Source organism: Pecten maximus, chromosome 9, assembly GCF_902652985.1.
Source record: "Pecten maximus chromosome 9, xPecMax1.1, whole genome shotgun sequence".
NCBI lineage: Eukaryota > Metazoa > Mollusca > Bivalvia > Pectinida > Pectinidae > Pecten > Pecten maximus.
Window position 1 is genome coordinate 23,270,282 of NC_047023.1, and position 72,089 is coordinate 23,342,370.

The 72,089-nt window shown below is 35.3% G+C and overlaps 3 protein-coding genes across 10 annotated transcripts in view; 2 read left to right on the plus strand and 1 right to left on the minus strand.

Annotated features, from left to right (window-relative positions):
* The window catches only part of LOC117334354 (WD repeat-containing protein 93-like), a 38,915-nt gene extending 14,956 nt beyond the window's left edge, over positions 1–23,959 (plus strand). The window contains exons 7-21 of one of the 8 annotated variants that reach the window (XR_004534133.1): positions 1,932–2,046; positions 2,998–3,012; positions 9,837–10,020; positions 10,403–10,473; positions 10,591–10,671; positions 10,837–10,968; positions 12,421–12,634; positions 13,102–13,162; positions 13,323–13,479; positions 14,360–14,582; positions 14,785–14,911; positions 15,366–15,395; positions 17,037–17,045; positions 23,417–23,826; positions 23,869–23,959. Coding sequence is in view for 7 of the 8 variants with exons in the window: in XM_033893920.1 (XP_033749811.1) it covers positions 1,932–2,046; positions 2,998–3,012; positions 9,837–10,020; positions 10,403–10,473; positions 10,591–10,671; positions 10,837–10,968; positions 12,421–12,634; positions 13,102–13,162; positions 13,323–13,479; positions 14,360–14,582; positions 14,785–14,911; positions 15,366–15,395; positions 17,037–17,045; positions 23,417–23,458 (1,461 nt within the window). In the remaining variant the exon portion in view is untranslated. Of the gene's footprint in view, positions 1–1,931; positions 2,047–2,997; positions 3,013–9,836; positions 10,021–10,402; positions 10,474–10,590; positions 10,672–10,836; positions 10,969–12,420; positions 12,635–13,101; positions 13,163–13,322; positions 13,480–14,359; positions 14,583–14,784; positions 14,912–15,365; positions 15,396–17,036; positions 17,068–18,301; positions 18,348–23,416 lie in introns of all 8 variants that reach the window. The other 7 variants (XM_033893920.1, XM_033893923.1, XM_033893926.1 and 4 more) reach the window with 7 other exon arrangements.
* A 7,708-nt stretch (positions 23,960–31,667) lies between these two features.
* LOC117333836 (kelch-like protein 26) lies at positions 31,668–54,829 on the plus strand. The gene is made up of 6 exons (XM_033893252.1): positions 31,668–32,401; positions 33,537–33,791; positions 37,701–37,872; positions 49,310–49,492; positions 51,591–51,746; positions 54,112–54,829. Exons 1-6 carry the CDS (start codon positions 31,754–31,756, stop codon positions 54,609–54,611), a joined length of 1,914 nt encoding a protein of 637 aa, XP_033749143.1. The 5' UTR covers positions 31,668–31,753; the 3' UTR covers positions 54,612–54,829.
* Positions 54,830–64,879: 10,050 nt separating this feature from the next.
* Positions 64,880–72,089, minus strand: part of LOC117334757 — a 20,942-nt gene continuing 13,732 nt past the window's right edge. Inside the window, exons 3-4 of the mRNA XM_033894553.1 lie at positions 69,566–69,675; positions 64,880–66,213 (exon numbers count right to left, since the gene is read on the minus strand). Coding sequence (XP_033750444.1) covers positions 65,835–66,213; positions 69,566–69,675 — 489 coding nt within the window. The 3' untranslated portion in view covers positions 64,880–65,834. The remainder of the gene's footprint in view (positions 66,214–69,565; positions 69,676–72,089) is intronic.

Genomic DNA, 72,089 nt, shown 5'->3' on the forward strand with positions numbered 1-72,089 from the left:
TCGTCATGCTTCAAAATACCATGCCACACCGGTATCTATCCTCTTTTATATACTGTTTGTATCCTTTATCTTACCTACAATATATTAAAGCAGATAGATAGAATCATTTCGAACTAGCTTGTTAAAAACTATTCACGCAATACTGTTTAATATGTGGATCAATAGCTGTTTTGATTTATTTGCTTCTATCTTTATTTTTACTTTGATATTGATCTGACCTGTTTAACTGTATTCTTTTTTCTACAATTAACATTCTGCCCTTGTCTACACAGTTATCTCGCTTTCCTATCAAAGGGAAAGGTCGTAGCCACGTAACCTGGAAAGTAAGATCTAATGCTTTGCTTTTCATTTAGCTTATTATACACCAATATACACTCTGGCTATAGTGTGAGTCACTTTATGATGCCACTACAATATTGTACAATTACAGCCTTCTGGTGAGGTTAATATAGGGTTTTATTAACAGGAAAATGATATAATAACCAGGGAATAAAAGGAAGGTCAGTATTTATTTCATGTCAATAAAGCCATGTACATGTATCAACCAAAAGCAAAAAGCTGTATCATTTACTGTAGTAAAAGAATCTAATGATGAAATGTGTCTTTAATGATGTCTTAAAGTATCACAAATTAAAGATATAACTGTCACAGAACTTGTTTTGTATGGCTGGTTAATATGACTTGTTATTCAGCATTACATGACACTTTTCCAGTAAACCTAGAAGGATGCATATGGAGAAGATCATTTTGTTGTAATAAACACACTTGTTGTTGGCTGGATAAGTGATATGTTTGGTAGTGGATGCACCAACTACTGAGACAAACACTCGGGCTGCATGGCTAGTGCGAATCACCTCATTTTTTACCAGTTTGATATTTGAATTTAGAGGTGCCAGATCACTTTTTTTGAAACCTATTTTGAAGTCATGTTCATCTGTTCTTTATTTTGCAAAACTGAATTGTTGTTTTAAAAATAATTCAACATTCGATAGTAGTATAGGGAATTTAAAAAAAAAAAAATCTGGGGTAAACATTTTTTTGAAGAGAAGTGATATCATCCTCTTTTCTAAATGTGAGTGGTGTAAACAAGAAACCCTCCATATTTAAAATCAAGTATAGTACAAATTACTGCAATAAGATAAAAAATAATTTCTATCCATTGGAAATGTAGTGAAATGAATTCGTGTATGTTTAAACATTTATTGCCAAGTATAGAGACTGTATATGTTTCTCTGTGATGTGGACTTTCAAATAGTTTGAGATGCTGAAATAACATCATTACAGAATGTATATATTGGTACTGATATATAACTGGTGGTCCTTGAAAGCTTATACATAGTATGTTTTAATGGGTTTCGAATATACTATGTCTTAAAAACATTTTTTTGCTTTTTGAATAAGTTTTTTTTTCTGTAGGGATAAAAAAAAAATTCTGAATTAATAAATTAAATTGTTGAATATATAAGGCCCTTTAAAATGGTGGCTAAAAAGACTGAATCCCATGGACCAAATTTTTAATACTGCATGGATTCACCTATGGATATGACATAAACTCAAAACTTACTGAGGTATATGTACCTCTGCCTTGGAGCATGATTCTGTGTGTGTTGGAAAGGAAAAGCTTCCTTCCTGTTGCTTTTTGAATTACCACCCTTCACTTTTTTTAAATGTCCGTGCAATTCATTAAAATTATGTTGTCATTGAGTGATGAGAATATTTAATAATCTCCATGTGTAATCTAGTCTAATATATATTCTAATATAACATTTTTGTAACATTTCATCCTCTTCATTCAAAGTCAGATTAAAACTGCTGGGTTGTTTTAAAGGGTTTACATAATGTTGCAGAGTTACACACTTCAGAATCCTGTGTCAGCCTGAGTTTTTGTTTTCAGACTGAATTCCCATTGATTTTGTCACTGTTAATTGTAGGCACCAGAAAATCAGCCGGAAACAACACCACATCCACCTTCACATCCCGATAAGGCTGCCAAATTCAGTCAGATTTCCCTTGTTATGAAACTAAAGCCCCCACCTACACCTACAGGTAAATATTTTCAAGTATTTTTTTTAACATTGATTTGCAAATTACAATTGTAGTTCTAATTCTTAAAAAAACCTACCAGATATGAAGAACCAATAATACAGCTTTAAAATACACAATCACTTATAATCCTGTCAAGATGCAGCATGGTGCTACCCAGCAATTGAATTAGCCCACTGCCATTTGAGTCAATTTCACAGATAAGAATTGTTCCTTTGTACTTTAATATACAATTGTAGTGCTTTATTTAGATTATATGTATCTACATCATATTTACTTTATAGATTTCTGTTTACAGTATAACATAAGCCGTCTGGGAAGCGGAAGGGGGGGGGGGGGGGGGGACTATAGATTTGCATTGTGTCCGTCTGTCCATCCTTCCGCCCATTATTTTGCCTGTGCTCTATCTCCTACAGTACTGTACATTGCTTGACGCTGAAACTTCATACTTAGGTATGGGTTCACCTGCATAAGGCAGTGTGTCATATATCAAATGTAGGTCAATGTAACCTACATTTTGACCTTTGACCTACACAATAAAAAAGTTTATATGGGCTCTATCTCCTACATTACTTTTCACTGGAACTTCGTATTTGGGGTATGGGTTCAACTGCATGAGGCGGTGTGACATGTATCAGATGTAGGTCAATGTGACCTACATTTTTACCTTTGACCTACACAATGAAAAGGTTTGTATGGACTTTATCTCCTACATTACTTGTTGCTGGAACTTCATATTTTGGGTGTGGGTTCACCTTATTTATTACAAAGTTATCATCTATATATTCTTGGCATATAATTTGACATCCAGTTTGGGACTGTAATTTACCAAATTGTTTTGTTTCTCTGCTCTTGTTATATTGTGGTGTATTTTAGATGTTACAGTAGATAAATATATCAGACATATTACAGTATACTGTGTTTTATCATCTTGTCACATGATTTGACTTCCAGCTGTTGAAAAGAGAGGTAACTTTTTATTTACTGGTTTGCTAGACAGAAACAAATTTATTATAGCACCTCGACTCTTCCCTTCACCTGCATGTTTACCTTAATCTTTCTTAATAAGTTATTGTAAATATTTTGTAAAGGATAAGTTTCAGGTTATATTATAGAAGTGAACAATCTATTAGCTATACTCATTGTCATGTACATGTAACATAATAAAACTAGCACTTTAAGCATGTTGCATTCTGGATAAATTACAGGTAATATTCTATATAATGTAATAAAAATGTTCTCTTTTCACCATTGAGTTTGTCCTGAAATGACCATATCTATTGATATAATACAAAACTGAATCCTGTAATACAAGATAATAATTAAATGTATGACTTATTGCAAAAAAGATTCTACTATAAAATACTACATACAGTATTAACACTCAATTTACATTATCATGTATGTGATTCTCTTATAGTAATTGAAATAACTGGGAAATTAAGCTTGCTTTTTCTAATTTTACTGGTCTCAAAACAAAGACATAATTACTTTTAATTACTAATAGCTATCATGGTTTACAAAAATGATATCATTATTACTTTTAATTATTAAAAGTAATAATGATATCATTTGTGTAAACCATGATAGCTCTTAACATCAGACAGGTATTCTGTGTTAACTTTCAATATATTCTTGCATGGTAATGCATTAAACAAATGTTTAAATTAAAGCTAAACATAAAAAATATCATGTTTTATAAAGTATGTTAGTCATTGAGGAACAATTTGATGGATGCTTACCAAAAAGTGTTATTATTATTGATAGATATTATATACAAGAGCTTTTAGCAGTTGAAATAGTTTCTGTGTTACATTTTGCCATGAGAAAAAGCTAGTGTATTAGGGTGCCTGATAAGATATGTGTGTAACAGAGCGCATGATTAATTAAATTTAAATCACTGCCTCCGCTAGGGATCGAACCCGGGACCTCTGGCTTACTAGTCTTACGCTCAACCGATCGAGCTAAAGAGAAGATCTCCCTAGCCGAGCGGTATATTGCGGCTAGTATTTACCAGGGTTACATGTGTATAATATTTATTTGGTTTCGGGTATCTGTGTATACTATATGTATATAAACATGTATTCTGTAGATATATCAATGTTTACCTTTGCATGTACTTACCTTGTTTTTAGATGTCCACACATACCTTTCTGTTTACTTCATTCACTTTATCATGCATTTTTAGTGTGTTGTCAGGTTTATTGAATTTGCTAAATTCCAAAGAAATGAAATCTTTGACACTCATCATAAGTATCATTGACATGGCCTAAGTTATAGTAAACTTGTGTTTCCATCACCTTTTCATGTTGAAAACTTATTCAGTATAATCCCAACTGCTAGGAATATAAGGTATATCACTCCACTATAAGTATGTAGAAGAACTCCTCTGTTTTGAGATTTTTCATGCTTGTCAGACCTAGTTGTGTGAATGATTTTTGGTCTATGTTGTCACTCTCATCCCCATTGCTTCTTTCTTTGAAGTCGAAACGTATTTCTGCTTTACTGTCAAAATATGTTCAATTCCACTAGACATACTGTCAAAATGTATCACCACACAATAGTCATACTTTCAAAATGTATCACCACACACTGGTCATACTGTCAAAATGTATCACCACACACCGGCCATACTTTCAAAATGTATCACCACACACTGGCCATACTGTCAAATATATCACCACACACCGGTCATACTGTCAAAATGTATCACCACACACCGGTCATACTGTCAAAATGTATCACCACACACTGGTCGTACTGTCAAAATGTATCCACACACTGGTCGTACTGTCAAAATGTATCACCACACACATTACTCATACTGTCAAAATGTATCACCACACACTGGTCATACTGTCAAAATGTATAACCACACACTGGCCATACTATCAAAATGTATCCACACACACTCGCCATACTGTCAAAATGTATCACCACACACCGGTCATACTGTCAAAATGTATCACCACACACTGGCCATACTGTCAAAATGTATCACCACACACTGGTCATACTGTCAAAATGTATCACCACACACTGGTCATACTGTCAAAATGTATCACCACACACCGGTCATACTTTCAAAATATATCACCACACACCGGTCATACTGTCAAAATGTATCACCACACACTGGTCATATTGTCAAAATGTATCACCACACACCGGCAATACTGTCAAAATGTATCACCACACACCGGCAATACTGTCAAAATGTACCACCACACACATTAGTCATACTGTCAAAATGTATAACCACACACTGGTCATACTGTCAAAATGTATCACCACACACTAGTCATACTGTCAAAATGTATCACCATACACTGGCCATACTGTCAAAATGTATCACCACACATTAGCCATACTGTCAAAATGTATCACCACACACATTACTCATACTGTCAAAATGTATCACCACACACTGGCCATACTGTCAAAATGTATAACCACACACTGGCCATACTGTCAAAATGTATCACCACACACTGGTCATACTGTCAAAATGTATCAACACACACATTAGTCATACTATCAAAAAGTATCATCAACACACACATTAGTCATACTGTCAAAATGTATCACCACATACTGGTCATACTGTCAAAATGTATCACCACACACTGGTCATACTGTCAAAATGTATCACCACACACTGGCCATACTATCAAAATGTATCCACACACACTCGCCATACTGTCAAAATGTATCACCACACACCGGCCATACTGTCAAAATATCACCACACACCGGTCATACTGTCAAAATGTATCACCACACACTGGCCATACTGTCAAAATGTATCACCACACTGGTCATACTGTCAAAATGTATCACCACACACTGGCCATACTGTCAAAATGTATCACCACACACCGGCCATCCTGTCAAAATGTATCACCTCACACTGGCCATACTGTCAAATATATCACCACACACTGGTCATACTGTCAAAATGTATCACCACACACTGGCCATACTGTCAAATATATCACCACACACTGGCCATACTGTCAAAATGTATCACCACACACTGGTCATATTGTCGAAATGTATCACCACACACTGGCCATCCTGTCAAAATGTATAACCACACACTGGCCATACTATCAAAATGTATCCACACACACTCGCCATACTGTCAAAATGTATCACCACACACCGGCCATACTGTCAAAATGTATCACCACACACCGGTCATACTGTCAAATATATCACCACACACTGGCCATACTGTCAAAATGTATCACCACACACTGGTCATATTGTCGAAATGTATCACCATACACTGGCCATCCTGTCAAAATGTATAACCACACACTGGCCATACTATCAAAATGTATCCACACACACTCGCCATACTGTCAAAATGTATCACCACACACCGGCCATACTGTCAAAATGTATCACCACACACCGGTCATACTGTCAAAATGTATCACCACACACTGGCCATACTGTCAAAATGTATCACAACACACTGGCCATACTGTCAAAATGTATCACAACACACTGGTCATACTGTCAAAATGTATCACCACACACTGGTCATACTGTCAAAATGTATCACCACACACTGGCCATACTGTCAAAATGTATCACCACACACTGGTCATACTGTCAAAATGTATCACCACACATTAGTCATACTGTCAAAATGTATCACTACACACTGGCCATACTGTCAAAATGTATCACCACACACTAGTCATACTGTCAAAATGTATCACCACACACTGGCCATACTGTCAAAATGTATCCACACACTGGTCATACTGTCAAAATGTATCACCACACACCGGCCACACTGTCAAAATGTATCCACACACTGGTCATACTGTCAAAATGTATCACCAAACACCAGTCACACTGTCAAAATGTATAACCACACACCGGCCATACTGTCAAAATGTATCACCACACACTGGTCATACTGTCAAAATGTATCACCACACATTAGTCATACTGTCAAAATGTATCGCCACACACTGGTAATACTGTCAAAATGTATCACCACACACTGGTCGTACTGTCAAAATGTATCACCACACACTGGTCATACTGTCAAAATGTATCACAACACACCGACAATACTGTCAAAATGTATCACCACACACTGGCCATACTGTCAAAATGTATCACCACACACCGGTCATACTGTCACAATGTATCACCACACACATTAGTCATACTGTCAAAATGTAACACAACACACTGGTCATACTGTCAAAATGTATCACCACACACTGGCCATACTGTCAAAATGTATCACAACACACTGGTCATACTGTCAAAATGTATCACCACACACTGGTCATACTGTCAAAATGTATCACCACACACTGGCCATACTGTCAAAATGTATCACCACACACCGGCCATACTGTCAAAATGTATCACAACACACCGACAATACTGTCAAAATGTAACACAACACACTGGTCATACTGTCAAAATGTATCACCACACACTGGCCATACTGTCAAAATGTATCACAACACACTGGTCATACTGTCAAAATGTATCACCACACACTGGTCATACTGTCAAAATGTATCACCACACACTGGCCATACTGTCAAAATGTATCACCACACACTGGCCATACTGTCAAAATGTATCACCACACACTGGTCATACTGTCAAAATGTATCACCACACACTGGTCATACTGTCAAAATGTATCACCACACACTGGCCATACTGTCAAAATGTATCACCACACATTAGTCACACTGTCAAAATGTATCCACACACACTGGCCATACTGTCAAAATGTATCACCACACACCAGTCACACTGTCAAAATGTATAACCACACACTGGCCATACTGTCAAAATGTATCACCACACACTGGTCATACTGTCAAAATGTATCACCACACATTAGTCATACTGTCAAAATGTATCCCAACACACTGGTAATTCTGTCAAAATGTATCACAACACACTGGCCATACTGTCAAAATGTATCACAACACACTGGTCATACTGTCAAAATGTATCACCACACACTGGTCATACTGTCAAAATGTATCACCACACACTGGCCATACTGTCAAAATGTATCACCACACACCTGGCCATACTGTCAAAATGTATCACCACACACTGGTCATACTGTCAAAATGTATCACCACACACTGGTCATACTGTCAAAATGTATCACCACACACTGGCCATACTGTCAAAATGTATCACCACACACTGGTCATACTGTCAAAATGTATCACCACACACTGGTCATACTGTCAAAATGTATCACCACACACTGGTCACACTGTCAAAATGTATCACCACACACCTGGCCATACTGTCAAAATGTATCACCACACACTAGTCATACTGTCAAAATGTATCACCACACACCGGCCATACTGTCAAAATGTATCACCACACACTGGTCATACTGTCAAAATGTATCACCACACACCAGTCACACTGTCAAAATGTATCACCACACACTGGTCATACTGTCAAAATGTATCACCACACACTGGTCACACTGTCAAAATGTATAACCACACCTTGGTCATACTGTCAAAATGTATCACAACACACCGACAATACTGTCAAAATGTATCACCACACACTGGCCATACTGTCAAAATGTATCACCACACACCGGTCATACTGTCAAAATGTATCACCACACACTGGTCATACTGTCAAAATGTATCACCACACACTGGTCATATTGTCGAAATGTATCACCACACACTGGCCATACTGTCAAAATGTATCACCACACACTGGTCATACTGTCAAAATGTATCCACACACTGGTCATACTGTCAAAATGTATCACCACACACTGGTCATGCTGTCAAAATGTATCACCACACACTGGCCATACTGTCAAAATGTATCACCACACATTAGTCATACTGTCAAAATGTATCACCACACACCGACAATACTGTCAAAATGTATCCACACACTGGTCATACTGTCAAAATGTATCACCACACACTGGTCATACTGTCAAAATGTATCACCACACACTGGCCATACTGTCAAAATGTATCACCACACACTGGTCATACTGTCAAAATGTATCACCACACACTGGCCATACTGTCAAAATGTATCACCACACACCGGTCATACTGTCAAAATGTATCTCCACACACCGACAATACTGTCAAAATGTATCACCACACATTAGCCATACTGTCAAAATGTATCACCACACACTGGCCATACTGTCAAAATGTATCACCACACACCGGCCATCCTGTCAAAATGTATCACCACACACCAGTCACACTGTCAAAATGTATAACCACACACTGGCCATACTGTCAAAATGTATCACCACACACCGGCCATCCTGTCAAAATGTATCGCCACACACTAGTCAGAATTTCAAGGTATGTCTGCTGCCATGTTGTATCCTAGTCACGACAGGCTAACTTATTGTGGGGCTTATTATTGTTAAAGATATGAAAGGAATTTTATAGATTACTAAAATGGAAACGTTCCTTGTACTCTTATCTTTAAAGTTTGGATAGTTTAAAATCAAAGATTGAAATGGAACATAATAAATACAAAATATAAGGGAATATGGAGGATGACGATGTGTAAAATGGAACATAACGAATACGAAATGTAAGGGAATATGGAGGATGACGATGTGTAGAATGGAACATAATAGATACAACATGTAAGGGAATATGGAAGATGACGATGTGTAGAATGGAACATAATAAATACAAACGCGAGGGAATTTGTACGATGGCAGTGTGTAGAAAGGAACAGAATAAAAATATATATAATGCTTGGTCCAGGTAACCTGGCCCCATCCATCCACGGAGCATGTCAAAAAGTGGACAGTGGGGAGGTAATAGGGACTGGTCAAAACCACATATTGACCACCAGCCATCTGGATCTGAGAACCGAAATATTTGAGAATAACTACAAGCACATGTTAGACTACCTGCCAAAGGAAGAAAAGATGATAGATCTTATCAGGTAATATAACACGAAACAACAACTTAAAATTGACACAAGGAGTGAAATATGTATGCACATGTATATATAGACCCTATGAAAGGTACAACGAGAACAAAAGCAGGTTTTTCTTAACGACAGCTGAAATGTAGATCTAGGTCAAATCTGGTTTAAGTCGCATCCTCAACATGAAAATCGGAATGGTAACAACGGAAACGTAATTTTGAAGTTTCAAAAGGAGAACCTGTTCTACAAATTGGGATGCTATAGTGTCTTATTAAAAAGGATGCGAAATTAAAAGAAACTGTTTTCCAGCAATTAGATTTATGACAACCAATAGTCTGACAATTGGAATTTAGCTCTCGTTATCAATACTCACATGCATTTAATATTCTGTTTTCAGAGATGTCAACTTTCATTTTATGACATCTGGCAGATTGATGCACAACCCACAAGAATCTCCAAACAACCCAGGTACTGTATGAATAATTGAACTATACTGGCGGAATGTAAAAGGTATCTTCAGAAAGAAATCATTTCAGTTTTTTAACGAAAGAACAATTCTTCAATTTTCTTTTTCTATTTGTATAGGGAGCCCGACCAATGTTGCTGTGTGGTGGCAGAATAGCACTCATCTGTATCATTACTCTTTATTCAAACAAGCAGCAAAAGGTAAGACATTCCCACTTTACTACATAACCCCTATGTCTTCGGAATCTGAAGAATCTATCATTCAAAACTCTTTAGAAATCTGATCGACCCAACCATACTTCACTATTCTCCTAAAAGTCGTCATGTTTGACCAAGTTGTATATACCTTACTCTACACCATTACAGATGGAGAAATGAAGCCAGATCTGGTGTGGCCGTTTACGAGCAAGATTACTGCCACAACAATGTCTACAGACTCCAACCTGCTGGTCATAGGGTTAGCTTCAGGGAATATCGTTGTATGGGACAGGTACCTCGGTACGTAATTATTGGGCGTCATAATGTAATAGTAAAGGTAAAACTGCTGTAAATACCAGTATGCTAAATTATTCAATCTAAACCTACATAAGTACAAGTAGACTATGGTGTCTGCTTAAACATGTGCCAAACAGAACTTCTATTTTCTGACATTGTAAAACTCATTTTTATTGTGTCAACAACTGTTTTGATTTTTCAAAAATGTCAAATTCACTGGACTTTATGACCGACAATGTTTAAGCAAGCTACAAACATGAGCTTCAAATTCTCCAGATCAAAAACTGTCAATACAGAAACCACACAATGATCCAGATCTAACATTGAATGGTACATGTAGCACAGTTCCAGTTGTCGATCAGACTAAATTCCTCGGACTAATATTCGACTCGAAACTCTGCTTTGTTCGACATATAAAGTATCTAAAGGATAAATGCTCAAACGCATTGAACATTTTACGCCTATTATTCCTTATTGACGGGGGCTCAGACCGGGAAATGTTTTTGCGTCTTTATAGGGCACTTATTCGATCAAAGCTCGGCTATTGCTCCATCGTTTATGGATCGACACGCAATTCTTACTTGCAGGCTTTTCGAACTAACCAGTGAAAAGCCTTTACGTAGAGGCAAATGAGCCACCTTTAAATGACCGAAGGAAAAAGTTGGGCCTACAGTATGCTGCTCAATTGAAGTCAAACTCGAAAAATCCGGCTTTCAATCTTTTTAATCTGCAATACCAAAACATATTCACTCAAAACCAAAAAACTCTGACCAAAATTTGGCTTGAGAATCTCTAACTTTCTACGGGAACTTAACATAAGTTTAGACAACAAAGCCGAGTACACCGTATCTGATGTACCACCGTGGCTTGTCGAAACACCTGGTATTAACCTTACTCTACATGAGAGGGCAAAGTCGAGTGCATTGCCCCAAGAACACAAATCCTGCTTTCGGGAGTGCATTTCTCCGATCATGTTCAGATCTACACTGATGGCTTCAAAGATGGTGAAATGGTCGCAGCAGCATGCTACACCAAGGACCATCAACCCGTTTACCAGACGGTGCCTCTATTTTCTCTGCGGAATCATTTTCACCTCGACCATATCGATTAACACCGCATTAAAAAGGCAATATTTTGTTCCGACTCTCTGTCTGTCCTTCGGAGTTTACAATTACGAGATCCTAAAAACACTCATACAAAACCTTGTCTCGTACTGCAAATGTGGAAATATACGCGAGGGCGAAATTTACGCTCATCACGCCGAGTCCATTTGATCGCGAATATTTCCCATAATATAAATGAACATTTTTATCTATTTTAAACTCCAATAAAATAAAATAAAATAATAGTACCTTGTTTGGCCCTAAATGACCCCTAGCTGTCAATTGGCCTTAAACGCAAATCATGACTGACAAGGCAAGTTGTTAATGAAAGTATCACATTGCTTAATCAAAGGTATGCAAAGAGGGGTTGTGAACGTGACCACGAAGGCGGCTATACAACAGATGTGGTTTTTAGACCCCAGCCTTTGTCCCCAGGATGTCAGTAACTATCCACCGTACGCGACCAAGACAACTGCCTATCTGCTGGTGCAGAGTAGCGATGGCGCAATGTTTTATCTCATGTGTGGGGCAGGTCTTCCCCTAGAGCCATATTATGTTTCACCACCGTGAGTATATTTTATGCTTTCTTAAACAAAAATAGTTTTGGAAAGGGAGTAGATAACACAAGTGTGAGAGGTAGAACTTTACATCGTTATTTTATATTCTTCGTCATTCACACGTATGTTTTAGACAAGGTTTATTAACTGTATTGTATTATTTTAACATTTAATATTGATTTAGCCATGGTCTAGTAATCTAGGGAAACCTCACAATGCTGACCATATGTTTTCAAAATAACAATGTCATCTACATTACATGTATTCTTATCAGTTAGCTAGCTATACATTTAGTTGTATATCCCATAAATTTATTTGTAATGCTAAGACGTCTTTAACTTTTTCAGGATACTAAAAGTTGACAACATTGTCCATTGCTTGTTGAACCACCCAAAGCCAACTTTGAAAGATTTACATCAAAATTGATTGATTTAATGCCAGAGATATTGACATGTTTAATGTTGTATTTATTGTAGAGTGGAAAAAGAAGAAAATATGTTTACAAGGGTGGATCCTATTCCAGGCAAGCCAGAATTGGTATGTTTGATGTTTATATATCTTACCAAGGGATTCATTGGAATGCGATATACTTTTCCTAATATAAAAAAAAACATTTCCCTGAAAACTCACCAATGTTGACGTCATACTGTTAGTCTTAGGTGGTAGATATTGAATCAACAATACGGTACCGTTTCAGACGATGGTTGTTCTTAAAAAAGGCACGATTCAAATCAGACACACCTTACATGGAAATGTCTTGTGCGAGACCAAACTGCCGCCCACTCACCAGGTGGTTACCCCATGGGACCCCATTATCACTACGGCATGCAGGGGAGAGCGTTTGTTTGTCAGAGGTAAGTGATGGAATTCATATGATGTCCTTTACAAGACTTTCAGTAAGCCTCGATGCGTTTGGCTTACTAAAATCATATTTGACTCTTTTGTGTCAAACGGCATGTTTATTTGGATTTTGAGACAAATGTCATGGAAAATGTTTCTGAATCCTAAAAATACTAGTTGTCAATTATCATCCTAAAGTGCCGACTATTTGATAATCACAATAAACATGTACCTCTTTGAGTCGATCATGCCTTACAAATTATTCAGCTCAAAAGCGCGTTTTAAACGCAATCAAAGAGAATATTGAGTGTTTGCCAAGTAACATTCCCCATACCAATGTAAAGTGGTGTCGAAGGGAAAGGGCTGGTTCTTCCGGAGGCCAGGAGTGGGTCAAAATTTAATAAAGTATATGGATTTGCAGCTTACATATTACCCATGCCGTTGGGAGGGGGACATATAGTGTTCTCAATGTCCATCCTTTTCCGTCTCGATGTAATGAAACCAGCTTAATTCAGGAACTGCTGATGCGATCCTCACCAAACTTTGTTTCGGGATGACAAGTGGCAGCAGGGGCTTTTATGTCTTACAGGCATTTTCTAGTTGGTAATACATGTTGACCATTAATTCAAATGGTAAGATTGATTCATTGTTTCAAGAGACACGTGCGGGTAGTTGTTGGTATCGGAAAAAAGAATCAAAATGGATTCCACCTGTGGTATAAGATTCTTATCATTTAAAACTTCATACTGTTGCACCTAAGTTACCTTTTAGCATTTTACAGGGAGGGTCTTACAGAACATGCATGAATTTAGTGCTAAAATTCTGTAAAACATTATTGTCTATATACTGCCTGAATTGCCAATAAAAAAAATGGCGATTTCATTGTGTATCTAGGAGAAGCCAAAGAGGAGAAACCAGCTGAACAGGAGGACGAGAAGCAGGAGCCTGAGAAGCAGGAGCCTCAACCAGAAGTCGAGCCTGTTGCGAGCATGATGTTTGTTTTTGGCCTCAAGCAGTTTGCTCCTCTTGAGGAATTTATGGTTTCGGAGAGAACATCAGTACCATTCACCGTCCATACAACCATCGACAAGCGGGTGGATGCTCTCATGACTGAGAGGTAAGTACTACTTTACCCCTTTCCTAGATTTACTTCTGTTTTCTGATTTTGATTGCCTTAACTACTGCCTTAAACGCAAGATGATGATCTCTATTCTAACATTTTATCAAATTTACCATTCACAATATATTTGGTTAACGGTATCGAAAGTTTCAGTTGATATCACACCTCTAGTTTGATAACAAATGATGTCCATCCACAGAATTGCCCAGCAGGCTTTACGCAAAACGCGTATGCAGGACAGATGGGGCTTAATGAAGGAGGAAATCTGGGCTATACTCCAGTACAAGGAACAGGCTGAGCGAAAGGCAGACCAGAGACCAGTCTACGTGAGTTACTGCGTTACTGCCTTAATGATATGATGTTTGTTTTAATTTCATCCTCTTATCAACAGAAGGGAGTTTTTTTTAATTCTGTTAATTGCCAATTTGAAAGTTGCTAGTCTCAATTGTTTACAGCTAGATGTTTTCTTTTTTATCTATTTCTGTTACGCCTTACTGTTATTTTAGTTGTTTTGCTTGTGTTCAGACGTTTTAGCTTTTTGATGCTGAAATTTTCGTTAGCATACACTAATATGTGTCCAAATATCCTACTCAAATGTAAGTCACACGTATATTATATTATCGCCACTTCTTTTCAGAAGATATTACAAGATATAGCTTTATGTTTGCGTACAATTTTTGTTGATTAATCTGTATCTATAGTACAGTTCTTTGTTATCATTTCTATATTTCTATTGCATATTTTAAAGTAATTAGTATGTGAATGGTTTTCTTCTGACAGAACTATCAAACTGTTTACCATTACGAACAGGTATGTAAACCCTCTCTGTAAAGGTGTATAACTCCCTACTCACCAGTCATGTGTGTATGTACACTGAGTTGTCTTTCTTTGCATGCTTTCCCGTGCGGACTTGATAGAATAGTAGTATTACATGCTTTCTGATGGTGTGGAAGTAACTGACATGACGCCTACGTAACATAATGATGGCTTATTTTAGAAGTAATGGTCTTAGTGCGTTCAAAGCATTAAACTTGTCAAAATGTTTCAATTACAAAACAAAAGCTACCTTTGGGGAAGTTTCACGATAAGTAAACCAAAATATTAAATGTCTGACTATCAGTTGATGTAGATATACATTTCAAACTTTGTATTAAAGCCATGTTCGAAAGTAAGTTTTTCTAGCAGGATTGCATTACCCACTAGTAGTATTTGTTGAAGCATCATCGATGTCGTAACATATTCTCGACCTTTGCAAACCTTATGATGTTTGATCCGGGTATGGGCGGTTTGTCGTGGATATGTTCAAGTATACTATATCAAAACCTCTGGCTTGCTCAAGCAACGCCTGGTTTTATGAAGCTTAACTCATAATTATCATATGTAATGGAAACGAAATTGAGATACTCTATTTCGAAATTATTTTATAACCAAAAAAAGGCGTGGTAGATGGAAAGATAACTTAAATGATTAGTCGATCTTGGAATTTATAATTTCCTTCGATCTTGGTATATTTTTAAAATGTGAACAATGGTTAAGCTTCAAAGTTTTAGTCGCACATTGTCTGCTAATTGCAGATGAACAAGTATTGAGTATATCAATTTAAATTCGGCGTTATTGTAGGACGTACAAATCAGTAATAAATTGAGAGGGTGTAAATCAAATCTACAATACATAGAGACTTCTAAATCCGTGCATATCTGCCTTTTATGACAAAGTAAGCATTGATTGTAGAGCACATCTTTATGTAAAACCATCATCAAGCTATGGTTTGAACTGTAACTGCACTGCTTCCACTGTCAAATTATAATATCACAATGCACATGTAACATTATGAGGTCATCCGGTACTTCGATTCCATTTTTACATTGAGTGCCTCTTTGTCTCTGTATTTACATATTGCATAATAAATCATTTCCACAATGCTATAGTGAATGGAATTCCTGTCCGATAACACGCATTAAGATGGTATCTATTCAATTTTAACTTGTCAAAAAATCAATAACCACCCACTCATTTACTGTCATTTCGATCAGATATAAAACGTTTTAATTTGGAAATGAATTGTAAAGATGGACGACATCCCAATTTTGTCTAAACTATTTCCATTCTGTGTGAGAATGCTTTTGTGATATACGTTCCTTTCTGCTTTTCATTTATTACCTAATTTGTCAGAGTCTCTTACAACTGACTGTGACATTATGGTAAAAGTGATGTGTGATGTTTTGCGTATTCACTTTGGTTTCAGGTATTCTTCTTATAATTCTATTAGTGTACAATATGAAATAAAAAATATATATATATTACTGATTGTAATTGGGGTTTTTATACTTACTTGCTATAATCGAGAAGTAAAAACATGAAACGTAATCTTCTATTATATTTTCTTGATCTTAATACAAACCCAAAAGCATTGTACTATATTGTAAATGGATGTATTTGGTTTATAAACAGGATTTGAAGGTAAAGTTCAGTGATATGTAAGGTGTGTATGTTACATTTTGGATCTGAGACTCTCTTAACACAGTGTGCACAAGGATAAAACTCTTCAGAACTGATCACAAACTGTTAGCACTATCAATCACGCATCAGTTGATTTTTTTTTTCAAAACATGACATTTGGATTTTGGAACAAATAATGTACACATCTAAATTATCTTAATTATAAAATGCCTTTCTTTTTAACAAAGTTATGTTTTCTGTTTAGAGGAAAACAATTAACTCTCTGTATTTCGTTGACTTTCTACAGCACACGTAAGAAGCATTTCAGGGTGTATGCTCGTGTCATTATTCATTACATTACAGCTTCGTATCCTACAAGCATTCATTACTTCAGGTGTTACAGGGCTTTGCCTGAAGTATAAAGTGTAAAATCTGTCCGGAATGTAGTCTGATAATCCAGACAATAAATTCCTGCAAAGGTTGCTTCATACAACATTATTATTATGTAAGCCTTAACCTGCCACCACTAAAAATAAGATAGTGTCACCCATACTGAAGATAAGAAAGCGTCCACCCCCAATAAAGATAAAAATGGGGGGGGGGGGGGGCACCTCCCTAAAGATAAGAAAGGGTCCACCTCCACTGAAGATAAGAAAGGGTCCACCTCCACTGAAAATAAGAAAGGTTCAACCTCCATTAAGATAAGAAAGTGTCCACCCCCAAAACAGATAAGAAAAGGTCCACTCAATAGGTATAAGACAAATTTCAATGTACGGGATATTCTTGGTAGCTTACCGTCATATCAGAGCAGCACCCAAAAAGTGTATTAACATTATGGAACGTACCTTTGATTTTTTTTTTTTTTTTTTTGCAAGATGCTTTGTTGTTAACTGCTTAGACATTTGACATCGTGGTGGGTTTCTCGTCTTGCTTTGCTTGAGGAGTCATTACAGCGCCATCCTGAGAATCCTGTTGATTATATGAATATGTTTTGCATACATACATAATGGTTGATTTGTAAATTGCTGTTTTAAATCGAACGACGAGTTATGTAGTTCAATGACCGGTTTACTTTTAATTAATGTATGTTTTTTATCTTTCAGCTACGTTCTATCGCATATCTGATCTGTATAGTAATGATTTTTTATATTTTGTACCAGTCTGTATAAGTGTTGTGATATCAGAAACGAACTGGTAATATTCCCTTATATGTTCGTGCTCATTCGTTCCTTTGGTTCACTAACGTTTTATTGTTCTACTTGATTTCATCTTTACAGTAGTCCTTTGTAAGCCGACAGTGTATGGTGAGGCCCCGATCATTTAGTATGAACCATTATTGTAGATATTGTCAATTGCTTATATATATATATATATTTATACTGTATCAGTCTATCACTCTGCCCGATCTCTATTGTAATAAACACTTTCCTGCATCATGCCACTTTAATTTACACCTCAGCTTCCAGCAGTTAAATGATGAAGCAGTAGATTCGTTTTTATTGTATATTATTATAGTTCTCTAATAATATCTTATTAACTTATACAGATGTGTATCCAGCAAACTCCAGCACATAACTCGTCATTGAGTTACTTAGTTTTATAGGACAGACATAAGTAAAGAAACAGTCAAATTAACAAAACCGTCATTCTAAATGATAAATGATATAACGTGACAAAATATTGATGAACTATTGAAGAAATATTTAGACGGGGATCCTTAAAAAAATAAAGGGAAAATAGGACCATGTGTCCCGGAAGGTTAAGTACTGTATGCTTAATCGACAGCATACTACCATGGTCTGTAACTGAGAATCGAGATGGTGACAGTTGAACTATTGGACATATCAACGAACGTCGAGTAGTGATTCCTAAGGTAGTCATCAATCTGCATTTCTCAAAATCTGCTAAATTTTCTTATCCCGTATCGACATTCTAAAATTAAAGAGCACGAAGGCGTTCTTGATTTAGAATGGGGTATGGCATTTTCCAGAATCGAAAAATAGAAAATATTTCTGAGGAAGGACATTCAGTAATAATATCACCAGTACGGATTACTTGATTGATGGAAAGGAGTAAATCAACAGTGAGCTGCAGATTCAGCAATGTTATTGAATGTTTGTTTTCACGAGTGACACATCTTTGAAATCGTTCATGCAGATACGAAATTATTGTGTGGTGATACATATATATATGTAACATCAGGAGTCATGATGGTCATTGTTATATCAATTCTGAACTCTGTTGTAACTCTTATAATCCGATCTTAGTTATCAACCTACATTACATTTTCTATTAGGGATTCTCGCGTTGTAAGCGCGACACAACAATACCATTGTTTATAAAAGTTTATATCCTGCACCACTGCTTTATAATAGCTGCATGTATTCACCCATGCTTTGGGAGCAATGTATTCACCAAAGCTTTGGGAGCATCACGTGTCGCTTTTTAACATTTTAAAATCTATATCTTACTTTTTACATATCTAATTATCAAATCATACTAACAGTATAACAATAATTGGTATATGATTAAGTAGTGGAATATTTTAATGATGGTCGAGTATTGGCAATACAACCTTAATTTCATGGCAACATTATGTTAAAAACATATTGTTTAACACATCATTTATAATGTAAGCACTAATTTCTAGTATTCAGGTATAAAATAGTGTTGTTATTCACACCAGCTATAGAATATTAGTTAGTATCTTAATTATGTCCCAAAGTTCGAGGGGCCGCGGTGGCCGAGTGGTTAAGGTGTCCCGACACTTTAATACTAGCCCTCCACCTCTGGGTTGCGAGTTCGAAACCTACGTGGGGCAGTTGCCAGGTACTGACCGTAGGCCGGTGGTTTTTCTCCGGGTACTCCGGCTTTCCTCCACCTCCAAAACCTGGCACGTCCTTAAATGACCCTGGCTGTTAATAGGACGTTAAACAAAAAACAAACCAAACAAACCAAATCCCAAAGTTTGGAGACATACTGCGGCTTTTATTATTAGCGTTATTATGAAGGGCTAATTGTGAATTATGAGGTAAAACCTTTCTGGCTATCCCCAGGTATTAGAAAAGACTAGATTGAGTAGAATATGAAACTTGATTCATTTCTAAACACTCAGAAATATTCCAGTGTATAGACTTATTTTTATAGAAATTACGTTCTAGAAGGTATGGCTTCTCGAAACCCACTGATATGTTTAAAACTTTCACTAAGAACAATGATAAAAGTCTAAGCCCAAGTGTTCCGCTTTGTTCGGTATGGCGACCATCTTTTTCACACTCACTTTAATCTTGTTTTGCTTTTCATATTTCGAAGCCATTTTTAAACGTTATATCATAATTCGTTAATATGCATTCCTTTTCTCTTCTGAAATTAAACCACATGAACTTACCGGTACAATCTACCATCTGGCGCTAACCAAATATTGTTTTTAATACAGCATCATTAGACATGTTGATCTGCCAGTAGTCTACAAGTATGTTGTGATTTCAAACTTTTAAAACGACTAGGAGGTAAAGAGAAAGGCATGCACTGATTGTTGACACAATTTCACTAGCTTTATTCTATGTTAACACAAAACAATGCCCATTAACTGAACAGAAACACGCATCGAAGTTGTGCACTAAACTATTTTCTTTGTTTTACTAGCTAACGAGAATACATTTCTGTAAGGTGAACATAAAACTGCTCTTTCTTGTTGTTTTAGCTAAAGACAAATGCATGAATTTTCACACAGAACACACTGCTTCTGTATATCATCTGTGCCTACTGCATGCCGCAATGTCTCCTTGTTAGCATGCATACATTTTAACTCAGCATCCATTTTGGAACGATGTTTGTATTTCTATGATAAAACCAAACTGTTATGTAAAGTAGGAGATACACCTATATACATGTACATGTAAGTGTATATTATGAGAGAACCACCTATATACATGTACATGTATGTAAGTGTATATTATGAAACACATATATATATGTACTTGTACATTATAAGAAATACGCCTACATACATGTGTTTATTATAGGAGATACACCTATATATACCCCTGTATACCTGGAAGTGTATATTATAGGATATACACCATTATCACAAAACTGAGCCTTTCTGCCATGTCATATGGCCATGCCATAGATATCGTAAGACACATGTGTAAAAACACTATTGTGACGTCATAATGAATAAATATGTGACGTTGCATGATTGTCTGGGTAAACGGAATCGTCGATCCGAGCCGGATTTCGCCTGTCTTATATATATAGAAACGAAAATTGAAAGTTTTTTGCTTATATTCTCATATATAGCAGTTATGTGATAAATAGAATCTTACACTCGTGGCTTTGCCATGTGAAATTTATTAAACTGATTCAATATTTGATATGCCACTCGCCTAAAGGCTAGTGACATATCAAACAATTCACCCCGTTTAATAGATTACATATGGCGTAGCCACTCATGTAAGATTCGCTATATATACATGTGATTTTATATTTTAGGAAATACACCTATAAACATATAAGTGTACATCATTGGAGATGACCTATATAGGTTTATATGATAGACATTACATTTGTATGACAGGCGATATGCCTAAATATAATAGTTATGTATTGTATATCATGCACATACATAGTGATATATCATAGGGGATACATCTATATGGTATATGTTGTACGAAATACATCTAAATTATTATATTGTATATACATCTAGATTGCATACACAATGTAGTTATACACTGTATAAAATACATCTACCCAGGTATATAATCATGTTATCGATACACCAAATTATTCATATATTGGTATACATGTACCTGATACACATTGTTACTTATATATTGGTATACATGTAACTGATACACATGTAACTGATACACATAGTTACATGTACTTATATATTGGTATACATGTAACTGATACACATAGTTATTCATATATTGGTATACATGTACCTGATACACATTGTTACTTATATCTTGATATACATGTAACTGATACACATGTAACTGATACACATAGTTATTTATATATTGGTATACATGTACCTGGTACAAATTGTTACTTATATATTGGTATACATGTAACTGATACACATAGTTACTTATACATTTTTGTATATTGGTATACATGTAACTGATACACATTGTTACTTATATATTGGTATACATGTAACTGATACACATTGTTACTTATATATTGGTATACATGTAACTGATACACATAGTTACTTATATATTGGTATACATGTAACTGATACACATAGTTACTTATATATTGGTATAAATGTAACTGATACACATAGTAATTCATATATTGGTATACATGTACCTGATACACATTGTTACTTATATCTTGATATACATGTAACTGATACACATGTACCTGATACACATAGTTATTTATATATTGGTATACATGTAACTGATACACATTGTTACTTATATATTGGTATACATATACCTGATACACATTGTTACTTATATATTGGTATACATGTAACTGATACACATGTAACTGATACACATAGTTACTTATATATTGGTATACATGTAACTGATACACATGTAACTGATACACATAGTTACTTATATATTGGTATACATGTAACTGATACACATAGTTATTTATATATTGGTATACATGTAACTGATACACATTGTTACTTATATATTGGTATACATGTAACTGATACACATTGTTACTTATATATTGGTATACATGTAACAGATACACATTGTTACTTATATATTGGTATACAGTGTACATGTAACTGATACACATTGTTACTTATATCTTGGTATACATGTAACTGATACACATTGTTACTTATATCTTGGTATACATGTAACTGATACACATAGTTATTCATATATTGGTATACATGTAACTGATACACATAGTTATTTATATATTGGTATACATGTACCTGATATATTGGTATACATGTACCTATATAGTTATATATTTTAGGAGATACACCTTTATAAGAATATATAAACATTAAACATGTATATTATAGAAAGTTCATAGATCTGTAGTTTTATTTTATGAATATATTGTTCAAACTGTAGTTATATTACTGGAGAAAAACGTGTATTTGTGGTACAGTATCCAATGTTATAGAGATGTAGCGTTAACATCGTGATGTCCCGTTTTATTTCAGGATTAATTATTAAACTTTCTATTAATACTGATTCTGTTTAAGTAAAAGATGTAATACACTTATAACTGATGGGTTATCTTTATTTTTACTTCATGAAGAATTCAAAATGTTGAGTTACTTTGTATTAATAAATTAAATTTAGAAAAAGCTGCAATGCACCACACGTAACATACTGATTACTATCAATGATGGATACGACTCCTTTAACAAGGTTCCGTTATTTTTACAGACTCCTGGTTCTATCGGATGGGGAACTGCTCTGTTCAATTGAAGAGACGAATGGCATGAGTAAAAGAAGGACGTGTATTGAATTGCTTCCGTTATTCAGAAAACTTGATTTGTTAACAGCGTACACACAGAATAACAATAGTTAGTTATTATACCTGACAATGCCTTGTGTTTAATTGTTTATTAATTTATGATAAAAAATAATTGCCATGCTAACTCATTCTTTGGTGGTTATGGCAATGCTATGATGATACAGAATTCGTTAACTGTATTACAGAGTGAGAGAGGTATTAACATGAAGACATAGGTGTAAGGAAATTGAAAGAGACAAAAACGCATTAAAGTTTGTATGAAAAAGTCAAAGAATTGGTACGGTTGTGTATGATCGATGAGAGAAAGCAATGTTTGTACATAGGAAAAATGATTATGTTATTATTTGTATATACAATGCACATGTAGAATGTTTATATGTAAATCAAATTGTTGACTGTTAAATGTGATACATTTTACGTGATAACCGAATAAAATGTATGCTTTCTTTTTATTTTATGTTATCAGATTTCTATATACCCTGGCCTTATTTGATTATGTACTCAAAAAGATCTGCATAGTATTGCATTTCTCATATGATAAATGAATAAAGGAAACATGGTCATAATTAAGTGTACACAACCCGTAAATTGGAATCGAAATCGACGAAACCATGACACAATATGAATACATATTTACATTGAATATTATTCCAAAGGGTAGACGACTTCAAATTTATGGACGACACTCACTTCTTTAAAAAAAAAATAGAAGCAAAGAACATTTAGTGGGTGTAATAAGTAATGTTATTTATTCATATCCTACAAGGAAGTTGAGAAATTCTCGCGAAGGCCATAATGGTGACCATAATGCTTGTTCATGTTCTTCAGAACATGCATCTCAAGAATTCTTAACTCCGAGTTTATCAGCAGACGACACCTATCATTGAAGATATTTGGATTAAAAAGTGTAGAGGAAAAAGGAGTATTACTCTAAAGAAAGAGAAAATTGACGATTGGAAACTAGAAAATATTACACTTATCTTACTTATTAGTAAACCACCAATCCAATTTTAGCCATGTTTTAAGTAAGAAATAGGTAAAAGAATCCGGTATCAATGAAATCAGATGATTGTATACCATGGGATTTGTCAAAATATTTGTCTTTGTAACGTATCAAATGAATTGAGCGCCGTGTGCAAAAATACAAAGAGTGTAAATGGAGGGATCCATATGTTGTCTCTTCGTTCGTACTTAGTCTTCCCTGGTTCTCTCCAAACTTCTTGTCTTGGAAATATCTCATATTGCTACGTAATTAGTTTTGCTTGTAACGCCGATTTCGGAAATAGAGTGGATGTAAATGTATATATTCATAGACAGCTGAGTCTTGGATAAAATCGTCACATTTTCAGTTGATGGTCGTTAATTAACTACGACTATTATTTATGACTGTTGTTTTTGAAAAGAACACAAGATCTTATTATAGGTCACACAATGTCAATCAATAGACATTTGTAGAAAAATGGCCATTTTTACCAGCTTTGTCAGTGAATTACTCTCGCGGCCTATTTATCTTGATTAATGATTGATAGCGGACTTATGATGACATTTATGGGACATATTTCAAACGAAGCGATATAGTTCTGCTATAATTAATATACATTCAAGACAATGTGAGCAAATTATGAAATTTTGATTGTATATGCCACTGATGTCTTCTTGATTGATTTTTTAAAAAAAAAAAGGACATTTTCGGGGTTTTACAACTAAAATATTTCCAGAATTTGAGCAGTTATTACATTCAATCTAAATGTTCGAAAGATTGATTAAAATACTTCATTTTAAAAAGGATATATGGTGATAGAAAAATAAATAATAAAATCCCGTTTTAAACCAATTTCCGAAAATTTCTCAGTAAATGACTCGCAGACATCTTTGCTGAATGTGACATCGTATGTTTCGATGGATATACGGGTTTATAAACTAATTATGATAAATCATAATTATAACACGTACAAATGTATGTTCGTAGTATTATTTGAGATAACTCTACACACGTATCTAAATATTTATTGAGATCACCTGACATACGTATGTATGTAGTATCATTTGATATTACTTGGCACACGTATGTTAACATATATTGAGATTACTTGAAACACGTACGTATTATTTATTGAGTTTACAGTCAAACCTACCTGCACTTCCCCATGTATTCAGCAACTGTCAAGCTGTTGTTGCCCGATAGAGTATATAAATGGTAGTTGCTGCTCCTGCTTAACGCTCAGCATTTTTATGAAGTGGGACGATTGGTTCGCTCATTATCAGTATTGTATAACCGGGTGAGGTGTCCTGCTGGATGTCTTCGGCAGTATGCTTCAGCGAGGTAGCACTATATATCACAAGGAGACAAACACCAACATACCACAGCCTCCTCCCAAAACGCACACACATACTACATGTATGTATCTCGCACACAGGGGATTTCTAATTTACTGTAAAGGAGAGGGGGGGGGGGGGGGGGGGGGGCTAGCGATGAATATGAAAACACTTCCATGTTCGATTCGATCAACTCTCCAACTATTTCAGACAATTGAGTTATTTGGAAAGTGGAGTTCATTTTGAAAGACAACTTGAGTACACCAGTAATGTTTTATGACTGGTGTGTTTGACAAAGACCGTCTGCTTTAACACCTAGACGTATCACCACATAAATCATCCCCGCGTTACGTAGTTATTTCTATATTTACAGTTTGTAAATTGAGGTAACCTAGCTGTACCAAAGGAACAGCTGTGACACATTTTGTGATTTGTCATAGAGATTTAGTAGAAAACTCGTATTGTAGGTATATGGCTGTCGTATTGTAGTAAAACATTTACATTACGGTCTACGTGTTAACAATTTATCTTGCCCAAAACATACATGAACTTCATATAAATCGTGATATATTTGGCCCAATTTGAAATATATATATGCTTCATTAATCGGATTGTTTCCGATTTTATATTTTTCAATCCTTCATATTAAATCTTCAAATGCCTGACATTGCGAATTTTAACATTTTAATATATATTTTGTGTGAAATATATGCCAAAACATGTGACCTACACATCGCGACCTATTTTATCTTGCATGAACTACCTGTGAAGTATGTTACTAGTACAACGGGAGCTACTGTATCGGAGATGTTGGCATTGACATGATCTCGTTAAATTTAGATTCGTTATATAAAATAGTGCCTCATATTGTAATTATCACATAAATAGCCTGGTCTACCAACTATTTCGACTATACGATATAGCAAATAAATGAATTTGTATGATAAATCCCACGATAATGTAGCCATTAATTTAATATCCTGCATTTGTATTTACAATTTGTGTTACATTTGTCAAATCATTAGTAAACCAAATTGTAGAGATGGGTCTGAAATGTAAATAAACATATGGCCGTCTGTCACAATCACTTCATTGACTGACAATGGCGGTATGTCTTCTTAAGACTAAAATTTTCATGGACATCCGAGGTTCGAGTCATGATTGAAAATGCCGCATCACTTCTGATTAAAGGATCAATGTGCGATTAAACAACTTTACTATAAACATCGATGGCCAATTATGGCTTTTATCAGATTCCAACATGCCGATGGCTGTGTTTTGGAAAGTGGGAAATTAAAATTCTCTATTTGTTTCAGATTAAGAAAAACAAGATAAAATTTTACATATAAGTAGTGAGCTGTTGCCAAATGCTAGCCACAATAAAAAATAGATACTCATATCGAGCTAAAGACATATATTTATTTATCACTCGGATTGTATTGGTACCGACTGAACATTAGCCTCTGGCAACAGTTAATGCTTCAGTTACCGATTTGTCAGTGTGCCATTGACTACATCCCAGAACATCTGGTGTATTTCTTCCCGTTTTCTTTTTGACAACCATCGTGCATTTGTTTTATCTTAACTCATCGTTTGCCCTAGTCTCGTTGATTGACTGTTTGTCAATGACTGACAATTTATTCAAGAACAGAAACTCGACATTAACTGTAACTGTAAAATATTACAATCAGAGATGTTCCATTCTTTTTCAGGCAGATGTTGCGACTCCTGTAGGACCAGCCGTTCATATTCACAAACATACCATACGCTATTTCGTCTTAATGTACATTTAACTATCAGGAGAACGTGATGGCGGATTCAAGTGTAGAAAATATTTCACACATAAAATAAAATGATCTTCGATCGAAAAAGTAACTTATTCTTACAGATTAAATGTGTGCTTTATTCCTTACCATTTCGTTTTATAGTGTAAGCGTTGGAGAGAAGACCTCACCTTACTAGCTCAGATTCAGAATTTCCCTTTAGCCTACAGTGGTAGGTGTTTGCCTTCACAGCGATAGGTCTCTAGTTCGAGTCCCAGCGCGGGCTGGATATTTTTCATTACTCCTTCCTACTATAGATTTTGTGGCTTTGACCACTCCAAGTGAAAGCTATAGTAGATTGAGAGGTTTCCTTGGAGCCTGGGCTGTGGCTGTTTTCGGGGACGAAGACGTTGTGAAGAAGGTTGTAGTCAATCTGGTCAATTGACGTCTTTGGAAGGCATATCGGTCACGGATGTTGAGGGATTCTTCTGTCTCTTCGCGCTAAGTTTGAAATGATTTTGTATTTTTACACTTTAAATCTTGTTTTCCGATTGTTGAATAAAACGAAGAGTGTTAAATTTAAGTGAAAGCCGGTTTTATTAGGAACATATTCTCAAATATTCCGCTATGGTTACCGTGGTTTGTCTCGATCCCGGTAGTCAGATACCGGCGGCTGTCAATGTAATGGTTTAAACAAAAAAAACTGTAATGAAAATCAGTAAAACCAATCGGCAATATCACATACAAACACTTAAACGACAATCTGTTTGTTGATATCGGTCATACATTTTATCACTGAAAGTTTGTTTATATTGATCATATCACGAAAACTGTAAATATGGCCAATTTTATACTTGTCTTTCAGAGAGATTAGCTTTCATGTGCCAGTGTGACCGAGATCGACACAAACCACGACAGCTGTAGTGAAGTGTTTGAAGAGGAAGAAAGGAGTTCCTTCGTAAAAAGGGGGTGCTTTCATTTAACTTGAACACTGTTCGGTCTTTGCATCCAATAGAAAATCAAGGCAGACAACGTAAATATAAAAAAATTATGCCTAACCTACCGCGAAGAGGCTGGGGAATCCTTCATAACCCGTGACAGGTACCACTTCCTGTGACGTCATGCACATTATTGAGTTGTGTAAAAGTTGAGAGTTAAGGTCACCTTACTAGAGAGGTTTAGCAACCTTACGTGTACGTGTACGGGTACGGGTAGAGGGGAATTCCCTATTTTTCGTGTGTGTGACGTCAGCCTCAGGCTAGTGGGAATTTCCCTTGACCATAGAGGTAGGAAGTGGAGAGTAAAGGTTACCTTACAAGCTCAGACAAGTGGGAATTTCCCTTTAGCCTAGTGATAGGATGTTCACTAATCACAACGGTCTCTAGTTCGAGCACCAGCCCTGGCAGGGAAGATTTCACTACTCACTCCTATTATAACTTATCAAGATTTTAAATCGGTAATTCTGTAAATAAGATATCGTCAAATAGCACAATACGAAGCTGGACACATTCATTACAAACGAGCAGCCGTTTGATTATGACACTGTGTGTTGAACAGACGATGATCTACATCGTAGGGCGTTACATATATAAGACCGCCGATTTGATTGTGCAAGTTAGGTTTTATTCTTTTAAAGGTTTAAAATATTTTTAAATATTTATGTTTTTATCATGTACTCACTTTCGGTATTTGTCATGCTCGAGTTTTCGTGCTTGCCATGACAGGATAATTTGTGAGGGCGCTGCGTGGGATGACATGGCTGTCATGAGCAGACGACAGTTAGCACGGGAAACGCCTGGCGGCAGCGAAATGGTACATCGCGAAAGAAATATGTCTTCAATTGTGTAGAATATGCCCATGTCAGCGCCTACAAACATCTTATACCCGCGGTAACCAAGGCAGGTGTGTTAGATGATTTTTATGATATATGTCCCATTAACAACAAAACGATATCTACAGAAACGCATACACAGACCTAGATTTAATCAATCTTAATGTAGCAATGTAATTTGCCGGTTCAGTTTGAAGATTGATTAAGATTGGACACTCAGCTACTCACATATTCTTTGTTGTCTGTTGACTGCTAGTTATATACTTCCCTTATAAACAAAGTTTAGCGAGACCTGTACCCATCGATCCATGAATATTCCCAGCAGCCATTATTAGATTTTTTCAACGCTACAGAAAAAATACCTTTGTAGTATTTAAAGGAAAGGATATGCGTTCGTATCTCATCTCGCGCAGACCTTTGATTCGCATATTACGGATTTATAAAATACCATTTGGTACATAAGTACTAATGATGTGTGTTATAACACATACGTGTATCAAATCCAATTTAACACGGGCTCGCTTGTTAGTGTGCCCTTATGAATCGCAGTTTAGTCGCCGTCGCTGGTCTTAGTAGTAATTGAGCGTGGCGATTGTAATGTATAAACCTGATACAAAACAACAGTCTTAATTCATTTATTTCTTTATACACAATGCTAGAACAACTATTCATACCCTGTCTATATAACTCTGACGACGAATATCCTCAGAAACCGTTCCTCCGTCGTCCAGAGCTACATTATCGCAGCTAACACAATGCATCTCTAACATGTTAACACAACCATTGATAACATACATGTATATAGAGCCACAGGTGTGTCAGTTATTGAGATAATCCTCATTATATTCATTACGGTCCGAAGTGTTTTGACTTACGGGATTTGTAAATTGTCGGTGTCAAGGTCGATAGCCACGATTCTTCCTTTATTATAATCTTGCATATGTTGGCATTTCAAACATTCGACATTTTCGCAATAATTCAGATACCTTAGTTTCAGATAAAAAAAAGGTGCTGATCTCAAAGTTTCTAATGAGACAACAATACAACACATTCATATAAATACCTGAATGTTAATAAGGATCGGTCAGAATACAGGATAGGACAGACGGATCGATACATAGACGTTCATATCGTTTACTTAAGGACTTCCCGTTTTCCAACGAAAATGTTGTCAGATCGGTACTTGTGGTAAATTAGCGAGCGTCTTGTTTTTTCAAACAAACGGCCATTTTGCGCCTTTTTGTCAAGAAAAGTTCGTCTTATTTAGCGTATGTCGTTTTTCTGTGACATTTATACAAGAACATCATTTTAAACCGCACCTTTTTGGCAAGATAATGCGAAAAAAATAATGTAAAGCCGCATAAACGGAAAAAATATATTCGCTTAGCCAAGCGACAAAGGATGGCAATTTTCCGTGACGAAGCAAAATTTAACCAAAAAATAATGGCATTTGCTTTGCTTTTTCGCGGGAAGAAATTGCTACTAAACAACGCTGGTTTGTTTTAATTAAGTTGCTTTGATTGATCGTTCGTAGGTGGTTGTGGGACTTTTAATAGTGACCATAACAATATAGTGCGTACCTTTCATGTACTTATATTTACATTCCTAATGTGGTTTGCTGATATGAACATACCAAGTGAAAACAACAAACATATGACCATGAATACACTATGAAAACCGTATGAAAACATTGTCTCTCGTGCAAATCACCTGATTAATCGGGTCATATTAATACGCCATCAAAAAAATAGTCCGCCTTTAAATTATGAAAATATTGTGTTTTTGTTGCAATTTGTTCACATAAAATAAATATGATTTGAATTGAATGATTGTATTTAATATTATTTTTACTTTATTACTTCTTTCTTTTTGTTTTATACAAAATTAAACAAAAAAGACCGGAAAATGCGGAACGACATTAAAACAATGGCGTGGTGCATAGGCGGGATGCTCTAATAATTTGGCGTTTCGTCGTATACATGACAAATTTTTCTTTTTAACAAAATTTCTCGTTTTCTCGATATAAATTTTTTAAATTAAGGTTATGTAAATATACCGCGCGCCTCGGAGGATATGTAGCTAGCTACTGGTATTCATAGCCGCAATGAAAATTTAAAAAATCTATTCAATCCATATATGACATAGGTGGCGATACTTATGACGTCATAGATGTCACTACGTAAGATCATATTATGACGTCACACAATGTAGAAATTGCTACATAAGACCCTGGTTGTGACGTCATATATCATTGTTGCTAGGTTATGAATTATTGTCGTGTCCTCGACTCCTGTAGGAGATGTAAGAAAGGAAAGCATAAATAAAAAGGAAAAAGGATGGCAACAGGCGGGAATGACAGATCGTCTCTTCACCATAAACACACGAGCGGGTACAAACAAAAACTGTTCGAGAAAAGAAAACACCTAAAGCAACATGTAGGTGACCAAAAACAAACGAAAACAGTGGAACATCTCTCAGAGACTGTGCTTAATGGATTCGAGGTGCTATGGCGCCAAAATTTTCTCTGTGACGTAGCTGTTATAACTAAAGACAGAAATTTCCGCGCTCACAAGCTCGTGCTTGTATCGTGTTCAGACTACTTTTACGATCACTTTGTTGAAAAACGTGATCTTACCCACGGGAATGAGTTGGTCAATCTAGGCGATCTGGACTCAGCCATATTTGAAGCAATTCTAGAATGCATGTACACCGGGAAAATCAATCTTACGGAAGGGAACGTGGAGGAAATTTTACGGATTGCTACAAGTCTAGGTTTTTTCCTCATCCAGGACGCATGCGAGGAATTCTTTTCGGACCATTTAGATCTGAAGAATTGTCTAAATATGCTGGATACTGCGTTCAGGTTCAGTCTAAACAGGCTCAGCGATAAAGCCCTTGGTCTCTCTGCGAAGAACTTCCGGACAGTCACAAAGAGGCAGAAGTTCAAAGATCTGCCAATGGAACAAGTCGTGGCGCTTTACAAAGTGAGTTGATCTATAACTTACCACTGGAAAACATTAATCTTTATGGTGTTTGTATCGTCTTTTTCATCCCTCTATGTCCCTACAGGTAAGAAGTAATGAATGTACAGGTATGTCGTCCTCATTGCATGATGGTGGTGCCATAATTATTGTGGGGGGGGGGGAATGTCTCACTTGACATTGTCCCATTTTTGACCCTTTAATTAGTCCCAATAAGGAATACTATGGGTTTCGTCACCAGACCATGCCTTACCGTAGTCATCGGTGTGGTACTTATTGCTCCATGCTCGAACTTCGCAACGAGCGGATATACAGGAATGAAATAGGCCTACTCAATATATTTGGTACTATAATGTGGTTTACCCCCTAACAATATGGATTGTAGTCGCAGATTAGTGATGGATTTGTGTGATGTTCTCGAAATATAGGATTTCATTGTCGCACTGGGATGTAAATTCTGCTAAAAGTAAAGAGCCATCTTGATTTGTGTTGTCTAACAATGTTAAAATCGGGGCTTCGTTTGCTGTGGTCACTAAAATAATATTCATTATTCGAGATTGCTTCTGCGCTACGTAGCCGTAGGTCATGATCATGAGCTCGGTGCTATCGAAGTGTCAGTGTTCTGTCAGATCACGTGTTCTAAACTGTCTTCATTACATTGGCATTTGTTTTAGCATATAGATCAGCTGTTCCACATGTGTATATACGTGTATAACAAAGTTACACAATATTCACAAAATGAAAGTGCATTCAAGTCTGAGGCGGTACAAAACTAGATCGCCAATGCAAACAGTCAATGTATTCAACGCCGTGAAAGATGATTCGTCTCGCAGAACAGAAGCACCCGACCCAAAATCTTCATCGGGAAATGTAGTAATCTGTGTTTACTAGTTTCATTGAGGTGGAGTGTATTAAATATAGATATATAACAACGAAGCCTGCTGATTTGTAGCATTGCATTTCATTGTGAGCATCGCTAGCACATCTTGTAAAATGTATGAAGATACCATGTTGAATGCATCAGAGCTTTGATTTGAAAGACAACTCAAAGCAAGCTGCGACACAAGTTAGACAAAAACGTAAGTATTGCCGTACCTCAAACAAATACAAATTCTCTTTTTTTTTTTTTTTGTTCCAGAGAGACGACCTTGACGCAGATCATGAACTTGAAGTTTTCACAAACATGATTGATTGGATAGAGCATGACAAACAGGCTAGGCGTCCACATGCGTCCAACCTACTAGCCACTATCAGACTTCCGCTGTTGACCCCGGCAACCATTGTAGACTCGGTAGAATCCGTGTCGTTCTTGATGGACATTCCGGACTGTCAGACGCTTGTAAAGGAGGCACTCCACTACCACTGTATGCCATCAAGACAAAGTGTGCTTCAAGTAGGGTATATCAGATTTGTTTATAATATGCTTCAAGTTTTTGTTTTTGTTTTGTGAGTGTGTGAGTGTGGGTGTGGGTGTGTGTGTGAGTGTGTGTTGATGAGGGTTCTAAAATGGATATCATATGATGGCTTTCCACTGTAATATATGCCATGTAAATAATCATAAATTTTATATGCCATGTAAATAATCATAAATTTGCTTTGGCAGTTTAAATGTATGCTTTTTTTTATTGAAAACAAACAAAAACAAAATATGTCACGATGTTTCATAAAGTCAAGAGGAAAGGAACACTGACGTTGATTAATGACAGTTTCTACACAGCTTACTTTTGTCGTCTTTTTATGTAATATAAAAACAAACCATACGCCATTGGTCACACACATTAAATAATATACGGTCTTAGTTTTTTTTTTATTGTTTAGAGCAGACAAAACCCGATAGCGGTGGGTATGGAGGGAAGTGTCTTTTTATTGTTCAAAGGCTACACTTCCCTTCAAATGAGGGGTTAGGATATAAAATTGGAAGTAGTAATTTGACACGGTCGTCTTTGTGTGCTTCAAATAAATTCCATTTCAGTCATTCCCTATTGCCAAGTTCAAAATAGAATCAATGCATTGCAATATTTTCATTTTCAGTACTGAGTATTTACAATTTGAATCCCTGTCAGGTGACACGTTGGTATCCCGTCCTTTTTTCTTTCTTTTTTCCGTCCATTCTTTTTTTTTTTTTTTTTCTTTTGCTTAATGTTTAGCCGTTTTATTTTGCCGTTAATACTTGCCGAAATGCGACATGAACATTGCTCACGATGTTAGATTACCTGTTATTTACGACCTGCCTTGTATTCGATGTGTACCCTGTGTTTCAGGCTCCCGTAGGTACATTGCTAGTTCTCACAGAACTGTCGTTATATTGTCTATTAATGAAATTTTCAAATTAACGCCATGACTCGAAGGCGCAATACCGGTAAATTAAGAATAATTAAAGGAGTATCGGGAATTACATTTTTGTAGCTTTGGATGAAGACTGAGAAAATAATGTTTTGGTACTCCTCCGAGGAAAGCATACCACCGAGTACATTGTGTATCAGTATTTGTATTTTTTTATGGAACATGTTTGATTCGATATTGGTAGAGGTTACCATGTTTATTACCTATGTAGTATCGGCGATGATACTGCCGGGTTGTCGCAGTAACCACACATACTTTGCGCCTTGCAACAGCATCTTTAAATGCTTGACTTGCCTTCTGAGACAAAATGAGTCTTTTGTATTAGTCATTTCAAACAACTCCGTTTGCTTTTGACCATTTCATTTGGCATATACATGAACAGTCTTCTTTATCTCGAACTTTGATAATTCGAAGACTGCTTGATTCGAACGAAAATCAGTTCAGAGAGTAAAAAAATATATATTTATCATACAACTACGCCTGTTTCACAACTGATATACCACGTGATAAACTTCGTAATAGTATGTTATCGTGGGTTTACACACCGCGCTATATTTACATTCTGTGTTGTATTTGTCTATATGTCATGAGTAAACCAAATTGCAGTTTTGAGTACACCACAATTTACAGTGATTCGGTTAGTGTTGGAATATTGCTCCAGGTGTTCTAGGTCAAACAATTCAAAAATGACTGATAGTTACTCTAGGTATCAACAGGCCTAGAGGAGTGCTTTCTACCTTTTAGAACTGTTAAATCTAGTCATATAAACCACAACAGAAATATAGCATCTTCATAAGTAGTAACGCTACAGATTTATTATAAGAAATGTACTTGTCACAAAAATATTAAAAGCCATTCAAGATACGAAATTACCAAATTTGTCAACGTCGTCACAGGGACTCGTTTTCGATGTTATATAAAAATATTTACATTCTGTGTTTCAGTCTCCTATTACTCCTGTGTTAAAATGCAGCCCAGACCACATGACGTCACTTCCGTCAGCGTCAAAAAATGTCATTTTCGTGCTTTGTTGATCATAGTCACGCCGAGGCTTTGTATTACACATCAATTTGAATTTGAATGCCAACCAAGCACTACAATGAAATCGATTTCACATATGCAGTTCTTTCAATTGAACAAAGTAGGGAATAGCTGAACTTAAACCCCAGCAAAGAGAAAGTGAAGTTTAAGGTATCTTAATGCAAATATAACAATTAAACGCTTGTTAGATTGTATTTATTGTCAATATCAATGCAATCTGGGTGACAGATAAATATCATGACGCTGACGGGCGTCATTCTATTTATCTGTCAGATTGCATTGATCTTGCCAATAAATACAATATACCAAGCGTTTAATTGTTAAATAAAAAAACAAAATGGTTAAAATCGGAGATATTGAAATGATTTTCGGATGTGTATACTAGAATTTTAGTGTTGGTTGTAGGCAAATACATTATGGGATAGGTTATAGGTAAACACGCTTTGAGATAGTTACAGCTCTTTGCGTTTCCCTCTTTCACCGAAATGTAGTCATAATGAACATAATCGAGCTATATCTAATTATGTTGTCCCATTATAATTCTACGTTTTGTATTTGTTTTGTGTGCTCATTAAGGCTCATTGACACTATAAAGTTAGCTCGGTATACTTTATACTGCATACTAATCTTGAGATAACATGGACACACAAAAGTAATTTATCAATTTAATTTGAAATTTATATATATATCGCTATATCACAGCAATATAGCTTTCGCATAGCGGTACACAAATTGTTATCGGTGATTATCGGGTCTTCAGTCAATATCTTCTCAAAAATAGCAGTCGGCAAATACTACCGAAAGTACAGGTCATTGACAGCCTCCTGAAAACAAAGGTCGTCAAAATAATTACATAAACATAAGCCGTTTAAAAGGTAATTAAGTAATAGGTTGTCATTACCCTCTTTAAAATTTAGGTTGTGTAAATATCCTCAATAAATCAGTCAGCCGAAAATATAGATAATTGAAACCGTTATGAAAACAAAAATCGTAAAAGCATTTGCGAAATCAAAAGTTGTTAAACCATCGATACCATCATGGGAACTTAGGTCGCGAAATTATCAAACGAAATTATTAGTCAGAATACCGCTCTCGAAAATGTACGTCATCTACAACTCGTGAACCTCCTGACAACAAAGGTTGTTATAATATTTGTGGAATATTAAGGTCACCAGCCCTCCTGAGTTAAAAGGGAATCAAAACATTTGCGAAAACAGTAGTTGGTTAAACGCTTCCTTAAATATAGGTGAACAATTCCCTCGTGTGAATAAAAATATAATGTTGCAATAATTGAAAAGTCAAAAATCATTTAAAAGCTCATTATAATATAGGTCGTCACACCCTCTAGAGAATTTAGGTCGTGCAAATATCCTCGAAAAATTCCGTCACCATTACCATCCCGAAAAATACGTCATCGACACACTATATGTACCAATAGCATAGATTGTGTAAAAGGTATTGGGATGAGTCATTTAAGAGCAATACTGGAAGTATTTGTCCTTCGCATTCTCGACTTGACGTCTCTGTTTGAATATAAAACGGTCTCTTAGGGAAAATGACCGATATCTCTTTGTACTTTAAAACAAGAAAACTTCCGTAAATGTATTAAACGACTTTAATACGCTCCATGTAGCAATCGATCTCTTAGGTTTTAACTATTCGATGGGAATGTTCTATTTCAAACACACTTTAAAACGGACAAATATTCCAATGGCCGACTTCGTGCTTCTAAAGCGTACTAAATAGTGTATTTCTTTATTCAAATATATTATGTGTCATAAAAGTTTACGATTACGGAAAAATAGTTTGGCTGCCCAGGTAATCACACCATTGTCTGTAATTGTCTCTTAAGTATTTTGCTTTCCCAAATAGGAACAAGATATCATAATTATACCATGCTTTTGTTTTTATTACCCAGTCACCAAGGACAATCCCTCGTAGAAAAATCAAGGTGCTCAGCCTTCTCACGATTGGCGGCGCCCCGAGATTGAAGTCGGAACAAGTGAGTGCTGAGGTGAGGCGGTACAATTTCGAGGGTAAGGCATGGGACACACTGACGGATCTTCCTGAACCACGCCACCACCATGCAGGTATGTTGATAAATATGACTATGGCCCCATTCCCACCTCACTGTAAGACCATTCTCTTCATCCTACAATATCTTTAGAAGCATTTCTCAAAATTTGTCCAAAACCACACCTTTTCTTTTTTTTTTGTTTAGCTCCAGACTTTCCCCTAGCACTCTCCCATACACCTCTCTTTGGTGCCCTGCGACCAATACAATACTCTGATACACTCTTTTTCACGTCCTTCCAGTAGATATTCACAGCCATTTTTAACAGTTCCCTGTCTCATAATCTTCAATCATCACCTCTTTCTTTTACTCCTCCAGCATATCTTTCCAATACTTTCAAACATCTATAACATTCACGTGCTTTCCGACACATCAACATTTCTCCAGTCCTTCATGATTATTACCACTCCTCAATGCCACTAATCTGTATTTTTTTCAAGCACCCAAACATTTCAATCCTTCACGCTTTCCACCACTCCCTAATATCCCTAAACTGGATCTCTCTCTAACACCCTAAAATTCAATCTTTATTCTGCTTTCCTGAAGTAGCACCATAACGCATTTCTCATTGACTACCAAGCCTTTGTAATACTTTCAATCCCACAATGCCTTCCGGTACTGTCACCACATCTTTCCCCGATACATACATACGCTTCTCTCTAATACTCTCGAACCCACATTTCTCGCTCGTACTCGCCAATGTACATCCTAGATCCAATACTCTCTATCAACACCAATACAGATCCATCAAATTGTACGATCAAATGGACGCAAATCATATACTAAAATATAGGAATCACCTCAAAATTGGTACTGTAATAGGAAGGCTGGATCAACTAGCCATAAACAGTATTGTGGAATCATGTCACCAAATAAGTCTCTCAGAAAACAGTTAATGAGTTCCCGAGAGATACATCATATCATCACCCACACTGATTTTCTGGCAATTCATTATTATGTATCCTTGGTTTTCCCATAAAGATGCCTCTTCGCTTGTGTTAGACATTAACAATAGTTTTTTGTTCCCCGTTTCCGTGATCTGTTACTCGGTGCTTGTTTATTGTGATTTCCCACAAGTAATTAGACTAACTTTTTTGACAATTTACCCCGACTTAAAGCAATGCAACATATCTAAGAAAATGCCAGCGTTCTGTTACATGTCTTATATCAATGTGTCTGTTTTTAACAATCCTGATTTTCTCCAATAGGTCGAGAGCTGCATATGTTTTTTTGATTAGTGATTTCCTGGATACCACTCAGAATAATTCTGCTAAATCTCGAAAATTTCAGTTTGTAAAAGCATGACTGGTTAAAGAGGATATCAGCTAAAACCCGTAAAGCACTATTTTATTTGGCCTACACTGTATGATATACATGGGGTGTCTAGTAATATTTACTACATAAGTAGATAGGTGACCTACACTGTTTGTATAAAATACACGGCGTGTCTAGTAATATTTACTAGATTGGTGACCTACACCGTCTGTATAACATACACGGCGTGTCTGGTAATACTTACTAGATAGGTGACCTACACTGTCTATATAACATACACGGCGTGTGTAGTAATATTTACTAGATAGGTGACCTACACTGTCTGTATAAAATACACGGCGTGTCTAGTAATATTTACTAGATTGGTGACCTACACCGTCTGTATAACATACACGGCGTGTCTGGTAATACTTACTAGATAGGTGACCTACACTGTCTGTATAACATACACGGTGTGTGTAGTAATATTTACTAGATAGGTGACCTACACTGTAAAACATACACAGTGTGTGTAGTAATATTTACTAGATATGTGACCTACACTGTCTGTATAACATACACGGTGTGTGTAGAAATATTTACTAGATAGGTGACCTACACTGTATAACATACACAGTGAGTGTAGTAATATTTACTGGATAGGTGACCTACACTGTCTGTATAACATACACGGTGTGTGTAGTAATATTTACTGGATATGTGACCTACACTGTCTATATAACATACACGGCGTGTGTAGTAATATTTACTAGATAGGTGACCTACACTGTCTGTATAACATACACGGTGTATGTAGTAATATTTACTAGATAGGTGACCTACACTGTATAACATACACAGTGAGTGTAGTAATATTTACTAGATAGGTGACCTACTCTGTCTGTATAACATACACGTCGTGTCTGGTAATATTTACTAGATAGGTGACCTACACTGTCTATATAACATACACGGTCTGTGAAGTAATATTTACTAGATATGTGACCTACACTGTCTGTATAACATACACGGTGTGTGTAGTAATATTTACTAGATAGGTGACCTACACTGTATAACATACACAGTGTGTGTAGTAATATTTACTAGATATGTGACCTACACTGTCTGTATAACATACACGGTGTGTGTAGTAATTATTTACTAGATAGGTGACCTACACTGTCTGTATAACATACACGGTGTGTGTAGAAATATTTACTAGATATGTGACCTACACTGTCTATATAACATACACGGTGTGTGTAGAAATATTTACTAGATAGGTGACCTACACTGTCTATATAACATACACAGTGTGTGTAGTAATATTTACTAGATATGTGACCTACACTGTCTGTATAACATACACTGTGTGTGTAGTAATATTTACTGGATATGTGACCTACACTGTCTGTATAACATACACGGTGTATGTAGTAATATTTACTAGATAGGTGACCTACACTGTATAACATACACAGTGAGTGTAGTAATATTTACTAGATAGGTGACCTACTCTGTCTGTATAACATACACGTCGTGTCTAGTAATATTTACTAGATTGGTGACCTACACTGTCTGTATAACATACACGGTGTGTGTAGTAATATTTACTGGATATGTGACCTACACTGTCTGTATAACATACACGGTGTGTGTAGTAATATTTACTAGATATGTGACCTACACTGTCTGTATAACATACACAGTGAGTGTAGTAATATTTACTAGATAGGTGACCTACACTGTCTGTATAACATACACGGCGTGTGTAGTAATATTTACTAGATAGGTGACCTACACTGTCTGTATAAGATACACGGTGTATGTAGTAATATTTACTAGGTAGGTGACCTACACTGTCTGTATAACATACACAGTGAGTGTAGTAATATTTACTAGATTGGTGACCTACACTGTCTGTATAACATACACGGTGTATGTAGTAATATTTACTAGATAGGTGACCTACACTGTATAACATACACAGTGAGTGTAGTAATATTTACTAGATAGGTGACCTACACTGTCTGTATAACATACACAGTGTGTGTAGTAATATTTACTAGATAGGTGACCTGCACTGTCTATATAACATACATGGGGTGTCTAGTAATTATTTACTAGATAGGTGACCTACACTGTCTGTATAACATACACTGTCTGTGTAGTAATATTAACTAGATAGGTGGCCTAGCTACACTATAAAACGTAATACAGTTATGAGGCCACGCATATACTTTCTGATTTCCTTTGGCATCGGTAATTAAAGTTAGTTTCCGACATGGTTTTCTGTATGACGAAAAGTCAACACACTCTGCGTTCACAAGACTAGAATGCATTTCATCGCCTATTTTGATATTTCCCATCAGAAAATTAATTTCATCGATTTTGTGTTTAATTTTATTAGTAACGTACATGATACGATTCATTTATTATCTCTGTCACAGCGACGACAGAGCACTGCTTAAATGTCCAGTCTGACAGAGGCTGTGTCTGTGACCCGTATATGTTAGATAAGGTTGTAGTACTACATGATCAATAACGATCCCACTAATTAATCAATTAACTAATGATGGATTAAAATCAATATTTCAAGAATACTTGTCAAGTAGGAATTGTCAGCTTTATCAATGAGTCTTTATTTTCATCAAAACTTATTTCGATAAACACGAGGTCCTAGCTCATAGTTATTATGGAGTCATTTTTACCTATATGAATTATTATTGCTATACGTTATTGCAGTAATAGGTAAATCCATGCAAGCTAATATTTCGCGAGGAATAATCGTTGAAATGCAATATGTCTTTTCTAGGATAGTACAAAATAGCCACGATAAAAAAAAGTATCTCATTTTGGTCAGATACGTTAGACATGCGAAATATAAACACAAATCTTATTCGCATACTATTTGTAATCGCACACGGTGATTGTCTTTTTTAATCCGTTCCTCTTTAAACACAGAGTAGCCGAACCTTTAAACCAATAAGATTAACATTAACTTAAGCCAAAGAATTATTTGTAACTTGATAAAGGTTATAGAGCTATGTTTTAGTAACCATCTTTGCTGTTTAATTAGTTCATGGAATCAATTTGTCCGTATATTGGTCGCCAATATAGGTATGTCTGAGTAACATTAAAGATGATGATTAAATCTGAAATGGACATGGGCATATCTGTTGCCATGGTGACTAAGAAAGGGGGCCTCTGATTGGTAAAACTGATGAAAGGACAACTTCCCTAAAAAATGGTTTTCCGATTTCGTTTACCTAAGTATGTAGATGTAATTAAAGTGATCTTTGTAAAATGATTGTACTTAACGAATGAAAGTTATTCTTCAACATTCACGAGGTCATAACAACTTTAGCATCTGAACAAATTCCATGAATCGCGTTCCTTTTTTATTTTACCTGTTAAAGCACTCAATAAGAAAAAAATGCATTTTTCATGTTTTACCTGGGAGTAACGTCAGGGAGAGAATAGACGTTTTCGCGGCAAAGTGTCAGACAGTTCTTGGCACGGTCTTAACAACCGTCATTACAACAACACAAACAAAATGTAGTTCCATTTACAATATTTATTCTGTGTGATTTTACAGTAATTTTCATGTTTTGAACATTTATAAGGCTATAACAACATTGTTGGATTCATGTAGATATTAAATGGATTGCGTTTATTTAAAAGAATATTACAAGAAGAAAAAATCCGACGGCGGAGAGTACTACCCGTGGTAACGCGGTCCCCGACAATACTACACACTGTAATGAGGCTAATGATGTGATGAAAAATGATTGCAACATTCGCTGATGTTTGCAGGCATACTGAATGTAATCATAAAAAAACACGAGTGACATTTGAGTGAATATGCAAAGACAACCAAACTCGCAACACATTTGAAATGAATGACAATGATCAACAGTTGCTTGCAAAACAGAACAGAACTTCTAATTGGGCAGACATTGTCTGATATATTTCATCAATTATGTTTTAGGAGTTGTACACCTGTTCCATTTAAGTTACTTCGGTTTAAATAATAAAGTGTTCGAAAATGTATAATTACGCTCAATTATGCAATTATACCTGTAGGAGAAAAATTTGTCGTCGTGCTTTTAGCTCGCGCTATTATTTGACTATGTGACGTCTACTAGACCAGTATATCTATAAAATTCCCGAAAACTTCATGTGTAGCAAAGCTTGTCATTTTGTCTTTGTTTCTTTGATAAAATGTGTATACAAGTTTTTGTCTCTCTTGGTGAAAGATACGAAATACTGTTTGCCATTACACAATGATCTTTCTTTGATTTTTGCTTTCTATCACCTATCGAACATATCTATTAAAGCGTAATCAAACTTTCACACTAATTGGTCACTCTGTAATATTGGATATTTCAGACGTTTAATCGTTTAACGATGAGGCAAAATTAAACTCATATTTGAGGCTTTCTCTCCATTTTGACAATCCTTTTGAATTTTCCCTCAGTGAAAAAAAGTGACTGGTATTGTAATATCATTAAAAGCGCTGAGTATGTTTTCATGGCATTGTTCAGTCGGAAGGCAGCACAACTTTAAATTACTGTTTGTGTATGAAAGGTTCCCAAAGTTGACACCAATAAAAAGTCGCCCAGCACACCGCGGGCTTAGACAGTTCTATGATCGGATCTGGCAATAATCTGGTTACATAAATCATTTAAACACGTGTCCCTAACATTTTCCATCGAATCACGAATGTCAGGTGAATTTACGATCCCTGTCATCCGAGCAGGCAATGTTGAGACGTGGCCTCATGCAATTTGGAGATTACCAGAATTTGGTATATATGTATAATGTGGGGTATATATTACTTGACTACGTATTAGGAACCGAATGTGTAAATAGTTTGATTAATTAGACGCCAGTCGGAAACCTATACCCAACGAGATATATGTCCAGCGCTTATCAGCTGTCGAGGCCGTCCCTATTACGGAGATAGCATTTCATTATTGACTATTGAGATCCCTCCCCCGCATATGAGATACGATACCCGCTATGAGTTCAATTGCTGCGTCTTGTCCATAAAACTAACAGTGAAATGGAAACAGCGCGTGCACGATGTGATAACACGTTATCCAATCGGGAGGTAGGTCCGGTTGGAGCTATGGTAGGCGCTTTTGACGGTATAATTTTCCTGTTGATTTACGATCAAGAAACGTCTAAATTGACAACGTTTGAAGTCTAAAAATGAAACTTAATTGAAAGATTGTGCAATGAACGTTGACTTGATTCCTAAAGTTTCCTATAATTATACTCTATGAAGTCTCTTCTGTGTGTAAATGTTTGCACACACCACTTCAATAGGAGATGTTCCCGTCACAATGGTTGGTAAACATGTACTGCCATGTTACTGACATGTCGGTAACACTAATGGCACGGTAGGTCACGTTTAAAAGTAAACTGCTGATCAGCATTAAATGTTTAAAATCTTTTATGAATTGCGATGAAATAACAATCATAACACGCTGCATGGCATTGCTAGCAACCTGTAATTTAGCAATTATACAGAATCGTTTTGATATTCTATGAGCTCAATGGTGAATTATTGAAACAATAATTTCATCTTACTGCACCTGTTTCGCCACAAATGAAAGCTGCCCAACCAGTCGGTTATAAGGAATATTTATATTTCATTGTCATGGAAGAATCACAGGAATTAAAGTAAATTAAAATAATTAAAAAATATATATATCACATTTTACTCCACTGTGAGTTTTTTTATATGTAGTGGTTGTGATTGGATGCTTATATCATGAAATTACGATGACATTATTATATCGAACATCTTTCTATGTCAAAATGTTCGTTAAGACGCATTTTGGTTTTCTTATTCTGGAATTACCCTCTAGGTCACTAGCATCACCGACAAACAGCTGTATAATGCAGTTATGTAATCATTGGTCATATACTGTATATATCATGGAATTCCTACATGTATGTACCATGTGATGTGTATATATCTTATATCATAAACTTCAACATTGTACTTTACTGAAATATCAGAAGTAGTAATAATAAAACAATGTTGATCGTTTTTGTGAAACTGTATTAGTTGGCATTAATATTTAATACTTTTCAACAGTGGGTTAACGAGAAATACGGACAGAGCTAATCACATATAGAATTAATCAAAATAGGTCATTGCTCTGCCGTTTATTGCAAAACAATTATCATTAAACAAGTCTTAGCATACCAGTGTATTTGAAATCACCTTACTAATAATACAAACCAATCGGAGATGTAGATGTCCCATTGTATTGAGGTCGCCTGTCCGTTCGTCCTACAGTCTGTCCCATTTTCACTACCACACATTTTGGTGGACATCGGTCAATGTTAAAGAGTAAAATGTTTCACTTGACCGCCTATGTAGACGTTGTTGATTATTGATTATCAAGCTTAGAATGTTAAGTTATAAATGATAAACCTTTACAGAATACAACCTATTATATAACCATATCTTGATCCGCGCTCCCGTTCCGTAAACTACACTCCGCTACGTCAACGGGAGCGCAGATATGGTTTTAATCAGATTGCATAGAAAGCAATATACATGTACTTTAAACATTAAGAATGTTTAGGTTGATGTGAATATTTCTTTTTGCCCTGCGTTGTGACTATAAAATCTTACCAAACAAAAACGTTATATCATGATTTTCAAACCTCTCATTGCTGTAGGATTATTAAGAACAATGTTCGTGACGTCGTTTTGCGTGATGTCAATGTATCAGATAAGTTTTGACGTCACAAAAATCGTGCTGCCAATTGAAAGAATCTGTACCTTAATGATAATAATATCTGAGAACCAATACCGTATTTTATATAATTGCAATTAAAACCGGGAAACTACCCGAAAACTACCGATGCTTTTGGAGAATCAGATGCGATGATCCACGCTCTTTATGTAAATGAGCCGCTGAAAAACATGTCATGTAAACTGATTTGTTTTGAAAAATTGCGGACTGGCAATTAATCAATGCCACACACCAGAAGTCCTAACTCAATTAGACGTACTGGTTGCTAACCCAAAGACAAAGAAAAGGAATGGACAAAATGACAACTTCATCTACGAGTCAACGTGAGTCTGTTTGACAAAACAAAAGACAAGTTAAACGTGAAAAGCCGCCATGAATTGGCAGTGAATCGTCTCGGCATTAGACTAACACACTTATGTTTTCTTTGTTTATCATTGCCACACACCAGAAGTTTATCATTCGGGAATGTAACTCGGCGCGCGCACGGTTGGTTCTAATTTTACATCGTTATTAAATTGTACAAATTTACGCTTGAAATTGCGGAGGTAACTGAGTAAATTTGAAGGAAAATAAATGAAGATCACCCCATATGAGTTTATATCTATCAACAATAATATAGGCTTTAATATGTAGTTATGGGGTATCAAATGTAGTTATTGGGTATAAAATATAGTTATTGGGTATCAAATGTATTCATGGGATATCAAATGTGAATATCAGCATGGTGGAATATATTTAGTAAAACATTTTTTTTTGCCGGGAATGGTAGCTTATACTCGTGACGTCAAAAGAACAGGCACCATTGACAGCGCAAAATTAGACTTTCGAATGTGATCACACTGTTACAAGTTGAATTTAAGGGGGGGGGGGGATAACGGAAATATATTTATTTTAAACTTCCGTCTTAGTTATTGTCTGATAATTCTCACAGAATTACAGACATATTCATAACGCGCATTATTCAATTTGTCAGCAATAGTGTTAAAAAATTTGAAAATAACTCTCCAAAGAAAATGTTTAGTTATATATGATGAATCTTCAGAATGTTTAGTTATATATGATGAATCTTCAGAATGTTTAGTTATATATGATGAATCTTCAGAATGTTTAGTTATATATGATGAACCTTTAGAATGTTTAGTTATATATGATGAATCTTCTGAATGTTTAGTTATATATGATGAATCTTCTGAATGTTTAGTTATATATGATGAATCTTCTGAATGTTAAGTTATATATGATGAATCTTTTGAATGTTAAGTTAAGTTATATATGAACAGACAATTCTCAAGATAAATATAAGAGGAAACACAACTCATTGCAAAAAAAAAAAAGGCTGTGAAACGATCATATTATAGTGAGAATGAATTTCATCTCGATCTGAATAAAAAAAACATTAGTGATAGATAATAAGTAGAATTGTTCAAAACCTGCAGTTCCTGGTTATCGAATGTCTACAGCAAGAATGTAACCTGTTGTAGGTATCATTGTGGCCTTGGCTATATATTGCTAAGAGGCAACTCTCCGTCGTCACATCATGAAAATGTAAAATGACTCTAACATCCTTACTCTAATTTCTCGTCAATATTATTTTAAATACCAAGAGTGATTAAATCTTTATATATTAGCTATCAAAGTCTGTGTGCGTTGGCGTTCCCCCAAAGATAGTTTAATCCAAGGTTGAGATCGGGAGAAGGAAGTAAGCCAGGTGTTTGGGGTATATGTAGTTGCTGGGACAAACAGGATTGGCGACAAATCTCCGGTACGTTACGAGTAGTATGTCGTAGGTAAATAGATGTATCTCAGAATGTTTACATAACACGGAAATCATTTTCATCAACAGTTTCGCCAACTTAGGAGGCTAGAATAGATACCTTAAATCATAATATCTTTTGTTCGATTGATCCTTACAAAAAATCTTCGTTAGTCATTGTATGTTCAGTAGATAGAGTCAGCGGTTCCGCTTAAATATCGGCAGGTACAATACATATTCTAACCAACAGGAATATCAGTATGTGGAATTTACATAGGAAAGGATTGTATAACGGGAATACATTGACCGGATGGCATATTGTAGATCGCACTTGCCTCTCCCCTTAAACCTCTGTAACACCAGAGCAGCGTTCTTACGGCGATCCAAAGGCGTCCAAGAAAAATGCCAACGCAGTGGAAACGCAGCTTGGTGTGACATAGGCTTTAGTGACCGGGGTTTGATTCTCCAATCGGACGTAAATGTCATTGGGTTCCTGCGCGACTACGTGATTTTCCCGGGCTACCCCGGTTCCCTCTCACATTAATACCTTTTGCACTCCTCCCACATGACCAACAAGAGAGATTGATATGACTTGCTTTATGGTTGTTTTGAAAAAGATAAAGTTTGATTTTTAATAATTATTTAATAACATAAATAGTACATGCTGAAAATGAATGAAACTTAATCATCTTAATCGAAGACATGAATGATATGGTAAACCATTAAGGTCTTTGTGGCGGTTTTTATGTCAACCCTACTAAGGCTAGGATAGTTTCTACATTTTGATATTGATTATAGTTATCAGTATTGTATGGGTGCAACTACCTTGCAATCATAAACATTATTATTATGTTAGAAGCCATGAGGTGGCTTTCTCAGTGATAAAATTTAAATATCACCCTGGTGGGTGGCCATTTCAATTTCATATATTTGAGATATTCTTGATATATGTGGAGGGACATGGAAATAGTATATATAGAAAATAAACGAAACTTAATCATCCTAATTCATTTAGGAGTAAAAAAAAATCTAATTTATCTGAAACAAACTTTGGAATATAAACCACACATTGCAGGATTTTTTAGAAGACTAAAGCAGAGCCACTAATCATAACACTTTATTCATGACTTGCAGGGTAACGACATACCATAGGGACTGAAAATTCCACTACACAGCTATCTCAACGGACATCTCGTGCCACTCCCTGTGTTCACTTATCTAATAATGAACTCTCGTTCACTTCCATCACATGTTCACTTTCTATTGTCTTTGTATTTCTTTGACCTATTTGAGAAACGTCTACATTCCCTTGTGGATTAACAAACGTGTTGTTCCTATCGTCATAGAAGGGTCTAAGAACTAATAAACTGTTGTACGGTACGGTTTAACGCGTAATTCGACTGATATTAGTCATTTATGTACCAATTAATTCGTAGTTACATGTAGATGTGCTGCTAACGTTTGCGAAGATTTTCGCAGCTGTTGAAAATGATTTACTCCCTTTGTTTGAATTATTACATTTTCATAATAACTTCCGGTTTCGATAATGTCCCAGGTAGAAAATTTTGTATACTTTCTTATTTACTTTGCGATATTGACACACAATCGTATTTCATTCGATAGTTTAAACCAATTTCTTTAGATTATTTTACCATATTTTCTAGTTGCTGTCCTTGGAGGGTTCATGTATGTTGCTGGCGGCGAAAAAATCTACACCAACACCACTCCAACTGACACTGTGTTCCGGTTTGATCCACGGCACCACACTTGGCTCCAAGTCGCTAGCATGAATCACAAGAGACAAAGCTTCCCTATGCTGGTACTTAATGGAATGCTGTTTGTACTCGGTACGTAATTGTGTTCTCATTTTGTATCTAAGATTTGGTTTTGTTGTGTAGTTGTGTTATTATTGTGATGGGTTTTGTATTTGTTAATGTGAAATGGAGCCAACATTGTTAATTGCATCCATACGCACTCTATCTTACATATACACCGGGCTACTGACAAGCTTCAGATAAAAATGCAAGCATGATATACAAAGTAAAACTATCTGTTGTTATACAGAAGTATAATACCTTAGGATATTTTAAACCAATTTTGACTGATAGTGTGGCTATAAAAACATGATTATATCGCTACCTGTATCGGTATACCGTGTGACCTGTGCCACAAATAACACGATGCATCCTATGGCCATAATAATATTTTACAACAACGACGATATCAGCTTTTTGGTAGAGTATGTATATATACCTTTGACGTACGCCCATATACACCTATGGATATAATTCACACTTTTGCTATAAAATAGTGTGATATAATGTGTTTCAACATAATTTTGATTTGTCCATCTGTACTTCGTATTGTGTAGAGAGGGATAAATCTCATTCGTCATAATAGTCGTTATATGTGGGTTTGTGACATCGCTACTGGCTCCAAGTAACATTTTTGTCCATATCCCTCAGAACCATATGTCGGTTTCCATTTTCTTGTCTTTTCGTCTTCGCGCACTGAAATACATCCGGTTCTATTTTTAAAATCTGCAGTTTTCAATTCCAGGTCAATCAGAGTAATTATCTTAAATAACAACAATGTCAATGTTATCGATTATCTATTAAGGTCCATAAAGGGTGTTCGCATTTACTTTAACTACCGGATGATCCTTTGGAGTTCATAAAACAAATTACGTAATTAAATTAGGTCATTATGTTAATGCATTTATCGTCATGGACATTATTTTCCTACACTACTTGAGATGTAGGTGTGTCGTACAGAAATTATCAAATTAACAACATTTTAAAGTGATTTATCTAGGAAATAGCTATCTATGTGGTATACCGTAAGAGTCCCAAAGAATATATAATTAAATAACAAATTAAAAAGTGTTACCTCCAACGCATTCCTATCAAATACAATTTATCACAATTATTTCCCTGTGTCAAGACTACTGCTGTTAGAATTTGCCGGGTTTGAGGGCATTGCCTCCTTTCTACAAATGCCTATTCTATTTCCTGTCGTCAAATATAATCACTTACGCATGAACGTTAATGTTACATTGTTTTCTGTCTATCGACACCGATGACTGTGCCCTAAATCACTCTTTATGTTAAGTGTAACTTTCTTTTGCGTTATTGAATTACTATATAGGCCTAGAGAAAATATTTTATGTTTTTCGCAAAATACTAATGATATAACACATGCGTAACATTTTCACATTTTTCTGTAATAATAAAAATTTAAAACCTGTAATACAAGTGACCTGCGAATGACATCGAAAAGAACAAATATCAGGTTTTGTTGATTACACTTTAATTTGTTTTAAATGAAAACAATGTCCCTATAACAGCGGATGTTCTATAGAAAGCCAATAGTCTTTACCATGCAGGGACCACAATTGCAATAAAGGCTAAGGTCAATTGTATACATTTCAAGTGTTTTATTGGTTATTTGATCCATTGAATTTTTATATATAGAAAATTTACATTAAGGTCCATTTCATATGACTTATGCAACGTTTGTAGCAAGTTTTTCATTTAATCAAGTCTTTCTGTCTGTCAGAATATGGTAACTGCTAGAAATATACCGGAAATAAATCGATACCCTACAATATGAATGTGTTTCAGTTTTCTAAACGTTCGATTAAAGAAAAAAACATGTTAAGAAGGGACAGGTACTATTTGAATCAAGGTGCCTTTCTGGTTTGTTTTTTATCAAAAGAGAAAGTTCAATATGATCGTGATTTGATTCATTGAATGTGTACGATATACCATTTGCGTGTTGATATAGTTTTGCCATTAGCTATTATTGTAAGTATAATATATAATTACCGGCTTCATGCTATTACGATATCTAGTTGAATATCGGGTCACCAGCCTTAACATAATTTGAATAAAATTCATGTTACTGTGTTAATGAAATTGTTGATGGGAGATGCTTTTGTTCCAGGTGGACGAGAAGATGAATTCAAGGCGCTTTCATCCGTAGAGAAATACAATCCGCAGCTGGACAGATGGGAGGAGGCCCCGCCTCTAAGTAGCCCTCGTCGATGTGTGTCGGCGGCTGTCCTCAATGGACGGCTATACACCGCAGGTGGCACTGGTGGTAATGCACTTTTACATTGATATATCGTATTTTTTCAATCCCTCACTCTATACAGTCGTAGTTAAATTTATAAGAAGTTACCTGCGGGTTTTACCGTAAATGTCTCCACTGGATATTTATAATATCTTACGGTGAGATGAACATTGTGAAATAGTGCGATAAAAATATTCAATGAAAAGAAAAGTACCAAGAGAATGTTTATATATTAAATGTACCCATATACCCTGAAAATACTGTATAAGAGTAATGTTGCTATAAGACAAACACTTATTTTCGAAACCCTACCTTTTTAGTGTTAAATGCCATATTACCGGTATAAGATGATTTTGTTATCACATTTGAAAAATCTAATGCAGAGTCAAACCTGACAGCATTTAAATTATTTGAGACACTAGAAAATTACAGTATTTAATTGTTAAGACTAAAGTTGTAACATGAGGATACTTAAATCATGTCCTTGGGTTTTACATATTTACTCATGTAAAGCCATCTGTATCGTTCCGAATGTATCATTCACAAGGATGACTTAAACGACCTCACAATATGTTTTGTATATGTCTCACTATGATAAACATCAACAAACGTATAGTACGATCCTACGTATTGCTGTTTAATATGGCATTGTTAAGGAATCTCCCGTTATCACTAAATACCAAAATAATTGGATTTCCAACAAATAAAACGTCACAGCGAGACTTGCTAACCTTTTCGCTACCTGTCTGAGAGCCGACAAATCTTTCGGCTTATTAGTGTTGGATCTGACGACGCTGTGGCTGTCGATGACACCGGAAATGGGAAATATCGACCAGCACTGTGAAGGAGTAATCAAGAACACTTATTTAACAGTTTAGACAGCCTCGTTTGCACTTACCCGCAGCAGTTTACGTTTAGATATTTGATCCTTGTTCACATAAAGAAAGATTTCTAGAAATAGCACGTGAAGCAGTTTAGAAAGCTGATAAAGTTTACATACTATTGCGATCGAGATACTTCGGTCTAGAAATAGAAAGATGGGTATTTAAGAAAGTTACTTCACTAAACAACAGGTGTTGGCTTGCATACCTGATTGTATTCAGAACCCGGATGGCATTATATTATACGCCCAGGATGTGTATAATATCTTGTTTCCGGTATTGCATTCAATTGCTACCTCAGCATTTCCCCCAATTTAATGCCTTACTTCAAGTTTGATTAGCATAAACATTTCAGTCAATCGGACTTTATACAATAATTTGTGGGAGGACACACGAACATTTATTTAATATGAAAAGTACGCGATATAAAGTAATTGATCAGCCGTGTACGCCGGTTGCCCTTTGTTTGAGCAGTGCTGTGCTACAGGATGCGTATCGGTTACATCCCCGAGACGATGACTGTTGACGTACACCTGTTTCGTAAGCACATTGACGATCACCGGCTCTTGTTTCTACGAGTTTCGGAAATGTCGACTGGCAAGGCTTTTTGACTTTGACGATATAGTCCTAGGTCATTCCTAATAAATCGTGACCCCGATGCTATATTCAGCTGATTCTGTAATATCCGTATTGGATATCAGTTTCCTGGCGCACGTAAAGAAATGAACGGAAAGGTGTTTATAAAGGTAGAGGAAATGTATGCACGTGTGTAAATATCAGGAGTGGCATCGAAAACAAATTTCATGCATTTCCTACAAGTTGTGTTCTACGTTTGAAAAATATTTAAATTTAAGATAAGATTACATTATGTCTTTAATATATCTTTTCAAAATCTCTTTTTTCAAATATTGTACAAACGTATATCTTGTGGATATAGCAGATATAACACATTTCTAATGGTTTTATCATATGCATGTATCACAACCTGCTTTTTACTTAAGTCTTGTGGCAACATTCTGTTATCATCATCAAACATAAATGAAGAAAACTGAACCTGTAACAAATTATAATATTTGTATTGTTATCGTGTTGGTTTCACATTGATCTTATAGCATTGTAATTCTGTATATGACGTTTCTCCAGAAATTGATCGTATACACCGATTTTGACATACATTCCAAAATGATCAACGACTAAGACATCCCTCCAAGTATGAAATGCGATGCCCCCTCGGTTTCCCTCGTTATGATCTCTCCACGGATGCATCGCAGTGATCCTAAAGAACACAAATCTTTCCCAGAGTGCATTACGATCCCGCCTACCTCTTGCACGATATAACACGGGCATATTGCAACTAGAGATTTTTACTGCAATCGTAACAATACTTATAATTTCATCTTTCATTACCTAAGTAGCTTTTGTTTTTTTTTCAATTCTTAAATCTAAAAAAAAAACTTCGTTTAGGCCATGAATTTAATATGATCGATGATTGAATATGAATCTGTTTACAGGTGGTACAAATACGTATACTTTAGATGTCGTGGAATGTTACAGCCCTGCAAATAACAAGTGGAACCCAAAAAAGCCTATCCAAGAGGCGAGATACTTTGCCCATTTACTCCCGGTGAAAGGCTCGTTGTATTTATTTGGTGGAGCTTGTGTTGGAAACATGGGGAAGATTTCCTGTGTTGAATCAGTCGAAAAGTATACTCCAACGACTGACACTTGGGTCACATTGACAAGTATGAGGAATCCTCGTGCCGAGTTTGGCTGTGCCTGTCTAGGAAGCAAAATCTATGTGGTTGGTGGCCACAACTGGTCAACGAAGGAACGGCTAAGTAGTGTGGATAGTTTTGACGTTGATTCGCAAATCTGGAGTGACGCTAATACCGTACCAATCCTAGCCCCGTTGACAGGCATCGCGTGCTGTGCTCTCACGCTTTTTGATGCTATGCCTCCAGAGCAGAAGAAAAAAACGGAAGATGCTAAACGCGAAAAGGGTAAAGAATGATGGACACATATTTTAACTAAGCCGTTTGCTTTTACATATATGTTATAGCATGGACAACATTCTTACACAAATCTGTCAATACAAATGTATCGTTTTATCCCTGTTTAAATGCTTGACGGGTTAGATGATCAATGATTGATCACGTAATTAACTTTTTTTTGTTATATTGAAATTAATATTATTCTTAAATGTGCCAACTTCTTAATAAAGTTATTTTATTGAAAGATTGGCATTTTATTTGTATTTACATGTAGCTTGAATCGTAGTATATTTAAGAAATAATTAACGTTGATTCGTGTATTATTGCAGGATATACAACGAGGACGAGGATAGTTTGCAATTAAATTAATAACGAAGGGCGCAGGCCTGAGTTAATAATTAAAATTGCAAAATATCCGAGTCCGAGTTGTATATCCTGCAACAATACACGAGTCAAAGTTGATTATTTCTATTGTACCATGTACTGTTTATTTCTGAGATCTACCTCTTCCTAATAGAAAAACGTCAAAGAAACCCCGGAAAAACCTTGTAATTTATTTCTTGAGTATTGCATTATTTGTTGATAAAGTATACATTTCTTTACATGCACTACAGTACTACAATCAAGAACATCTATCATATGGCATTGATTTAAAAAAAATTAAATAAAATAGGAATGAAAAAAATCGGCCTTTGTAGGATTCGAACTCGCGTCGTGATAAAAAGATAAGAGACTAACCCATTAGCCTACTCGGCTAGGCTACAGTAACCGTAATAATAATGGTTGAATATTATATACATAACATTGTAACAGCCGTGACTCACGAGCGTGTATTATTGACATGAGCGTGTATTATTGGCAAATAATGTTTTTAAATGGTTTTAAACCAATCAAAACTGGCGTTGCATAGCAAACATGGTAGAATCTTGAATATCACATGCGATATATTTCCAGCTGTGCATATGTACGAAGCGTTATCCCAAGCAAGAATTATATGTTTCGAAATATAAATATCTGAATTTTGTTTGCAACTGAATTGAGATTCGACAATGCATATAATGAATCTGAAAATGATATATTAGAAATTTATACATCATCATGTATATCAGCATATAACTGGTGATAGGGGTTTCACAGTAGGATGAATTCGTGACATGTAGACTCTGCATCAATTGCGATATCACATATTTTATGATGGATATTATCTTTAAAAAACACCTATGCATTAGGCATAAACGAGTATTCATGTATTTGTAAGAGAGAAGACGCTTGGTGACAGCGCAGAAATTCGTTCCGTCTTAGGTAAATCATCTGGTTGTGTTTGATGAGTATAGGACTGTATTTATAAGATATAATGTGACATGATTATAAAAGTAAATTGTCTCCATGGACACACGTACGCACTCACCACACGCATGCATGTCGCACACAGGACAGGCCTTCCTAAATAATCTTAGCTTTCTGATAGGGCGTCGAACAATGATAAACCAAGCCAAACTTTTCGGAAATGTACCATATGATTATATAAGTAATAATAATCAATATTTATAAAGCTCACTTTGCAAAATTAATAAAATGCGCTTCACATTTCTTGATATGAAAATATTGATATAGAGCGAATATATATAATATACATATATACGTCAGTAAATAGGTGATTATATCGACGTCATATGATTAAAATGTCGTAACTGACATTCCGCCAAAAAAAATAATTCTGAGATACAATAAAAAAACTGAATCACATCACCTTCAGCCAACCAATTTTGACAAAATTGCATACTATGTCTATTGTAGTACCAGTTTGAGATATCATTTATGCTAGCCTCTCTTTTTTCGTTTAAAGCTGTGAAATTGCCGAAAAATTGCCCCGTGACCTTTTTATATTGAACAAATCTGATAACAATTGGAGATGAAAAGTCGTAAGTGGCATTTACGACCTTTTGATACTCAACGAATTAGAGAAACATGTAAAGCAGAAGGTCGTATGTGGCACTTACGACCATTTAGCAGTAAACCTTCAACAACATTGTGTAAATAAAAACAGGTCGTAAGTGCTTCGTAGGAATGATGATAAAGGTGATTTAAAATCATAAACTGTTGTGAAAATATGGAATGCCAATGTAGCAGTTCTAGCATAAACTCTTTTTTTTTCTTTTTAATTTCAATTTTGCTATTGAATTAGAAAATGATATGTATTTGATAACAATGAACAACATTAACACGTAAAAGTGAAATACAGTAAGTAACTGTTGTACACATTGCAATATTCAATGTTATGGGATGTTTGACGAATGTAGCTCACTCAATATTAATATAAGAGAAATACCGATCTATAACATCTCATTAGTACGAAAAACATGAAAAAACAAGAATTCTCATATCTTCGATTAACTTTTTAAAGCTCGTGATCTATGGGCATTTTCAGTACTTCATACAAGAACATTGTTGATTAATTGTGATCCAGCCGTATTGAAAGACAGCTTTATGTTTTGAGGCCCAATATTGTTATCTTTAAACACATTAATAAATGTACAGTTCTATATTAAAGTGTAAACATGCTTTTAGATTCTGATATTAAAAGCATCATCGACATAACTCTAATGTACAAACATAAAGTATTATTGAAACTAAATGTTCATCAGAATCACATTTGTTGCTAAAACAAATAAGCATAACCAATCCAAACATTTTCTGTAACACAAAAGTCATAAGATAAGGATGTAACATCAAAACTGTAACCTTTTCAATCCCTTTTCAAAACATACCAGTATGACACACAGCGGAACTAATACAACTACAGTCTTTCTTCAGCAGAGTTGTTCTCTTCTTTCTTTTAAAATTGTTAGAATGCACAACACACATGCCCTCTGATATCTTGATTAAGATACAAAAACAGTAAGTATATTCATAAATGTTTTCTAAATAATGATGCGAATTCCACTCGCAACAGACAAAACATAATAATGTGGTTCTCAACTCTGTTTATACATGCATTTATGACATTCAATGTTAAACAAAGGATGTTAACACATGATACTTACATTCCATTATTTTCTAATAATATGCTATATGAAAATGTAAAAGTAGACTATAGTCTTGTGGTACGTATATGAGATGAAAAGCTGTCGTGGGACTTACGTTTCATTAACTAAATCGTTTGATTCTTCATTAACTTAATAGTTTGATTATATCATTCCCTCGACCACAATGTTTTAATCTCATATTCGCAGATTTTAAACACTCAACTCGTGACGCATGCTACTGTTATCTACTTTGCAAATACTTTATTTAGTTATGTTATAATTGCAGGCCTATCGTATATTCGGGAAAATAAAATATTTTTTTCAGGCGTTACGGGCGTACTGGATTGTTACCACAGATTCACAGATGTGAAACTTTCCAAAAGAAATTAATTACTATAGTGCTCACCTATTCAATATCAGAAGCATCTCTTTTGTTTGGTTCTGGCAATCTATTAGATACATAACCTGTATATGGGAGATATTGTATCAACACGTCGTACATTTTCCTAATGGAAAATGGTACCGCCGCTGTGTTGTCTTGCGACAGTAATGACTTTCAATAACAGAGAAAGATTTGATATGTTGACGAATGTATTCTGTATGGGGTTCTTGGATCTTTCTCGCGCTGGGATAACTTCCACGTTTATCTGAACATTCGGATTGACACTTTGTTTTCAATGTACAAGTAACGGTTCTCTAACCAATGGCAAGTGTAGATACAAATGTCTTGTTACAAACCTGCCTCCGCTTTCCATCAGAGGGCAGAAATGATAGCTCGTCCTCAGAATCACTGTTAGTTTTCATTTTTGACACTAATTGTTTCAGTGGCAGTTCATCGACAGTATCAGAACTGCTCTCGGGCTCTATATTTATCACAACATACTTACCAACATGGGAATGGGAGATTCCTGTGTATACTGAAGGACTGTTCCAATTATTTCCTTGTGTGCGTGTAACAAAAGATTGAACAGTGACCTAGATCGCAGAGGTAGCAAATGCAATAAAAAAAACACTGGATGCTCCATCGTTCAAGCACGGGAATCCAGGCATGTTACAGTGTTCTAAACCTCTGCAGGCGGCTAATTATTGCACCAGATACACACAATCGCAATACAATATCATAGTCTAACTAATGATGTTTTACATGCATCTTCTGTGATGGTAATGAACTGTCGGATAAACCCCGACTATTCAGATTTGATGAAAACAGGAACTTTCAATATTGTTTACCCGTTTGGCTGTGTCCAGAGTTTTGTCAAATGTACACGAAGGTTTCTCATAGCTTAAACTGCCTCAATAGCACGGGGACCAACCTTTTGTTGGAGAGCTTAAATGTGCTGATACGTATGGGAGAAGAATATTAGTTCGGTTGTTCCTGAATAAGCTTCAGTACACTGGAGTTCCTCCATGTACTGACGCAATTTAGACTTGCTGTATTTTTGTCCTTGATGTCCGCTTGTCTGATAACCATGCGGATTTGTTGCTAATATTTCTATAACTCCCTGACCTCCCTCTAGAGTTCCATAAACTTTGCCTTTCATATTTGTGTTACTAAATGCACATATGAATGTGCTATTATCTTTTTTATATACAATCCTATACGACATATATTACATTCCTAATATTATGCATCGCAAACGCCACGCAGAGTAGGAAATCGATAAATATATATCATATTTTCGACCTTTGAATGTAATACGTTTTAGTTTCATCGATACGGCTATGTATATATATATTGAACCACTACTCCCTTGTGGTCGGACGTCACACAAAACGCAGGTACTAATCCAAACTAAATACTCAATCTGTCATGGATTCTCGAGCAACTTTCAAAAAACTTGCTTTAAATTCAAATCTCCATCAGTTTGTCTATCAAACATCAACGATTCAAAAATCGATAATTTATTTTCTTAGACCTCGACGTCACCAAAATAACTTCAAGGCTCAACGGCAGATGTCTAAATGTATTTCTCGTTCCAAAAATAGATAAAGTTTCATCATGAAATCGGATGTTATATAGGCAGCGGTCATGCTACAAAAGTTAAAGGAAATGTTTTATTTCCTGGCTTACTTCCAGGGTCATTTAAGGACGAGGGCATACAGGTGTAACAATTACTTGGAAGTATCACAACGGTCTATATATACCAAAAGTAAAATAAACATCATACTGCAGTGATCGTATTAGTAGAGACGATTAACAAGCGTAGCGGGGGAGTACCATCAAATCATTCTCAGTGCTTTTCTAGGCCGTACAAACGTTGTAAACGTAAAAACAGTGCCTTGCACGTAAGAATGAATTGATACGTTTACAAACTGCTTATTGGTCTAGGAAGCGTTAACGGAAACAGCTAATCATCAAAAGTATTTTATTGCTAAGATCTAATACCTTTAGATTGGGCATCAGGCAAAGCTAGTGAAAGTCATCCCCTTAAAGAAATGAACATAATGCTAACATTAAGTAATTGGTGGACGGTGACTTCCTCAAGTAATGGTAATTATAACAACAGAGAATGCCGACATTAAAACGATAACATATTATCGTTAAAGATCGACAAAACAAGGAAAATACCAACACAATATAGGTTTACAGGGTTGAAAACGTACAGGAATGAGAAGACAAGGTGTTCTGGAGGGGGAAAAGTCTTATGCTTCATCTACGTCACCCGCAATACCAATCGAGGTTATATCGGGGATAAGTCACATTCTCAAAAGAAGAATTATGGTTGTGACAACGGAACCATTAGGCATATCAAAAAGCATCGAACAAGTCTGACTCCATTTCGCACCAGGAAAAATAATGTTTTCAATGTGATCATGATGTCGACGATCCAACTCTCGCAGTGCCTTTATCAATCGGCATCTCTCGAAATTTACCAATATTTACAACAGCGAGTTTTTATAGTAGCTATTTGCTTGGTACATTTAGATAATTCTACTCATTTGCTTTCATTTTGTTTGATCCAATGCAATCTCTCTACCATATTTTAAAACTCTACTCTTCTAAAATAATGAAACTGTCTTTAGCAACGAAAACTTTGGTAACTAATTGCTGTATGTGTTAACATAGATATGCCACCCCCAGCAATTTAACCTATGACCTCATTCTTGACCATGCAACCTCGGTAAAGAAAATGCAGAACATAGTTCTTGAATTTGTCCACTATTCAACCATTTACGATTAATAATTAGAAATCAGCTGATTAACCAAACCGTTATCCATGGCCTATTTAATATATCCGTGACCTATTTAATATATCCGTGACCTATTTAATACATCAGTGACATATTCAATATAAATACGTTACTTCATGAATGTCATAAATGTGATGAACAAAATCGATGTTTATTATCAGAATACATTATTGACACTTAAAGTTTTGATTAAACATAACTTTGGATATCTGGTCTTGTGTACTACATGTACTAATTATAATTTGCTTGATAATTTTAGTTACTATCATACCCTATATGTTAAAATGTAAATGGGAAAAGCGTCTCTCGAAACCATTTACTTTATTCTGTCGGTGGATAAGATTTGTCACGAAACTTTTGAAAATGGGAACGGGCTCTGGAATATCGAATCTCTGTATCCGTATTACCCATACTTCTTACAAGATAGGCCAAATAGGCAAAACTTTATGGCAATTTATTATCTAAAAAATTATTCGTGTTCACTCATCCACATCATACTAGTAGATATATTATTGTTTATTTTGAAGAACCCAAGTGAAAAAACAATTGAAAATTAACAATCATCACTGGGAGGTGTCTTTGGATAGTATGGAGAGAACAATGCTGGAAAATTTGCGCACATTCATCTATAGGAATACCACATAGTCGGACAGAACTATTAATCACGTGCGAATTAAGATGAATCATTCGGATTGATATCATGATTTATTGAATGGCATAAGGTAACTTTAACCCTTATGATATTTAAATATAATTAAGGAATTATACATATTTTTTAACAAATATGAGATGATATTAATAATGGATTTGAGACAGGAATTTTGATATTCATACTTTGTAGATATGTCCAGAAACTCCATTCTAACACATTTCTATAATGATTTATTATTGTTTAACAGGTCCAAGGGAGAAAGAGAGAGAACAGTTCGACATTGGATTCTGTAATATGTCATGTTTGAATTCATTTGAATAGTTCAGAGTAACAGAGTATACATATACATACTGGACTTTCTTTTAAAATCTAATATTGAAAACTATTGAACGTATATTGAAATCACCTCCTATATATCAACATTTTAGGTCCTTAGCATCAATCACGAGTTCTGGAAGGACGCAATAGTTGTATGCGGAACTATAATTTAGTGTTGGCTCTACTGTATCTAAATATCGATTTATAAATCATAGGCTTTGAAATATTGTGTGTCTTTTTTGCACTCCTTGATAGATTCATAAAATGTGTTGACAAACCAATTCTTTGATATTATGGCTCAATTATGATGAAAATTAATGGGTTTTTTTTTTCATTTTTCTTCATAATTATGATGCCTTGATATGTTAAAATAAAATAAATTGAAAAAAATAACCCAATGTCAAAAAGCAGGTCCCAGTGACTGACTTCTTTATTTTACTTTATATTATGCAAAACTATTTTTCAAATCAGATACGTGTTGTTTGTTTAAACAAAACCATTTGTCTCCTTTTTAATAGTTTAAAAGTAAGGGACAAATGACATTACCTTGATTTCCACCTTTGAAAGTTTGAAAGACATTTTCTTCCTTTGGCCTTTGGGGCAATACCAAAATGACCTTATTATATTGCACTGCGCAATGTTGAAGAATGATAAAGGTATACACCAAGTTTAGTTTCAACATTATATTAAAAATAACTTGAAAGTTATCGCCCAGATAAGAATCAATGTGTGGAATAAGACACAAAATATAATATAAATTTAACATAATTGGCATTAATAAAATTTGGTCACTGTAACCTAATTCAAAATTATAAAGTCAAAACATGGAGGGCAAAATCATACAGAGGCAGCCATTTTGCTGCGCCATTTTGTGATCGATTGATGACAAGCACAGTCAATGAAAAAACGTTCCATAGTATATTATATTGCACTAAAGACAGATGCAAAAATAGTACATAGGGGGATTCACTGGATAAAAGTCAGATTATGTGATAAATACCGGTAGGTTTTTACCATAAACTTTGATGTCATCATGCATCCTTGCGACCTGCGTGTGCACTCTTTCACTAATAGCTGCCATCAGATGATACTAACGGTATATGTACCCTTACACTCGCTATAATAGGTTTCCTTTCTTTTGTAAATCTTACGTCTCGATTGTTTTACCATATCAACCAAGTTACGATAATTAACTAAATAGTAAATACATCTGCATGTGTTCCTGATTGCGTCTCAACAGATACGTGCTTGCACAATGCATTTCAAATGAATATGGCCACTCCCGCGTCGCAGCTTTGTAATACCAATTCTACCCCTGTATTTTTTCATGGCATGTTGTTTTCATATGTTAGATAAATGACTGTAATCGGTCAATGCTGCATGTATTTAACATTATGTGTCGTTTTTGGTGCTGTTGATAGGACGTTAAACAATACAAAGCCAAAACGAAATCGTAGGATTTTAATGCAATATTTGCTTTCGTGGTGGTTTGAGAAGAAAATGGGATTTTATTTTTTTTATAAGGTCATTTACATCAATATTACTTTTCATCACACGTTCAAGAAGACAAGAGGGTATAATTACAGACCGCGATGTATGAATGTAATATGAGGATTCAGTATCATATTGCTGTAGAAGTATTTGTTATAGATCTGAAAGAGATGTGATTGAGGACAAAGAGAAGTTAGCTTAATGCAACTCAAATTGTGTCCCTCTCTTGTTCGCCTTGTTTTTGTTCTCATAAAGGCTGATATCATCCAGTGTATATCAGAAAATCTAACAACAAATTTGCTGTCTTCTGCATCTACCTTAGATATCAAACCTATCGGTCATGTTCATCGGATACACAATGATGAGCATGAAATTAAGGGCACTAAAACTCAGCAAAAATAATCATAACCTTTGTCACGAGATTCACGAAATACGCTCTGGTATATTTTCAAGAGCAGATGATCAACCTAGAGCTCTTTGTGGTTATTCAAAATCCACAATGATTCCATTTCTTCGTTATCTTTTTCCACAATAAGACTACAGCCCTAACTAACCTAATATTACAAGTGATAATGATGCTATCTAAGTTGGACAACGGGATGGAAAATGGTTATTTTGCAAGTATAGTTTCCATGGTTTTCAAACGACCTAAATCCTTTTACACACAGAACAATGTAGACATATATCAAGTTATTAGATATTTTACTTGCAGGTACAAGCACGTACCTGTTTTTAAGGACGCATAGGGCCGCCGTAGGATCTGGAGCAAGAAACACTGTTAAAACTTATTTATTGTTATTTTAATGATGGAATGGAATGAATCAACTCTAAAAGTAGAACACAAGCTGCATACTCTCCTTTCACGCATTCTTTGTCAAAGTCTTCCGCAGTTGCTGGGGCCATTGTGGTACTTGTATATGTACGGGCGGCCTGGTTTATTGCGCAAAAACATAGTAATTACAAATGTGTGTTGTGGTCATACAGATTAACGGAAGGATTGATGATTAATTTACACCTATCTTGGTGTTTTGACTAGAATACGAAGATACTGTTTATACCTTTTCTTTGTCCTGGTGTGCAGTACCAATACTGTGAACACATTTATATTTCATGTATGTACTCATGTCATAATGTAATTTATCTATGTCCCGTCGTGCGGTACCAATACTGAAAACCCATTTATATTGAATGTATGTACTCATGTCATAATGTAATTTATCTATGTCCCGGTGTGCGGTACCAATTCTGAGAACCCATTTATATTTCATGTATGTACTCATGTCATAATACAAATGAGAAACCATTTGTAATTTATCTATGTCCTGATGTGCGGTACCAATTCTGAGAAGCCATTTTTATTTCATGTATGTACACATGTCATAATGTAATTTATCTATGTCCTGGTGTGCGGTACCAATTCTGAGAAACCAATTTATATTTCATGTATGTAATCATGTCATAATGTAATTTATCTATGTCGTGGTGTGCGGTAACAATACATGAAAACTATTATAAATTTTATCTATATGTATAACCATTCAGGATTTCTTGGTTCATAATTGGAAGCCAATCATTAAAACCCTAAAAAACAAGATGATGGAAGACTACGTGAAAATATAGTCAATATTTTAATGTTTATTTAATAAATATTTCTTAATACAGCAAAACCATTATGCGAAAAACATAGAATAAGTAAAGTTTCGATAAATCAGAGACAGAAGGGTATATTTGTCACTACTAATTATGCAGTTTGAGAAACGACATTCATTCCAGCCCACCTGTTAATGTAATCTACTCGTGTCCAATGTGGGATGGAACAGATTTTGTATCTTCACTGAGTTCAACTTAAGTAAAACATGTTATTTTTACCTACGTTATGTTGCTTATTGCGATATTTGGGAAACCATTAATATAATTTACATATGTCATGGTATTACTCTAGAGAAACCGTATATATAACCTTATGTGATAAAACAGATATGCAATGTTACGCGTGGGTGTTTGTGACAAAACTCTAAGCAATAAAAACATCCAACCTTCTCTGGGTTGATTGACAGTTTCATGTTAGGAAATTCAAAGTATAGGAAGTAAATTCAACGTTAAATATTCTATCATTCAATTACGAGCTAAAAGCATGGGATCGGTGACGTATAAAATGTTACCATTATTAGTGACAGATCTCTGGAAATGCTCAAGGGATACATACAACAGAAATAGATATTTGACGAAACCAGGAACATGAGCCAATGAACATTTCTATGATAATAGAATAAAACTTAAAGATAATTATTTAGATAAATCATTCGTGTATCTTTATGATTTTATTTTAGAAGTTGTAGAACAAGCTGAAAAGGAAAAGAAATGAATGAGCCTTCTTTTAGAAAAGGTAGTGGAATCCCAGGGAGACATGAAACGAAGGAAAAGGGAGTGAAACAATAAACTTCATAGAATACAAACTATTTAGCTTGAGCACGTCCTCAAGCCAACGTGGTACGTGTCTTATTTTCTATAAATATATCCATTTTAATGCTTTCTCTGTGACCTTCCACTATAAACTAGAAATATCACTTTAACTCAATCACTTCCGCTGACTGTTGCTCTACCCTACACGAGCATCCCGCTTTCACACGCATGAAATCCACCCTGTATGGCTGAGTCACGTTAAAATCTTTCACTATGGCATACATGTATGTATAGTCTTGAATGCATCTTGAATAATATGTATTGTCTATAAATCGGCACGCTCTATTTAATACAAAAGGCGAGCATGATTTTTCGTAAAACCTTTGCACTGTCCTGGTATCTCTATAAAGCTGTAGTAACTTGTTATCACGAGAAAGGCCTCCGAGTGGAGCAATTCTCCGAGTGTGGGTAGGACAGCATTCTAATGTGTTCTCCTGTATCACATGGTCATGGGCACGTTTTTCTATATCTTCAAAACGCCTGTAATATAGATAAATAAACTGTTAGATAGTGGTTAAATAATGTATCTTTGGAAACGTATTTCTTCAAATAGAAAATTGGCTCAGTAATGCAAACTTAGCGACAATAAGTTAACAATAGCGGAATGCCAAAACAAACCGCTTGTATGATATTGTAATGATTGCATTATTGAAAATAGCAATTTTATCTATACGACTGGTTTTTCCACGAATTTAGTTTTGTTGATTCAAGTGAGGAAAATGCAGCATACATGTTAATACTGGTGAATGAACTGGTGTACACAACGTGTCCATGGCACTAGTGTACTATTATTTAATATTTACATTTTCACTTCGCCCCGCCTCAATGAACATAGTAAACTCAGATCACTTCATTTCCCGTTGAAGATTTTGAGTCGCGTGCTTCTGTTCTGAGAGACGAATCACTTTCTTGCCGGGGTGTACATTCACTGAGTTTACAATGGCGATCAAATTCTGTACCGCCTCAGACTTGAATGCACTTTCATTTTGTGAATTGTGTAACATTGTTATAAACGTATATGAACACAAGTGGACTAGCCGCTTATGTGCTAATAAAAATGCCAGTATAATACAGACAGTTTAGAAAACAGGATCGAACAGAACACTGACACTCCCGATAGCACCGAGCTCATGACCTACGTAGCGCTTCTTAGGATGCCATGATTGCTACCATTTTAGTGGTCACAGAAAATAAACCTCAATTTTAACACTATTTAACAACACAAAACAGACTGGTAGCAGCAATATGCTATATCGAGCACAGGTACAAATTATTGTCATAATTTGACTCAATCTAAACATATGGGGGACACAAGTTTCCAGTTGTCGAATACCGCCAATTTTCAAATCAATGTTTCTTTACTTACTATTATCAGAATTAACATCCCAAAACGCCAGTGCGACAATAAAATTCAATATTTCAAGAACACCATGTACATCATCAGCTAACCTGCGACTAAAATCCACATTGTTACACTTTTTCTCGAGCTCTGAATATCCCGGCTATTAGACTGCATCACATACGGTCACAGGGGTTCGGCGTTAAATTTTGAGTAACATATGACATCTATAAATAATCGAAAGACTAAAAATCCAACATTCATTCAAATTATAAAACCTTACAAAATCGATTTTTCAAGGCTTAAGAGAGTATATAAACACTGTTTTTTAACGTTAACCTTGTGCTCATTTTTTGTGTGTCTCGAGTGACCAAATCACACACATACTATACTGTCAACACTGTACTTTAAATTCGTATATATATATATGGGTATTGCTAAGTTTTTATTATACAATATCATAAATATTTGTTATAAATGAATATTTTACCTTGAAAATATCGTATTTATGTGTATCAACATCGTAATAATCAAAACGTGTATGGGACTATATTTTGTGTTGCCTTGGCGACGAGAATAGCTGACTGTCTGCTGTTCCAATACTGTGCACACATATACGATAAGTATAACAATGTGACAAAGTGACGCACTTACGTCACACCGTTGTGACCGAATTTTGCAATCTGTTAAAGTTTTTAATTTGGTTAACGTAAATATAAGGATTGATTGTCAATTTTGTTGCTTGTATGGACTGTTGAAGGGAAGTGAACCTCGTGCAAATGGTACATGAACTGCTTCGCAGTTCACTTCATTTGCACGAGGTTCACTTCCCTTCATCAGTCCATGCAAGCAACAAAATTGACAATCAATCCTTAAATGGTTTATTTTTCTGGTGATTATCTACTACTGATCTGGAATGATACTCCATGATATCTACCACTAGAGACCGTGTGTGTCCGCAATAGTTAGTGTCGCTGATGTACCAGTGGGACCTTTCCCGTAATATAACTAGATCAATGACATAATTATTGATGTCATTGAGTACATGAACGAACTGTAGTAACAGTTTTATGTGTTGACAGCCAGAAGTTAACAAGGCGTTAGAGGAAATTACATTTAACTGTTAGGTTGGCAACTATGTAAGGGTTTTCGAAATAAATAGACATTTTTTGAAGGATTATAGTGCCCTTCAGGAAAAACACTTTTATCCTTTTATTTACTATCCATACCTAATTCTTAGGTCAAATTGGTAGTATCGTTTGGTATTGACGAGTTCTTGAAAAAAGCAGCAAACAAATAAAGAAAAATAGTTCCACAAAATAAATCAGTTTCATTTTGCTTTTCCTCGAATTTGAACCGGAAAAGATTTCGTTATTTTCTTTTAAATTCAATATGGCGTGAATTGAACATGTTGATTAAGCCTGACCTAGAAACACACGATTACAATGGACTCTATTATGTTTAATGCATTATTTCACGAATGCACTAACAGAGTTAAAGTTGAAGTGTACATGCACTTCAAACCTGGTATTGTTTGATGTTTAATTAATTATCTCCTTTATTCAGATATATTACCACGAATTAAAACACCGAAAACTACAATATACATCCTTCGTATCAGGCAGTACAGACACAACGGGGGACAGTAGCCACGTGGACAACACAAACAAGCTTATGTTGTGCTATAACGTCCGGAAGTGACGTAATAGTACCCTTTTCAGTTCTCTGCTGTACAGTTTTCCATAATAGGGTATGTATAATAGTGGTATGTATGTGGGTGTATATGGTTGAGTGTGATGTATAAAAGAATAGGCATTTAATTATATGCAACTGTGTTGTTATTCACTGAGACGTATTTTTAACAAAACATGTAAACAATGAAACGTAATTAGAGTGGATTGTATATTTTCCATATTTCAAACTTAGCGAAGGGATGTAGCCCAATTGCTCTCTACATACAAGTTTTCACGTGTTCAATCCTATGCCCATTTGGAGAACATATTTTCTCCATATTGTGTTGTGTATTAACGCTAGAAATGGGGTCTCTGTATTAATATACGCGAAATCGCGCCAAATTGTGCACGACCTACTGATTATATAGAACAATTAAATTCAGTAAACATTTATTGAAATCAATAGACTTAATTCATCACTGACTGCAGATATATATATTTGCGATCAAATATGTATGTCCGTGCTTATGCTTTGCTATGTTATTATATACATTTGAAAAGAGGATGATTTTGTATATTTCTTCAATGACTCTCATTTATCTAACTCGGGTGGCATGTACCGATAAATTCCTTTTTATCTAACAATTAAACAAAGACTTCCTGCCATCAGCTGGTAGATGATTTTTTAAGAAGGCGGCTATGTCATTTGATAAACGGCATGTTTGTATGCTACCTTTTAGTTATAAATTATTAATTTTGACAATGAGTTGAACACAGCCGCGATTTCCAAGTACATCAAAGTTCACTTGTAAATACTTGCCTTTCCTCCCATAGGATAGCTTGTAATAAATTAGTGTGACTTTCTATGTCTTGGCTTTGTTCTATACGTCCTCGTATAAAACTTGGGATCGTACTGTAGATAATAATAACCTGTAAATGTATGATAAAGTAAGGTTTAATTCAATGTAATATCAAAGTTATAATACAATGTAATATCAAAATATAGCAAAAATATACTAAAATATAACAACAACACAATACAATGTAATAGCAAAATATAACAAAAAATAATGTAATTGCCAAATATAACAAAATTATAATACAAAGCAATTTCAAATTATCACAAAAGACTTTGCCGTAGCCTTTGTGGTAAAAGTCATTACAAAATAACCAAAATTATAATACAAAATGTTACAAAAGATAACAATAATATCATGCAAAGTAATAAAAAAGATATATCGTAATACTATAGTACAAAGTGATAACAAAATATAACAAGAATATGACACATAATGATAACGAAATATAACAAGAATATGACACATAGTGATAACGAAATATAACAAGAACGTAACACAAATTAATAACAAAATATGTGAATAATATCACAGAATATATAACAAGAATGCAATATTAAAAAGTAGAAATATAACAAAAATATAATATAAAGTAATAACAAAATATGCCTTTTGATGCCAAACTTAATAAAATAGGTAGCAAAAGAAAAGTTGATATCAACAAACAATACAAAAAAGAACAAAAGTGTAACATGAATATTAAACAAAATTAATACCAATTCAAACAATTATATGATACAAAGTAAAAATAAGATATAATACAAGGTAAAATGATAGTATTGTAACGAAAACAAAAACCAACAAAAATAAAAGTACCAAACTCAGAAAATCAAGCACAATACGAATTGCATGTATAATACAAAGTATAAAACAGTTCATTATTTAATTGCGGTAGAAATCACCATCACCATCTGATAAGAGTATATAAAATAAATGCGAGATACAACTACTGGGTATTGTTGGTTTATCAAAAAGCTAACATCTGCCGAAAAGTCAATAAAACTACAATGGCATATTCAACTAAGAGTAAAGGGCACTACAGCATCATTTTTTATTCGCAAGTGGAGTTGCCGCCATATTACGGCTGGTCTTCATACATCGTTTTTCTTCCACTTTTGTCTTAAGATAAAGTCAAAACTGGTTATTTCCAAATGTGAATATTAAATGCTTCAAAAAATTGTAGAAAGATACACAAGTTATTTCAAAATGTATTGAGAGTTCGATACAGTAGAGCAGAAATTAATCATTCTGCACCACACAGCTGTTTCTAGGACTCGTCATTGATCCTAAGGGCCTAACGTGTTGATGATAGGAGGCAGCAAAAAATAAACTCGAATTATATCAAAGGAAATGCCAAAATCTAGATGGGGAGGTTCAAAAGACTAAAACATTCAATAAATTTCATCATTTTCAAAAATAATCTTACTTTTCAATTTTGCATTTCGAACAAAAGTTGAAGTATACATGAGGATATTCTGAACCATGACACTGTTCGAATTAACTGAAACATGACAAGCAACATCGACGAACTGTGTCTCCCCCCTACACATTCAAAATATTATAGAAATGATACACAGGATGTTAGCACATTTCAAGTAAGGAAATGATTAGAGAATGTGACGTATTCAGAATGGTTGTAGTCTGTAGCTGCTGTCCATCTAAATGTAGCCATTACTTGTGTGCATTGTTAGCGATTTTAACAACAAATAAGAGTTTTCTGATACATTCTTCAAGGTACGAAATGTGTGTAGAGCCCGAATTTATACTATACCCTTATTTCCATATGCTCCATTTAATACACGACAACATTGCTGCATTTAGTATTATGTAACATGAAATGTTATTATCTGTGTACCTTTTCTGACGTGGCATTGACTATGGTACATTTTAACTTCACGATATTGTTTACGTTTACGTGTTATCTCTATCATCAGGATCACCTACAACACGTTGTTGTTTACCAATTGTAGTCAATGATAAAAGAAAATTAATTAATAATTCACATCGTGCAAAGCGCCAGGATATCGCATATGAAGGTCTCCAGGGCATCACTATTCTAGCGATGACAGACATTTAGATCATCATCAGTGTGTGTGATCAGCCTTATTCTATAGTATCTTATCTGTTAAACCATTGTCTGACTTTTGGACCAGGTTATACTATCAAGATTGTAACATCGGTATGCTTTGGTTTCCCGGGTAGATTTATTGGATATTTGAAGGCTTTTACGTATTTCATATGAGCCCATTTGTCCTGATATACCACGTCATTCCATATCATACCAAATTGATCGGGGGGGTATCCTGTGGTGTTACATATCGTAATCATATATAGCTCTAACAAGTCAATGCCACGATGGAGTTCTCGACCAATAACGCACCACGGTATGGCTACTTACATGAATTGTTATACCATATATAATTACTGTCACGCCACAATTATCTTCTTCAAACGTTATACCCTATAAGTTAGGTTTCACTGAATGGT

What these genes read in the sequence shown, in the direction of transcription:
- LOC117333836 (XM_033893252.1), top strand. Translation starts at nt 31,754, where the DNA reads ATGGCAACAGGCGGGAATGACAGATCGTCTCTTCACCATAAACACACG. An exon ending in CAAGACAAAGTGTGCTTCAA is followed by an intron (nt 33,792 to 37,700) that starts GTAGGGTATATC and finishes TTTATTACCCAG; the next exon opens with TCACCAAGGACAATCCCTCG. An exon ending in CACCGCAGGTGGCACTGGTG is followed by an intron (nt 51,747 to 54,111) that starts GTAATGCACTTT and finishes ATCTGTTTACAG; the next exon opens with GTGGTACAAATACGTATACT.